Genomic DNA, 72089 nt, shown 5'->3' with positions numbered 1-72089 from the left:
TCGTAAGAAAGGGAAAGCGCAGCAGAGACAACAGCCCGCTGTACAAGCAGCAACTGTACCCAGACCGAGACCGCCAACGAGCGAAAGCACTAAAAGAGCTGTCGGAGGCGAACGCTCAGTGGAATGAGGAGCGTAAAGATGCAGCGAAAAACGACATCAGAAGACTAGTGGACACAACTGGACAGTCAAACCCTTGAGCTCCGGAAAGAGGTTATTTAGTCATGGGAGAAGGGATTCATCGAAGATAAAGAAGACGAACCTTCACATTCTCCGGAAAAAAACGATTCTACGTAAAAACGACTTATGGAAGCGGGCAAGCACTCATGAAGCCGGTAAAAGGAAAAACAACGGCGCAAACAGGATCGACAGTAAAGACTTCGGCAGGATCGATATACCGGAAAACAGACATTTCACAAGCGATATCAATCTACCGCAGGACCAGACTTAGGGAGCAGGAAAAAAGCCCGTCAGCAGAGCCACGCAAGAAGTTGCAGAAGATCAGTTCTCCCAAAAAGTTGGAGGAAACCGATTCTGATGAAGAACTGCGACGGCAGGTGGAGCTGGCGGACTTTGTAAACCCAGTAGAACGGTTTCAACAAAGCCAAACCATAGTAACTTCTAAAGACACCGAATCAGGGGGAGGCTTAAGCCTCGCCATCAAGAGAACCTTCAGTGTTATAATTAGTTTATTATGATAAGTGTCCAAGGTCATTTAGATCTGAGACTTTTGGTACACAGCGGAGAGTTCAGAGTATGTACTAGAGAACCACTCTCAGTAACTAAAAAAACCAACAAGAAAAACTATTTATTACGATCAAGATAATGCATTCTTGAAATTAATTTTACAACAAGATACCTCGTAGGATATCACAACTTCATCGTCCTCGATCCTGGGCGATTTGCTCCAGTTTCCTCCAGGTGTGACCTGTCTGCTTGACGTCGGCCTCCAGGACCCTTCTCCACGTGTTCTTCGGTCTCTTTCGTTTTCTCTTGTCCTGGGAATTCCATATCAGGGCCTGGCAGGTGATGTTGAATGTTGGTTTCCGCAATGTGTGGCCAATCCAACCCCATCTTCTCCTCCTGATCTCTTCCTCCACTGGCACTTGGTTTGTTCTTTCCCAAAGACTCGCGTTGCTGATGGTATCCAGCCAGTGGATCTTGAGGTTTATTCTTAGACAGGAGTTGATGAACGTTTGCACCCTCTTGGTGGTGGTTTTTGTTGTTCGCCATGTTTCCGCTCCGTACATCATGTTCGAGTTAAATAGGCGGATTTTGGTGCGTGTTTGATGAGGTGTGATCTCCAGATGTTCTTGAGGGTGATGAAGGATACTCTTTCTTTTTCGATGCGGGTTTTCACGTCTGCGTCAGTTCCTCCCTGTTCGTTCACTACGCTTCCTAGATATGTGAAGGTCTCGACTTCTTCCAGGTTGTTGTCACCTAGATTTACTGGCTCAGTGCTAGTAGAGTTGGTTTTCAAGATCTTGGTCTTGTGGGGGTGGATTTGCAGGCCTACTTGGGAAGCGTTGGCGGCTAGACTTGACGTTTTCTCCTGCATCTGCTGACGACTGTGTGAGAGTAGGGCGAGGTCTTCGGGGAAGTCCAAGTCGTCTAACTGAGTCCAGAGGGTCCACTGGATGCCATTCTCCGTTCCTTCTGTCGTCTGCTTCATCACCCAGTCTATGGCGAGCAGGAACCGAAACGGTGATAAGAGGCAGCCTTGACTGAACTCTCGCTACAGAAGCATCAACGAATACTTACGAAACTCCAGTCACGGGAGAGGAAGGTCCTGCACCTGCAGGGAGGATGACGCACTGGGGCCAAAGCCGAAAGGGAGCTTCAGTGCCGATAGCCCTCCTTTCAACCAGGGCGACCACAACCATCAAGACCATGTACTAGGCCGGGAAAGCAGCACAAGTGGCGGCTGAGATGCGCAGATACAACATCACCCTGCTTGGACTGAGGGAGACAAGATGGCTGCAAGCTGAACAATATAAACTGGCCACAGGAGAACTCTTGTTATACTCAGGACACGAAGACGAAAAGGCAACGCATACAGAAGGCGTAGCATTCAAGCTTTCTAAGACAGCACACTTTCTTTCTTTCTTTCAGCTATTAGGACTTAAATTCTGAAGCTTAATTGCCATCCCTAACAAAACCCATAACACAACTGAAAACTACGAGAAAAATATGAGAAAAAAATCACAAAAACAAAAAGACACTTCGCTATCAGATAAACATAGCATTACAAGCTAGCAGACAGAAAATGGAATGAAAGACATTAAGTCGAAAAAAACTAAAAAAATGTCAATCTATAAAAACTTCCAAACAGGGACGTTCATTTTGAAAAGAAAACCTCCACAAACAAAACCGTCGCCGGTGAATGATTATTTAAAATCTTCAGCTAGCGGCATCTAAGCCGACACCACTTGGGTAAACGCCCGTTGAGCCGAAAACAAAAAATCAGTTGTCATGAATAACTTTGAGCTGTGAAACTCTGAAGTTCAAATTTTTCCCACTTCAAAAACACACAAAAGAATAAAAACCTATTTTACCTTTCAAAACTACGCTACTGAGTTGATTCACATGCTGTCCAAATTATCTAATTATTTGGAAAATTAAATGCTTACGTTTTTTTTCCTGGCCAAAATTCCCAATAAAAAAATCAATTGAAAAATGTTTTATTTTGTTCAGTCGTGCGAGCGAATATCACTATACATTGACGTGGCCAAGAAGGATTTCTCAGACATTCGGGACAGGTGTGAACAATTTGCAGCAGACTTCATCAAACACGTGACCACTTTTGACGAGTTACAGCTGATTCTGAGCCAAATGACGGCCACAGAAGAACACATAGTAGCTCCTGGCGAGCCTTGGGAACGTCTCCGATACGCAATGACGAACAATCACCGCAAATTCGTAGCTAACAGTAGTGTTCAAAAGCTGATAAAGAAAAAGTTCTTCGAGGGACCGTTGGCTCTTCAAGATTTCGAGTCTTCTCATATTCTAAAACGCGTGCTTTTTGTATTTTTTCTGTCTCTGTTGACACCTATCTGGATATTTTTCAACTTGCTGGTGCCTGAGCAGAAGAGTTCGGCAGGAAACTGGATTAACAGCTTCGTGGAGATGCCACTGATGCGCTTCATAGTGCAAATCGTGTTCTATGTGCTTGTCGTTTTCATGACTGTAGCAAACACAGTTTCCTGGAACGCTTTCGACACTGGAACCATCTATCGACTCGGCGAAGATTACTTGTGGTTCTGGGAATACGCAGATTTCTATGCCGATTACCTTATGGAAATACTTAATTTCTATTACGATTATACCTACTATTATATTGATGTTATTGTAGAGTCTTACAATGAATATTTTAATAATCTTGGCAAATTAACTCTGCAACGCGTAGAGAGTCTTTATCAGTCGACAGTAACTGACGACTGGTTCTCCTATCTAACTGATGCCTACATATCTCTGTGGACTTTCGGTAACGTAGTCTCAGAAATGGTGGATATCTGGTCCAACGGGTTCCGCTCCTATTCTTCCGACTGGGTGAACCGTCTCAACTTCTTCTTGAACTTCACTTTCATGCTCAGTATTTTTCTCAAGTACAGTTACATTATCAAGCAAGGTGGCTACTACCCCCCGGGTCTCTACAGTCACAACTTTGCCCACCCCCTCGACGTAGCCGAAGTATGTCGTAGTCTAGGTATGCTCTTCCTCATTTTCAAAGTTTTCAAGCTCGGGCGAGTCACTGAAGTCATCGGAAAGCCACAACACTTTCTTGGATGCGCGTTTTCAAGTGGCGCAAAATTCTTTGCCATTTTTCTCTGTGCTTTGGTTGGATTTTCGGTCGCTCAAAATGGAATTATTCACAACACGTACAAAGAGTATTTCAAAAACTGCCTACTTGAGAAAGGTCAAGGTGTTAACGTCCAGTGTGTTTTACGATTGATGCGACCCCACGGAGATGAACTTCCAATCTTCAATGTTATGGACGGGTACCAGTCTCTGGCAAAAGTGTGGGGAGATCTGTTGTTCACGCTTTTCAAACCAGACAATCGTTTGGCCAACATGTTTCCACGCTTCGAAAACCCACAAGAGTGGGTTCTAATGGCGGTTTACACAATTTACGCGTTCTGTTTGGTAGTCGTCGGCTTAAACCTACTCAAATCTCTTATAATAAGCGCCGTTCTCGGCGCTCTGAAACGCGAGAACGAGATGTATTTGTTCCGAAGGACAATGCATTACTTCAATTTCATTTCGGGTCAAAATGTGATGCCGCCGCCATTCAACGTGTTTCCCAGTGTTCGGCAGATCCGACGCGCTTTCGACTCCGTTAATGCACGACGTGGCGAGAAAAAATCGAAAATATTTTCAGAAGATGAGTTAAATGAGATCGTGAAAATACGATCACTGATGCAGCGATTAAAGAACACTTACATGCGCGAGTACAAGAAATCGAGTCGGGCAGTTCCAACTAACAGCGAAGACATGGAAATGTTCAAGAACAAAGTTTTTTCGAGAGCCGACAAGTTAGTACATGACGTCACCCTACTTCAGACTCGGACTCAAGATCTTATCAGCGTCGGAGGAAAACACAAATCAATTTTGAATGGAGGCCCTAACTCAGATATTGTGACAGAAACCATTGCAAACAACTCCTACTTGCAGAAGTACCCGAAAAAATACAAAAACTTTCAGGGAGCGCTGAATGCTTTAGTCAAGAAAAAATAATAAATTAAGTTTTAAGAACTATTATTTTAATATCTAGAGGCAAAGCAGAGCTTGGCTTAAACAACGGATGACTATGATTACGTGCAGATGACTCGACAAATCAAAAATTAAAAAAAAAAGTTCCAAGCCTCATTTTTGTTCCAAAAATTATAACAATTTCAAAAAAAAAATCCGAAAAATATTGGAGCTCAATTAACTGCATAATTAGAAATTTAACAAATACAATGAAAAGCTGCACCTTCAAAAAAGTCTATTCTATCAGAACTAAGCCGATAGAAATAAGCAGGCAGATAGACGATCGTCTACATTAGCCGAAGAGTGATTCATGAACTTGAACTTATAACAGAGCAAGTAAAACAAAGTTTTCTGTGATCGAAGTGATTGACCGAGAAAAATCTAGAACCTAGCTAGACCCCTGCTTGTCTTCAGGGTAGTCATTATCGAGCAATCAGGATCCAGTTGAGGGGGATCAGAGACCTGTTCTTTTTATTCGTAAAATAGCTATAGCATCCTAGTTGCCTCATAAAAAAGTGATTTTTTTGAACAAATTTTAGTGGATTACTCATGAATGCAACAGCAAAATGTTCAAAAAAACTTTTAAAATGTTAAAAAGGTTTAAAAAACACAACAAGTGACTTTCGACAAAAAAGTGACCAAAAAGTGACAAAGTGACTAGTCGCTCAAAAAGTGACAATCACGTTTTTTGATTGAGAGCTTACAAGAACGTTTGAAAACAGACAAGTATCAGGTAATACTACATCAAAAATTTCGCCTAACTAAAAGCAGAAGCATTTACAAAGATATCCACAACTTATGGATGATTTTTAAAAACCCAATTACTTGGAACTCTTCTCTAATCTGAAACAAATATTGTTCAAATTTCTTTTTAAAAATCTTTCTTCAAGAAGTTCGATGCAAGAAAACAAAGCTCTACAACGTAAGCAGAAGACAACTTTCAAACGGTTTCGACTTGTTTAATGCCACGAGGTGGCAAAAAAAATCGAAAATCCTTCGGAAGAAGAGTTGAAAGAGGTCGTGAAAAAAGTAAACTAGCAGCCCAACTAACAAAAATTTCTGAATAGTAGATAAGTTCGGAAGTTTTGGTCCAATTGGCACAGCAACCAAATTCTATTGTCAATTGAATGCGTTTTTCTTTGGATTTTTTAAATTCCGAATTTCTCGGAACTCTTTAATTACTCTTAAACTAATTTCGTTCAAACTTTATTTCAACAAATCTTTCTTCAATTATTCCGATGCAAGAATACAAAGCTCTGAAACGTAAGCAACTATTAAATTTCAAACGGTTGCTCTCAAGGCAAAGATAACATTATTCCATTAAAAGAAAACATTAGAATCTGATATTCTGGCAAAATGCAAGGGAGTTTCCAAACTCTGTATTAATTTGCATCTCAATTTTTATAGCATTGCATAAATCTAAATAGCCCCATAGTCTAATGCAGGACTCACGTCACGAAAAAAAAGTGTGTGAGAGAGGAGAGAGAGATGAAAGAGAGAGGAGAGAAAGAGAGATAGGCGACAGAGAGGAAACGAGACCGGGAGAGAAAGGGAAGAAAGAGAGAGAGAGGAGAGAAAGAGAGATAGAAAGAGATTTAAGCAAAAATAATCAGGCCAAAAAGATCGAATAATCTCGATATTTGAATCATCTTAATACTTGTGCTACATCAAATTGCGTTGCAAAGATACCCAAATACCGAGTTTTATCGATGTTTTGGAACCTGATCTAAACTATATTTTATGATTGGATAAATTAAATGTTTTACCAATGTAAAGTATTTAATATTAACCAATCATGATCCATCTAACTAACAACCCACTTATTTGTAAGTGCTGAAGTTACTTGTAATTTCAGCACCAGAGAGATTTGAATTTAACTTAGAAATTAGTTGGACTCTCCCGAGCACTTCAGCAGCCGCAATAAACCAGTATACCCTAGATCTATTGAGCCTAGCAGAGACTAGTTAAACAACCTGAGACTAGATAGTATAAGAGTAAGATTAGGATCGGTATTAGACTAAGAAGTTGCACGAATCTATCCGGCCGAAAATAAGATAGCGTGACGAGCAGACGGTGTACCCTATCCGAAATTACTCTATGAGTTATACACTCCAGTCATAACTCATCTGGTGCGACCATAAGTCTCGAACAAGACCTTACTAGATTAGAATTAACCAAAAATAGATTAGAAATTAGACAAAAACATTTACAAAATGTTATACGACAATAATTTAATTGAAATGTCTCTCCGACTCAATAGATCAGAGCCAATATTCCGAACCATAATAGAACTACCCGGAATTGGAAGAAGACCTCGAACCAAAGACGACATACGACAAAGTAGAAACTTGCCGTATAGTTATATGATAGTTCGGCAAAAGCCAGAACAAACTTTTATATTTCGAATACTACTTGCAATGAATTTAGATTTCCATTTGCAAACATAAAACCTTGAAGTTACTCTTCAAAATCATTTCAGGCGCTAAACAAAATTAATATTATACAATAACGATTGATAAAAAGATCTAAGATCGTTTCCCTAAAACTCTGCAGTATTATACAAAACATGTTTGAAAAATATTTATTGGAAAACAAAAATAAAAATTAGTAGCATGACAATAAATGGTTAGTAATCATAAATCATCTTGTTGTTCCAGCTTCATCAACTAAAATATAACAGCAATCATCAACTCACTAATATCACCAAAATACTAAATCTTTCCTTTACACAAATTTAAAACTTTATTAAAACTTAAAGTCACTTAATTTAAAATCAGATCATCAAGGCTTATCCTTGGATCTTAAATCATTTTCTACCTAATTAAAATCTCAAATTTGATCATCAAGGCTTATCCTTGGATCAAACAGAACAATTTTGTTCTCCCCCACCCACTTAATTAGTGTCTAACGACCTCAAACGTCGATTCACTACCCAACCCTTTCTAAAGACCCAAGACTAATAGAAATTTTTAAACAAAACTAATCATTCAAATTAGGATAAACAGTGAAGAACTTCGGTTATTCATCCTTCACTTGATCCCCCCTCTTACCAGACCCAGGATAAATCTTAGACTTAGTAAGTTTAAAATAGTATCTAACGAACTACTCGCGTTCTAATTATACCTGAACCTTGTGGATCGATTTACTATTCTCCAACCCTTGAACACAATCACTACCCCTAAGTAAGATTAAGTAAGTTAACACCTTAGCTTATACTAGTCACGAGAAAGTAAAAATCATTCTTCGGAATCGATATACTTTTCTCTCCAACCCTGAACAAATAGACCCAGGTTAAGCTAACCAAAAAATCGTAAGAACTAACAGTTTAAGAAAATAGAAATCATTTAACAACTTTTTGCATCCGTCATTCTAAACCTTATGTCATTTAAAAACCTAGGAAATAAACAAACAATCATTTTACACAATTGTGAAATAGATAACAAAAAATACGACCTTGTAATCACACCTCATACACAAACAGTTGGATACATTCGAACAAAACGACAAACACTGAAGAGAAAAATAATAACTAAACAAAGACAAATAACACGAAAAAGATTTTCAAAAAATCGAAACGCATTTTCAGAATCAGAAACCAACAGTTTAGACGAACTTTACAAACTAAAAGAATCAATAGATAAAAATTGCCCACTTCACGATCAATTATATTTTTCTGACTCAGAAACAACTTCAAATTCATCACAAAGAGGAAAAAGAAGAATAAAAAAACAGTACAAACACAAACCAGTACATCTATACAATTGGAATCAACCAATTCGACACATTAATAATTACATATTAACAGTCATCGAACGGAAAAATGAGTTCAACACACACCCCAGGTGACGAAACTCCAGATGACGATGAAATCTTTCCTTTTATAGTAGATGCAGATACTGATAGAGGACAACACATATTTTGTCAAAATTTACTCGTAAACTTATTTGAACCCGGAATCAGTCCATGTAAAACAGAGTTCCCCGATGTAAAAATCAAAAGACAAATCATAGATCACTACTTAAAAGATATATGCAACATAACACAACAGTATGGAATCTACTCCATAGAATTCACTTCCCCAAACCATAATAATAGAACATATACTATTCAAACAGACGATCTTGATTTAGAATTTTCAAAAGTTTTTTCAGAATATATAAAAAGCATCCAATACCATAACTCACAAAGAGCAAACTCCATATTCACCAATGAAGTTTTCGCAATAATATATAGTTATATTTCGATATTAGAAAATGAACTCCCACTAACAAATGTCTCACCGACAGAAACATCCAAACATTTGAAAGTACGACACGAAATTACACTACTCTCTAGTTATTTAAACATCATTAAAGAAAATTTCACGAAAGACGACGTTTCACAACATACCAAACACGATTTACAAAAAATTTTGGCATGGTTCATAATAGATTATTTCACACACAATATTGATTTAATTGCACAAACAAGAAAAAATTTTCGACCCCAAAATTCGAACGATGATACCGCTATCACAGAACAATCAGATTATGTTTGGGACCCCGAATGGTCTCATCCCGCATTTATAAGCTTTCCACAATCAATCTCAAGTCAAGCAATAGGTACAATATCTTACATAAGAGATTATGTAAGAGTAATACCATTAACAATTGATGCAACACCATTAAACTATAATACATTTTTACCCGATACACAAAATAATAGTTTAAACTCGACAGTCATACACAACGAAAACCTCAAGGGAACTAGGAATCTTACTCAACAAGATATCCAGACACCATCACACTTCATAAATGAAGAAATTGTACACACAACAACTACACAACAAAGTATTTCACCAATACGCCCAAATTTAACAACACCAAGAAATACAAATCCTTCACAAACACAGGTAACCTTACAATCAACCGTTAAACCTTCGGTTGCCCCTAAATATTCACATATGGATTACCAAACATACAGACCCATGACAATACCATCAAAAACACGCAAAACATTCACTAGAAACAACTTTGCAGACCATAATTATAATTATACACATCCATCTATAGATATTCACATAGATATTCATATAGATTATTCACATCGATATAGAGCGAAATAAGGACATGCTATATCAACTAACTACACCACTAACCGCTAGACAGTTTACTTACGTTGGATATAAAAAATCACTAAAAACACACACTGCACCTAGAGCTAATGAATATACACTAGAATACTACGATCACAACATCATCAGAGCTAACCAAGATCAATTCTTAGACGACGATCGCTTCGCTAATCCACAAATCACCGAGAAATTTTTCATCAAGACACCATATGTATTTACACTAAACATCTTCGACCGAAAGTTTGATCACATTATTTCAGAAGCACTAACAAACACACAGGCATACGAAAGTTTTAAAGAACGCTTCCAAATCTTTTCACTAACCTTTCATTTCCTTGCACCACACGAAAGAGATTTACACTGCTCACACGATATTATGTTGCGCACTAAACAAACACATACATATAGTTATTATCGCTTCATCCAAAATCACTTTGACCTCCACACACCATCTAGACAACCACACCATCGTTTCCAATTCATCAACTCAAAATACACTTCACCGTATTTCCTAAATTTCACATATTGTATTAAAGACACTAACCTCCATGGTATTCTTCGTAATTATGACCCCATAACCCAAATGTACATTTTCTGCCCCATCACCAAGACCTTCAACGCCGAAGAATCCCGACCCTTCCTTATCCCGCACGAGTTTGTACAGCCTATAGAAATCCCAATTTTAGAATTCATCCACAACACTAAATTTAACCACAAATTATATAACTTAATCCAAAACACACCTTATGAGTTTGCAGTAGGCACTGAAGAACTAACCACTATTAAGGCACTTCAATTGCTTTGGCCACTGCTTCAAACTAAAAATATCATCCGCATTCTAGCTAAACTACTAACAACTTCAGAACTAATTCACGACATCTTCCCCCACGGTTTTTTCCCCGACGACTAACAGGTAAGTATGAATTAAGTAAATATTACTAACTAATTAAAATATTGAAAAAACTCACCATTCTTTATTCATGTTTTCTTTAGATTTTTAGCCTTCATCCTCGATCATCTGAAAAATTCACAAAAGAAAAATAAAAAATAGCAAACTTCTTCAAAACTGTTTAAGACCCTATTAAACTTTTGCACCAACAATTAAAATAAATATAATACCAATGCAGTAAATTAATTTATAAAATTTTCCCCCAAAGCAGTAAATTAATTTATAAAATTTTCCCCCAAAGCAGTAAATCTAATTATGATGCAAATTTGTATCTTAAAATTCCCCCATAACTAGCAGTAAATTTCCAAATTCTATACAGTAAATTAATAAAATGCAATTGCAGTACTAACCTTTTGATATTTTCATTCATTCGCACAGAAATTCTATCCACACTCGCACAGCTCGCCCACGAAGAATTGTTTAAAATAATGAATTTCAGTTTCAAGTTTTCACACTCAACAACTCTAACATATAATAACATGTTTCAAACTTTCCTTTAACCCGGTTGGAAAGGAATCATATACTAAACAAAACTAACCAACGCAGCTTACTAAATACCACAAATCATAGAATAACAGCATGACTAAGAAAAGGAAACCAACGGTACCCAAACCGGATTAACCCAGTTTAAAACTGGATAATTTATTCTTTTGAAGACTATTACAAAGTCTTAGAAAGAAATAATAAAACACAAAAAAGTCGAAAGACAAACCCATACCACAAACAATTTGATTTTTGAAAAAAGGACACAACCAACGAAACATAAGAAAAACCACAACAAACCCAACATAAAACGTTGTCACATAACAGGACCCCTCACAAAAACCGCATGAAATCATACTCCCACACCTGGCCTAACCCACCAGGAAGGACGTCCTGAGCATGCTCTATAGCCGGCCTAACCCACCGCGCTACATCCACGCTTTGTGACCACACCTTTATTTTTAATAAGAGCTACTCAAGGGTGAGTAACTCTTCAAAATAACCGAACTAAAACAAAAAGCTTTTGTGAAAACAACTAACTAAAATCATTATTAAAAAATATTAAACTAATAAAAGTTTTATAAAATGTAAAATCACATGATGCAATATATAGATCAGAATACAACACCAAGGACGAACATCAAAAGACAAGACGACCTCACTACACTCGAGAGAGAATGACCAACTACAATCGATATGCCGCTCACAATCACAACTCAAAGGATTTAGAGTACGACTTGACCTCGCAGAAAAGGACTTCATTGAACTAGACCAATGACCACCTCGATGACCCAAGTGTACGTACAGATCCGAGTAACCAGGCATCCCCTCCACGCACAATCTCCACGCCATTCCCAAGCTAGATCAGACACAAAAGAAGTCCTCCCCGAAGAACAGAAAAACCTGACATAGCCAACCATTCTGAAATCAGAATTGGTTTTGTTGCAGAGACTCAGTCGTTGTCACAAGAAGAACACAACGTCTTATGTCTCTAACTCCAGTTTCCTGGAACTTCCTAAACAAAAAGGAAACAAAGAAATATGATGTTCGCCAAATACCAACGTCCATCATCCACCCTTGAATTACAGAAGAACTGTTCTAAAAAACTCTGTAAAACCCGGATGGGTGGAACCTGATCTAAACTATATTTTATGATTGGATAAATTAAATGTTTTACCAATGTAAAGTATTTAATATTAACCAATCATGATCCATCTAACTAACAACCCACTTATTTGTAAGTGCTGAAGTTACTTGTAATTTCAGCACCAGAGAGATTTGAATTTAACTTAGAAATTAGTTGGACTCTCCCGAGCACTTCAGCAGCCGCAATAAACCAGTATACCCTAGATCTATTGAGCCTAGCAGAGACTAGTTAAACAACCTGAGACTAGATAGTATAAGAGTAAGATTAGGATCGGTATTAGACTAAGAAGTTGCACGAATCTATCCGGCCGAAAATAAGATAGCGTGACGAGCAGACGGTGTACCCTATCCGAAATTACTCTATGAGTTATACACTCCAGTCATAACTCAGTTTGTCAAATATGACAATCGTAATTCAAATTTTTAAGTTTGGTAAAAATCTATTTTCATGAACGTAATTGATTTTTTAGAAACTTACTATCTACTAACCAGGAACACAACTCAACCTTATCTCCTTCAAAATCAAAAACATCATAAGAAACATTCGACGCGTTTAATTGCAAGAGGCGAAGAAAAAAGTCTTGCAATCCTACGGAAGAAGAGTTGGAAGAGGTCGTAAAATTACGCTCACTGATGCGACGCTTTTAGAATACTTACAAGGGTGTTATAAAACGGAGCCGGGCAATTCTGAACAAAACTAAGCAGTTAGCTTAACCTATGAAAAGTAAGGTACCAGCCCAATTTAAAAAATTAATTCAAAATAGTAGATAAGCTCAGATCATATTGTGCAATTGGCACAGCAAACAGATTCTTTTGGTATTTGAATGCCTTTAATTTCAAAATTATTTAAGTTTGCGCTGAGCAACTGCTTAAAATGTGTTTGTTGTTATGGTTTTCCGAGCTTTCTATTCTTAAACCGAAACACTCGAATAGAAAGATTTTTTTTGTCTGTTATTTGTTTTGATAAAATTCAACAACAATTGTTTGAGAGAAAGTATTTTTAAAAAAGAATTAGCTATTTAAAAAAATTTATAATACCAAGAGTCAAAGTATTAATCGAACTTCTAAAGAGCTTTAAAAACGAGTTTTAAAAAATCAGCATCTAACAGAGCAGCCAAAGTTTGAGGATCAAAACACGCTTCGTTCCATCATTTTACGAAAAATAAGAGTGGTTCGAATCGGATACGTTTGTTGGACAAAACAATTATCTAAACTTCGTTTCCACTAGCGATTAAAAAAATTATAATAACATAGAAAAAAGTCTAGTTTCTGATTACAAGACACTTGCTCTCGTAAGCAAAAAAATCGGTTTGCAGATCAGTTGAAGTGCAGTCTGAACGCTGACAACTCTTTTCACCATCAATCGTTTTTCAAATAACGGGTAATTTTCTGAATTATGTTGTTAGAATCACAAGTACGACCCATTTTTTTAAATATGATTCTTTTTACTTGTAAGCCTAAGGTCGTTCTTAGAAGTAATAAATTTAGTGCGAAAACAAACTAGATCAAAAATCTAACCCAGATGATGAGTGTTAGGTGTGATAAACTAGTTGTTTCGAATTTGTGCGCTTTAAAGCTAAGTAGGCATGTGGGGAAAGCAACAGAATGAGTTTTTACAGGAGAAAAAAATAACTTTGCATTTCCAAAAAAATGTTGATGATTGACTTTTTTCTAAAATTAACAAAAATTTTAAAAAACATGGATCCATTTGTATTTTTCTTGATTTCGCCATGAAAACTGAGAAAAATTGCAATTTTGTAGCTGGAAATAATAATTTGCCTACGGTTTAGCGAAAAAATTTGAAGTATATTGAGGGAAAAAAAACAAAAATCTGCCCGCATCTACCCGTTTATTATGTTGGTTTCTTGACAACTATAATCGATTATAATTAGGAAAATTAGGTGTTTGAAAGATATATAATCGATTATAATCGTGATATTTTTTTTTGAGACTAGAACCTGTTTTAAGCGATTATAAATTTATAGTAGTTCATACAAAAAAATTCTTTAACTCAATTATAACCAATTTTAATCTCTTATTTTATCACACTTTTGTCTCACTTAGAGTATACTTCAATTATATCATATGGGATAATTTTTTTCTGTCAATGACAAAAACTCTGAACGAAGGTTTACCACGAAACAAACATTTTATAGTTGATTTAACATTAAAATGTTTGTTTACCACGAAACAAACATTTTAATCCATTTATATTACTTGATAGGTTCCCGCGATAGATGAAAAATAAATCATGAAACTAAGGCAAGAAGCTGATAATTTTTTGATACTTAACAAAACAAAGTGTGCATCATGAAACAAGCATGATAGAGAAGAAATGAAGAAAAAAAACGTTTTAAGTTTGATTTGATTTTGAAACTTTGAAAACAATTTTCTCATTTCTCACATAAACCAACGTCTACAAAAAGCATGAAAGATAAGCAACTCCGAGGAAAACAAAAAGGATTATATACAATTGTAATCAATTATAATGAAATTCTGGTGCAAAACATATGAATTAGAAAAGGTGATAAAAAATCGCTTACACAGAGCAGAAACTGAGCTTTGCACCACTTGCGATAAAAAACAATAACGAATGAAGCATAAGTAAAAAAAACGATGAATGATGAAAAAAATTTTTTAAAAATGTTCGTTTCTCTCGATGAAAGACACCTAGGGCCCAGCTAAAGCTGGAGGTATGTGTTTATTACTTTTTGAACTTGTTATACTGATGCGGGACGAAATGCTAAACTTCAAAAATTGGACTATGCCCAAAACCTTAGTTGTTTCTTTAATAAAATAATAAAATAAGCAAAAAGAGTGAGGAATGTTCCCAAAGACAACATTTGTCTCACAAAAAAATTAAGGAGATTTTCTACAGGAACACTTCTGCAGGAAAAATTAGCACAATCGGTTCTTTTAATCTCAGATTTGGCAAGGTAGTTTAAGAAAATTCATAAAATTGCTAAGAAACGGTCAAGATTCAACAACTTGACTTTCCGAAATCCGTACGTATTTTTTCCGCTCAAAGCAGGTCGTCATAGGTAAAATAGAGAAGATTCCCAAAATCTGGTTTCTTGATAGAAAATTTAACCTGAGAATTGGCACTTCCAGTAGAAAAAAATTTACAAAAACGATCAAAGTTTCGGAAACTACGCATAGAAAAGTATAAACGCAAGCATCCATCAACCTGTTGTGTCGATTAAATCAAGGATATCAGATTTGGCAGGGTACTTGGCAACCCAAAAAAAAACGTCAAAAAATCAGAAAATTGACAATTCCGAGAATCAGAGCTTTTTTATTTAAAAAAAAAACTGCGCGTAGCCGCTTATTCAGAAGATATTCACCTCACCTTAAAATTCGCGCGAACCCAAAATCCAAGTTTTGCTAGAAGAGTTCTCGAGCCAAGTTAAAATGTTTTAGAAAACGGCCAAAAAATCAAAACTTTGACTTTTCCGAGAGCCATAAAATTTTGTGTCTAAGGAAATTGGGCGTATTTGCGTATCCAAAGGAGCTTCCCACAACGCGCTTCTTGGATTGAGCCAAAATCTCAAATAAAGGAATTATTTTTTGATTAAATTCATAAAATTTATTCAAGAAACGCTTAAAACATCAAAAAAATTGACTGTTTTGAGGATGAGAATTTTTTCTGTGCAGAAAAAAGCTGATAGGGCCGCAATGCACGGAAATTTTCCACTACCCGTTAACTCCATTAAACTCACAGCTTCAGGAATTTTAATTTCGAAAAAAAAATTGAAAAAGATTCAAAACAGTCAAAAAATTGGACTATTCCGAGGGCCATAATTTCATGTGTGAAAGATGTTTTGGCGTAGCCACTTATGAAGGGGAGCTTCTCAAACTGTTCTTTTCATTGAAATCGAAATCTCAGATTTGGTAGTTTAGTGTTTGAGAAAATTTATTCCGCCAACAGACGTTTCGAACGCTGCAGACGAAGGTGTAAAGGAAAAAGAGACCAGGGTAGTATATAGGCACAAAAGAATCTAGGCGGTCTTTGTATCAACGCCCCTTTTTGAAAATCGGTAGACAGGTTCTTGAGGAAAAAAACTTTAAAAAATTGATAAAATTTTCCAAAGCGTCTCAAAAAATAAATAAGAAACTAAAAACCCAATTCCATAACTTTTCATAATAATTGTTTTTATCAAAAAATGCTTACTTTTATGCTAACTTGCCCTGAACGAATTAGCAACTGAACAAAACGTACAAAGCAGAAACAAGGCCGGCAATCTTTGAGCAGACACCAGTTGAGCCGAAAAAAGAACTTACTTTATAAAAAAAAAATTAAAGTTCCAAGGTCCTCTGAAACTACCCTGTATGGGATTGGGTTTTCATGTTCAGTAAAATGAACACGTCATGCAGCTGACATGCTTAATTTCATAAAAACTCAAATTCAACTAATTTTGTGAAACTAGTGAGTAACCCGAAAAAAGTCTTCATTCCGATTTGATAACGCTTGGTAAACGCAAGCGCAATAACTGTATCGAAAAATAGATGGGTTAAAAACCGATTATATTTGGCTCTATTTCCTTTTCCCCCGCCTGCAAAATTATTCAATTAAGAATTCTGTTCACATTGTTCGATTGTTATGAAAATCTGTTCAAATTGTTTAGACTAATTAGGTTGTGGCAAACATATTTGGTCTTCGTAATTAACCTTGTAAAACCACTCCTTCCACCATAAAATTTATGTTCGTGTGAGGTTGAGAGAAAGGAAAAAGAGCCTTATATTTGATTAAAAAGTACTAGCAATTAACGCACCTTCGGTGCTTCGAAATTTTTCGACAACTCATGAAAAACCGCATATATTGGAAACAACATCTGCAAACTTTTAGTGTACTCTGACTGCACCCAATTACAGGGTTCGTAATTTCGAACTTTTAAATTTTTTTTATTCCCATTTTAAAAGCGTCATCTCGAAAACTTAATTAGCCTCTGGAGAAATTTGGAAGCCAGATTTGCAACCACTGAGAGTCCCTGAGAGTACTCTACTATAGGGTTAGGAATCCAAAATTTTGTGTCTTTTTTTAAACCTAAGCTTCCCGAAAAAAAAATGAAAAAAAAACGTCTTATCTCGGAAACTAAAAGGATTTGAGCATTCATATTAAGAGGCAAGAATTGAGACGCCTGGTTGTACGCTGACAATAAGGTTGTATCTTCATCAAGTTAGTAGTTTCAAATTTTCTAATTAGTAGAATTAGAATTTGTAGAATTTCTTTGTAGATAAGTTGTTTGAGAAATTTTGAAAAAATCGAAAAACGTCACATCTCGGAAACGAAAAGCATTTGAGCAGTCGCGTTTAGCAGTCGCATGTGGCAAGATTTGCAACTCTTTAGAGTACCATGACAACACCGAACTATAGAGTTGGGAATTGCAAATTTTGAAAAATAATTAATATTTGGGGGCAAGATCCGCAATCTTTGAGATTACTCTGACAGGACCCAGCTACAGGGTTGGGAATTTCAGATTTTGCAAAAAAAATTAATATAAGTTTTCTGAAAATTTAGAAAAATCCCAAAAAACGTCAAATCTTGAAAACTAAAAAGAACTGAGCAGTCATATTCGGAGGCAAGATTCGCAATCCTTGAGAGTACTCTGACAGGACCTTACTACAGGGTTGGGAATTTCAGAATTTAAAAGAAAAAAAATAAATCTAGTTTTCTGAAAAATTTTGAAAAAATCGCAAAAAACGTCATATCTCGAAAACAACAAAGAATTGAGCAGTCATACTTGGAGGCAAGATTCGCAATCTTTGAGAGTACTCCGAAAGGACCCAACTACAGGGTTGGGAATTTCAGATTTTTAAAAACTAATAATAGGTTAAGTTTTCTGAAAAATTTTGAAAAAATCACAAAAAAACGTCATACCTCGAAAACTACAAAGATTTGAACAGTCATATTTGGAGGCAAGATTTGTAAATCCTTAGAGTACTCTGACAGCACCCAACTGCAGCGTTGGGGACTTCAAGTTTTGTAAATTATTTTGTTATTTGAGATTTCTGAAAATTTTTGAAAAAAATCTCAAAAATCGTCTTATCTCGTTAACTAAAATGATTCCGGCATTCAAAATTGGAGGCCAAATTCGCAACCCCTAATTCGATATTGGACTGCTCCTAACCGACGATCCTATCAAGTCAATCGAGCTGACGAAGCGTTGCCTCTAGCACGCTTCGGCTCCAACAAAACATTAAGTAGCATTAAAATGCGAAAAAAGGCAAAAAAATTAAGAGATGAAAAAATAAAGCAACTCGACTGACCTACACAACTGTGACGCTGACGCCTAAAGAAACGGGCCACTGATAAAGCAGAGAGCACACGCTAATGCACTGCCATCTCCTAATATACCACAATGCTCTCAACCTCGTTTGTGTTAACAATCTCGAAAACTACAAGGATTTGAACAGTCATATTTGGAGGCAAGATTTGTAAATCCTTAGAGTACTCTGACAGCACCCAACTGCAGCGTTGGCGACTTCAAGTTTTGTAAATTATTTTGTTATTTGAGATTTCTGAAAATTTTTGAAAAAAATCTCAAAAATCGTCTTATCTCGTTAACTAAAATGATTCGGGCATTCAAAATTGGAGGCCAATTTCGCAACCCCTAATTCGATATTGGACTGCTTAATTTAAACTCGGTAAAATAATCACTAAAATCAAATTGGAAAACCGAAAAAAAAATCTTAACCATTGCAATATACGATATAGCTTAAACATGCAAAAATAATACGTTGAAAAAGCTTAAACATGGCGAGATAGTGAAGCCCGCATTTAAATATATAATAGATAGATTAAAATTGATTATATTTTGATTTCAACGAGAGATATTAATCGACGAGAGATTATTAACTAACTAAAGTAGATTTTTTCTCAATTTTAGTAAGATTGGTACTAAAATCATATAATCGATTATCAACGCTTGGAATTGGAGGCGAGTGCTCTTATCAGTTCGCAGCCTTGAATGTTCCGAACATCATTACTTTCGGGTCAAAATATTAAATACAGAAGCGAAGCAGCACTCCGCAGATAATAGCGACAAACGTCAACGACGGACCCAAAATGCCAGAAATGTCTTGAAGACAATGAGATATTGGAACACTGGCTTCTCGAACATCCTTGAACATTGCGAGCCCGAGAATCTATCTTTGGCGACACTTCTATAGAGCTATCTATCCTAACCGACGATCCTATCAAGTCAATCGAGCTGACGAAGCGTTGCCTCTAGCACGCTTGGGCTCCAACAAAACATTAAGTAGCATTAAAATGCGAAAAAAGGCAAAAAAATTAAGAGATGAAAAAATAAAGCAACTCGACTGACCTACACAACTGTGCCGCTGACGCCTAAAGAAACGGGCCACTGATAAAGCAGAGAGCACACGCTAATGCACTACCATCTCCTAATATACCACAATGCTCTCAACCTCGTTTGTGTTAACATTTTACAATAACTCTGGTTAATCGCCGGAATAAAAATGAAGAAAAATTTTTTAAATCCTCTACTGCACCAAACAAAACTTCAAGTGACATATTTCGAACAAAATAACACATCATTTGGATCAATGAACGTACTTCATTTCAATTTGGAACCCATTTAAAGTGGAGTCTTTCGAGGTATCGATATCATCTTTCAGATGGTATCAAAAATCCGTCAAACAGGGTTAGGTTAATCAAAAAGTGAACTTGATCTGAATAAAAAAGGAGACCAGGCAATACTCGAAATTTCGAACGAAAACTACGCCACACTTGCTTCATTAAGACATAAAAAGAGAATCAAAATATGCATTTTTGATCTAATTCTTTACATCATCTTTCATTAAGTTCAACTCAATTTTGAAACCCTCGAAGCTATAAAAATTCCAAAGTTATAAAACAATAATCCAAAGTGAAACAATTCAAAAATATTTTCGGTCACATCACCCTACCTAAATGAAGAAAAGGAAAACGAATATACATTTATTATTTCAGAATGTGATCGATTTTCACGAAAGTCAGGATTTTAATATAGGGCATGTTAAAACGAAGAGTTTCACTTGATTTAGCCTCATACGGGTTCTTTTCTTTCTAACTTTCGCTGATTTCTCCAAAAAAGTACTATAAACACAAGACAAAATACGGCTTAAATTGCCGTTTAAATATCTTTTTTTTTGCAATTTTTTGAGTTGGCTCAACGATCTGGAGATCAGTTCTGCTATTTACAGTGAACTCAATCCAATTTCCTAATCAAATTTTCATTTCCATTTTCAAATTCAATCATTAAGGGGAATTAACTTCAAAGACGCCAATTGATATCTAACAAACGGCACGCTAAGCACTTACAGAGGCAAACGAAGCTTCGAATTACTTGCAATACAACACAAACAAAAAAAGCGAAATAAGATAAATGTTAAATACCAAAATTTAAATTATTGTATGCCTCGATAGAAGACCATTCTAAGCAAACGCGCCAGATTTTTGAATAAAAAATAGAACCGGAAAAAATTACGAAGGGGAAACAAAGACGATTATTTTCGAACAGACTGTGAGCCAAAAATTTTTTTTAAAAAAAACATAAGTTTAAAGTCACTCTAGAAACTGCAACGAACAAATTTTGTGACACTTAATGAAACTTGAGTAAAGCACAAGAAAACTCGGTTATGAGGCAAAGAAGCCGACAGTTTTTAAGCAAGACCAGATGAGCCAAAAAAAACTAGTTTTTTTTTTTAAAATTAAACTATATTAAGTCTTTCCTGAAACTACAATGAACAACACTTGCAACTACAATGAAAATTGCTTACAGAACAAGCAAAATCTGTGATATGGCAACAACGCCGACAAAACTTCCATCAATACAATTTTAAGCGGAAAAAAAATTTCAATTGCAGACATGCTGAAAAAAAACTAGGTCCGGTCGGTACTCGAACCCCTGGCCTTCGGGTGCAAGGCCACGGCGTTACCTGTAGGCCACGTGAAAATTAACATAGAAGTTGTTAGGATGCAATAAAAAGCAAGTATGAAAAGCAAGTAAGATTTGTAAGAAAAGTTCTTAACGGGAAAATGTCTAGTTCCCAATTACAAGATACTTGCTCTCGCAAGTGTAATGAGTTTAAAAAATTGCTGTCCCAGTCTATTCACTCATTTAACAAGTTATCTTTACAAAATTTCAATTTCAATAGACGCATGCTATCCAAATTAAAATAAACATCCCAGATTCATATTTTACTGTATTTAACTAAATCATCGTTAGATCAAAATTACTGAGACTTGAAAACGTCGATTGCAACTGCACAGAGTGAATTTGTATTAGTTTCAATCAGATTGATTTGAGAGAAACATTTGAAAGACACATTTGAAAGAAGATTCTTGAATGCGACAAGATGGTTTTGAACTAGTTTTCACGATTAGTTGAAGGAAAGAAAGCCAACTGACAGTTGGAAAAGAGTAATGAACGCAAAGCAACAGTTAAAAAAATTTTTTTGGTGGGTTATCTGATAATTAAATTTCATCTTCGAAATTATAAGTCGATCACCTTTAGTTATTTGCTGTTTGGAAGTGTAGTTTGCCTTCCTTTTAACAAAGGAAATGGAGTGAACAAAAATACTGAAACAGCGAAAATTCAAAATTGAATCTGAACAAATTTGCAGTCTTTTCCCTGGAAAAAACCTCAAAAAAACACAATGACTATTTTCATTACTCTTATAGTACACGACTCAGAGCTAGCAAAACATTAGTATAAATTAACTTTCATTCATAATTAGATTAATTTAAAAAAAGTACGACCATACATAAAAAATAAAACTTCAGAGCTGTTCAATCTTATTTTGTTTTTCGCCGAAGAAGCTATAGTAGACAGCTCAAAAGTGAAATAACAGCACAGTATAAAAATCTAATTGTTAATATTTTTAACATAAATTATCAGTATAAAATTATCCGTGAACTATTAGGTCCTTTAGTTTCTGATCAAACTTAAAATCAAAACATTTATATTCAATTTGAGTTCAATTTTTGGTTAAAAGGGCCCAACTTATAACCTAAACGTTGAATTTAATCTCAGAGACAAAAACCTTAACTAGTTCGATCACAAATTCGGTAAACAGCTCCTGATTTACGCATCAGGTTTTTCTAAATTGACGCAACTGCCAGGCAGTGACATTCAATTATGGAGTAGAAAATAAAATGAATAAGATTAGAGTTTTCACACTTTTGTTCACACAAGTTGGGTTGTCACACTGTTCGCTTTTCACACCATGTCTTGCTTATATATTATCGTTCTTTCCTTGTCGAAAGTGTGACCAATTACTTTTTTCACCCTGTTTTCATTCAACCTCATGCTATATGTTATGTTCTGTTATTCTAAACTGTTGACATTCTATTCTGATCACGCTACAGCCTCCTGCTTGGCCTCCTCGGCTGACTTCTTCGCGTCATCGGCCGCCTCCTTGCTCTGCTCCTTCGCTTTCTCCATCTCCTTCTGAGGACTGAAACTCTCAGCGCCTCTCTTCATCAACTCAATCGTCTTGCTGATCTCGTGATCGCCATCTACACCCGCCTGGTGACTAGCCTAAAGCCATGCAAAAATCAGCCAAGTCATTAGAAGCCAAACATTTTCAATCAGAACATTTTGTCAATATGGTGAAACATTATCATAGTAGTTTTCTTGCCCAGCAAAGCAATCACAAGTGAAAAGAAATCGAAAGTCAAACCGCGAAAATTCAAGTTAGAGCGTGAACACGTTTTAAGACTTTAACTGCAAAAAATCATCACGACCTATATAAAAATCCTCTCGACATTCACCGACTAATAAAAACGGGTGGACCATAATAGTAAACCAAAAATGTGTAATTTGTGCATCCTTCAAGTATTCACATGATCACATGGTGGGAAGACTTAGATTTATACAAAAAAAAACGAGTTTCTATTGCAAAACAAAAACTGGAACAAACATTGATATGAACTGGTTCTTGCCGTGAGCCCAAGATTTTCAAAACTAGCTTGCTAACTAGATTAGGAAAGCTCAATTCTATGCACAACAGAAATAAACGTTACCTAATTTGGTTTTCCTATTTTTATTAATTCTTGAAACTTCGATTTCTCAAACGCAACCCTTAAACAAAGTGCGTTTTGCAATATTGCAATCCGCTGGCCACATACTTTATATTACCTCTCAATTTCCTTAGAAAAAATGACTAGCTCGTTATGTCTAAGACAACAGAACCTTGTCAAAATAAGTCTTCCGCTTTGGCATTGAAAAATCGTATAACAACAGTACTGATGATTAGTCGTATTCTAGTTTGACTGATTGAAAACCAATCCAGCGCATATTTTTTTCTAACATATCAAACCATACGCTCAGCTGAAAAATCTTCTTGAGCTCAGCTGCAGATGTTCTTTTGTTGTCAAATGAATTGGAAATGAATCCAACAAAAACAACATAATTTCTTCTATATGCCGCATAATGAATGTCGCAAAATGTTTTTATTGTATATTTTATAGTTTTTTTAGTCTAGACAACTGCTGGATTCGACTGCAAACAACACATAATATGGAAGAGTGTTGAATTCAAATATCCACATAAAATCTATTATGAATCGAACACATTCATAGAAATAAGAGATCTTGTTAACTACCCCCCCCCCTCCCTCTTCTATTCGCTCGACCACCCCTCATAAGGGCTACCAACTAAAAAAAATTTCTAGCAAAAACCTGACTGAAAACTTGAAAAAAAAACGGGTTTTGCTAACAAAAAACTGAATTTAACTACAGTTGATTTCAAGTCAAAACATTTTGTCGGTCACAGCTAAAGCCCATGGAAAATTTGCAGTCACCGACGGCCCGAAAACACTTTCCTATATCTCTGAAAAAAAAACTGTTATAAAAGAATCTGTGATAAAAACGATCATTTTGACCCAAAACAAAACAAGATTAAAGGAACACAAATAGTAAACCCATAATGAGAGACTTGTCGTACAGCAGAGAACTAAAATAGACCACAAGAGGCTGGTATTTAAAAAAAAAGAGACTAGTTGGTAACCCTGGACCTCATGTATGCATTTTTTCACAAAGAAATTCCGTATAAAATATGAATTTTGAAATTTTCATCATTTCAAAAAGTGGGTTCTATTAATGTTCCGGCTGAGCGATTCGATCAATAATAACCACAAATTGAAAACTTAGTCTTAGTGGCTTTTACTTTGCAGACGACATTTTTTTAGACAAAGCAAAAGCAAAGAGCAGAGAAATTAATTTTAAGATATTTTAGGCAAAGAAAACTTTTTTGAAACAAATAAAATCATCGTCTAGACAATATGAAATTATGCTCGCTTCAAAAAAAATTGATAAAATCTCGACAAAAAAATGAAACAAAAACTTGAATCAAAACTTAATCAAATAATTGAAGCAAAAACCAGCACTTCTGAATATTTATGCTTGGGGTGTTTTTTTATTCAGTCAAGTTTCGATTTTTCAACCAAGTGTTTCAGACGGAAATTATTTTTTCCATTTGAAAAATTATGTTGTAAGGAGCTCAAAACCTATAAAAATTATCATGCGATCATTTATCGTAAAATTATGTGGTTTGACAATTGCTAGTTTGGCCAATTGTGCAATAATTTAACAATTGTACAGTAATGATTAATTTATATTTCAACCACAAACTGTTTAATGCGCCTAAAAAAGTTTCCGACATTGAGGTTTTTGCCATGACATAAGAGCAATCTTGTTTGAGGCTCAAATATCGTATTATGTAATATTTCAAGTGAAAACCAAAAAGTCTGCTCGTATCAGGGTGAAGCCCTGAATTTTCTGCCTGCCTTTAAAACCCTATGAAATAATGCTCGCTTCGAAAAAATTGATAAAAATTTCAAAAAAGAAAACTTTTCATTTTTTATATCTTTTTTCAAGAAAGCCTCCCCTCACACGCTATGTTACCTGCAAAGTGATATAGTTCGCCTTTGCAAAGTATCAAACTGACCAACGAGCATGCCTCAATTCAATTTGGAACGAGTTCTAATACGGATTATATCTCCGCTTACGTTAACATCACGAAATAAATCGCTCGTAATTATCTAAAACTGCCAAAAATGGCGATCTTTAAACCCCCTATAACTTTACGAAAAATGACAACAGGTTAAATATCTTTCACCTCATTTGCGCTCATGACAACAAAACTTTTCGGATGATCAAAAAATTGTGCCGCGAAAAATTGCCAGTAAAAAGTCGGAATTAGCCTGGAGAAAATAAAACCACCCGAGCACAAATATTCCCTTCTTTTCTCCGAAAGTCGGAACAACAAATGACAGCTCTATCAAACAGAGGTTAAATTTAAAAGAAAATTGAACCTTCACCCAGCCACACACACACACGCACATTTGTACAGCCAAAGTTGAACCATTTCCAAAAAACGACTGGAAACAAGATCTAAAGTTAGGAAATAAGCCGATAGAATTAAAGCCGTCATTTAATAAGCTAAAAAACAGCCGATATCATACAGAAAAATCTTGCATCTAGCAAATACGAAGCAAGCTTTAGCCCTAAGAAGGCAAAACTTGTAAGATGCATATCTGTAAATTTACCACTTCGAAATTGCTCCGATAGGTACCATTCAGCGAAAAAAGTTATTTCCGAAAAAAATCTAGTACCCGGAACACACTTGCTATCGTAAATGAAAACAATTAACAAATTCATGCACGCAAAGATTCACAAAAATGACGTAATTTATTTCAGACTCAAATCTAGTTAAGTCTTACCTGAAAGATGGTGCAGCATGGACAGCAGTAGGATGCGAGACAGTCGAAGAGCAGGTTGCCATCCACTCCCTTGGCCTCCCTCACATGCATCCTCCAGCAGGGCAGTACCGCATACTGCACAATAGGGATCCCACTCAGAATCAGACACCTACATGTTATACTACACTTGTGAAACCTAAGATAATTAATTTACATATTTACCGTCAGTTACTATTGTTTTAGTTGCGTATCCCTAATATATATAATTTTTCAAATTCACTTTCTTTGGTTAGAAGAAAGTTAAATTTATCTGTTTTAGCAACTTTGATTTGTGTCACAAACACGTTGTCATGTTGCACTACTTACATCGGGGCTTACAAAATTTTATGATTAAGATAAGCACCAACATTTCATCCACGAGGGAAAAAAGACCAACACACGAGCTGTTCAGCTTTCTACATAGAACGGTTAAAAAACTACACGCAAGCTGGTTCTTCTGGGCTGAGAATTCTTCTGGGCTCCACTTACACTACATTGTATCAAATTGAGTGGTTGAAAAAACTAGTGACATAACTCAGCGTACAAGTATGATAGTTGAGTCCCTAAAATCAATTATAAAAGATTGGTCCCGCCTTTACAACTCAAAAACGCCAGATAACAAATTCAAAGTTGTTTCCGAAGATGTTAAGACGCATGAATTTTTCGTGATGAATCCATCAATATTTAAGGGACGCAATTATCATAATTGTTACAGTCAGGATACTGTACCTGTATCCGTCGCCTTCTCCGATCACTTTGTCGGCCGCAATTCCGAAGGGAGCGAAGGGGAAACAGTAGCTGAGCAGACAGAGCTTCCAGTCTGTGATACAGTCCTTGGGGTTCAAAAGTCCATACGAGAAACCGCCCATCTTAGTCGTAGAAGTTAAGTAGTACGTATAATGTATGATATGACTCAAATTGTACAATTGAATTGTCAAACAGGCCGAGATTGTATCTCAAATAAAGCAAAGTATCAAATAAGTGTAAAATCTGACTGATTGGAATTAGATTACAACCAACCGGGCTATTTGCGTCAGGGAAATCCTGTTGTCTTTTCTTGATTCACAAAAGATTTTGCTCGTACTGTTAAGTATCCACGGAACAATTAGCAGACTAAGTAGCTTTATTACAGCCCAATTTTGACGTGATATGAGTTAGTAAAATTAAAACACAGATTTGAAAAAGATAATAATGGTAAGTTGAGTATTTTTTACGGGTGGCAGTTTTGCGAGACAGAAACAGAGAGAAAATGTAAAGTTGGAATAGAGTAGAAAGAACTTTTGTGCTGCCGCTACTGTATAAGTGTGATGGTGCAAAAGTTGGTTAGTCGACAACAAACTATCTGAAATGAAAAGAAAGTGTTAACAAGAAGACCATTCATCCACCAGGGAAAATATAAGATTAGCACCCACTCAAGTTGCTCAGTTCATTGCATATCAGCGCGGGCCTACAAAATTCATCCCTTGATGAAGAGGTAAGCCAAGTTCATTTTCCCGGGTTGTAAAAATGGACCAAACTCAAGCAAGAAGCACCAATCACGGTGGCATCGAACAACTAACCTCTGGCGGTTCTTGTTTTCCTTTTTTCTAAGAACCACTAGCCTTTTTCTTAGACGAAATTTCTTTTAGCTAGAATTACCCTAATTGTTGTAATAAACTTATTTAATAGAGAACAAACATAAATCCTGATCATGCTGCATCCCCTGCTCAACAGCATTCTGATTCTAGCTCAACAGTGCTTCGCTTGCTTAACTTTCCCGACCAAACCCCAATTTGTGAGACAGGGAGCAAACGACAGTGTACCGTGCGGAGAGATGATTGAAGATGCAAGCTGGAACTCATCAATTACAAAAACAGAGGCAGTATCCAGCTCTATTCAAAATGTAATGCCAAACGTATTAAATGACATTAAAGGACAGATCGAATCATTGATAACATCAACCATTACTGAAGCGATTACGAAGGAAGTACTTGGAGTAGTAAAGAATGAATTGGTCCATATCGAAAGCAGGTCAAATCTAAATTCCCTATCCGAAGCAAATATTATTGAAAGCTAAAACAGGAGAGACAACGTGAAAAGTCTATGAATCCCTGAAGAAGCTAACGGTGGTAGACAACAAACAATGGAGGCAACCATTAAACAGTATTGAAGCCCATATATCGTAACAAGTCACATCAATAGCGCATAGGTTACCGTCGCGAAAGGCTAGAGTCAAACCTATCATTGTTCGTTTTGCTAAGCGAATGAAAAAAAGTCCATTTACTACAGAAGAAAAAAGAAATTGGCTCATCCTATGTCTATCAACCTGTAAAAAAAATCGAAGATATTAGTTCACCTCGAGTGAATTTCTTGCAGATGATGAAAGCAGATGCGCGCATTCAATCAGCATGGACAGGAGAAAGCAGTATCTTTGACCTACGGAAAATGACAAAAAATGTACAAAATTACTTGTTCATATGAAAGAATTGATACTCTGGGTTATAAATAATAGTGTAATGAATTGTTTCAATGGTACTTTCCCATATAACTCCGGCCAAGTGAGCTCATAAGTCTGAACCCCTTAGCTTATCTGAAAATAGCGGTGCTAATACTCTTAATATTTTATTATCCAATGTTAGATCTATTCATGAAGATCTAGAAGCACTTCTAAGTCTCGAGTCTCCATTTTATGTACTGTGTTAAACCGAAACTTGGCTAAAAGAAACAGATGAAGTAAATATGTTTGCCACCAAAGGATTTCATACAAATGGAAGCAACAACCGGAAAACTAGAGGTGGAGGTACTGTAATGCAACTAGGTGACAATGTAAACTTGATAGAACATCAGCATACTAATCTACCTGAATAATTTGCAGTATTTGCTGAAGCATTTGAGAATAAGATAATCATAAGAGTCGCTTATGTACCTCCTAGATATGAAAAAAAAAACAATTTGTCATTGAGTTAGACAAAGAATTGGAGATGCCGAGAAAACTGGTTGTTCTGACTGGTGATTTCAACATCAATTTACTCGCAGAAAATCATATTCAACAATCTTATGTAAAAACCATTATCGCAAATGGTTTTGAACTATTAAGTAGAAAATAAACTCGCATTACTGGGGTGGCTGGAAGTGTATTGATCCTCTGATAGCACGAAATATCGAAAATCATACATCAGAAATCTTGAAAACGATTGTTTCTCGGATCGTTGTCTAGTTATTTTGCAACTCAAATCAATGCCATTCGATTTGATATATTCCTCATTTCATGACATGTTCTTTTTGAACAACTAAAAAAAGCACAAGCGACTTTTTACTCCTTTTGAAGCAAACGTTGAAGAGATCTAATCAGCTCGAAAAGCCAGCAAACGATGTTGAATATAACAAATTTAGTCATTGCTTGATATCAATTTTAAGTAAATTTGCTCCGATTAGAAAATCACAAGCAAAAATACTAAGATGAATGCGCCGTGGCTTAAGAAGTCTAAAATGTTATTCAAAGCGTAACAAACTGCATAGGTTCTGGAAACTTGATTTTAATAATCTAATGAAGAAAAAAAACTTGTTAAATAAAAGGAAACAGAATTACAGCTAAGGAAAAGCAAAAGAGATTTTATTTTTGTTTTAATAAATTCAAAAACTGTTTTCTTCGTTCATTTCAGAAAAGCATTTGAGACTCTTGATATCAGAAATCTGTTGAATAAACGGGAAAAAAATATGGTGTCCGGGGTAATCGTCTTTCTTGATTTAGTACTTATTATCCTCAAAGACTCGAATGTGTTCATACAACGAACTGCTCGTCGGATTGGTTATCAGTGACCAACGGCGTTCCGCAGTGTTCTGTTTTAGGTCCTCTTTTCTGTCTAGTTTATATATATGATGTGCATTTTACTGCAACGAGTTCAAACGTTTTTCTATTTGCTGATGATATAAATGTAGCATATGAGAGTGCAAGTTTTGAATTCTTCAGCATGATCTAACAAAAATTTCATCTTCGATGAAATCGAATAAACTAACCATTAAATGAGAAAAAATAACCCTAATCAGTTTTGAAAAAATATATTGAGTGCTTCAAACTTTCATGTTTGTATTGATGATATTGTTTATAATCTCAAGCCGTCGTGTAAAAACAGGCGTAGTACTTGATAATAAGCTTACATTTGTTCACCCTGTCCAAAAATTAAAAAAGAAATTAGGGAGGCATTGCTGTTGTTTCAACACTACGTTCCGAAATTTGTTTTACTATAAAACTATAATGCTAAAATAAAGCCGATAATACAGTATGGCTTGCTGATGAACGGTACTAGTTTTTCAGTTTTGAATCAAGCTCTAATGTATCAGCGGAAAATAATCCAAACGATGATTTTCAAAAGAAAACTCGACACTATAACCAAATCTTTTCTTGGTAATTTTGTCTCTTCACGAAATACAGAACGTTACTGATATACTGAAGTTTTGTGTGAGATCTTTAAATAGTAGATACCCGATTGTATATCTGAATTCTCTGTTTTCTTTCCATACATTTGTTTATAAAACCAGTAACGCGGGTAAATAAACCTATTGCCCTCTTTTTTGCAAAAATAAAACTAAGTTGTACTCATTAGCTAATAGAGGTTCAAGGTTGCTTAATATGGTGAGGGAAAATAACCTTCTGCCTAACAAAGGCAAAATGATGAAATTATATTCGTCCACAAATTAAGAGACAATTACATCCTCGGTAGTAATGAGTTAGTATAGAGTGTATTTAATTGATTTGATTTTTTCCTGTCCAAATTGGCGGCTTAACCTGGATGCTACCAGAGACCCATCTGAGGCTCTAATTCTATCCCAGAAATATGACCTTCCAGATGTTGCTAGTTTTCAACTGTAAAAAAAATTCATTGAAAAAGAATTCTGCTTAAATAATTATCTATATTTACACGTTAACGTTTTATGTCTGAGTCAGTGTATGCCGGGCAGACATTCAGGGGGCATCTAATCTGACCTTAGTCTACCCTCTTCAGACAATTCGTATATTTCAGGGGCGGATTTAGGGGGGGGGGCGGACGCCCCCCCCCCCCCCCCCCCTCAGGGATTCGACCCCCTGCCGACCCAAAGGGTCCCCCCTTTGATACTTTTTCAGAAATCCAATTTTGGCCGACCGACCCTAAAATTTTTCTTAAGGCGCCTTGGGCGCCAATATATACTAACTTTGAGGGGGAACGCGCGCCAAAAAAAAACGCGATTTTTTTGCCAAAGTTTTTCAAAAAGTGCCCAAAAACGGCTTTTTTGACTGTTTGTTTCAAAAATTTGCCTGCGGCGCAGAAAATTTTGCAAAAAAGGTCGTCAAAATTTTGGAAAACTTTTTGAAAATCCGCCCCCCCCCCCCCTCGAGAAAATCCTAGATCCGCCCCTGGTATATTTACCAAAATTTAACTGCTTAATTTGTTTAACTCTTTTGCAATAATCTATTTGTATGTCTGAAGAAACAAATTGTTTCTTTCTTTTCTCGACACTCCATACTTGGCCCAACATAATGCTTTAAAACTTACCTCGGTCATCTTTGCAAGGTTTAGGGGTTAATAACTCAGCCCAAAAAAAGTCTATCACTCATTTAAAATAAGTATTGTGTATCAACAGACAAAAACAATTGAGAAATCGGAGGGTGACAAAATTGAAGGCTGACCTATCGTATTTGAACCAGTTGAGTGGATACGCTAAATTGAAAATCAAACATCTGAATGAAGAAACTTCAATAAAATGAACATTAAGTTTAATTTTTGTTGAAGAGAAAATATAAGAGCTCAGTTTATCTGATCAGCGCAAAACTCAAAAGGAACTTCAAGCTGATTTTGAGAAGTGGACAAAAAGCAATTGAAAATTTTTAAAAGTTACATGCAAAAAACTGCTATTTAGTTACAGCTCAAGAACTAATCAAGGACTGCTATTTGACAGAAAAAAATGACAGCCACAGCAAAAAAATTATGAAACAAAAAAAATTAGCTCAACATTTTGAGCTGTTTAATAATCAACATGAACAATGAATAGCTTTGTCAAATAGTGGTAATAGCTAGAGATAACAAAAACAACAAGCACAAGTGTTCTTTTGGTAACAGGAAGATAAAACTCACTGCAGCAAATAAAAATGGAGAACACATAAATATCCAGGCTGCACATGAGAATACCTCTCGACAGAAGAAATAAACGACAGAAAGATATCAGTCGACCCGAATCGATTTTGAAAAAATGGATGCTATTGTCATTCCCGAACGACCGCAGATTCCCAACCAATAAATGTTCTATAAACTGCTCGAAACAGTCTGACCAAATTTTAAGCCGTACGATCCAACGGACATTTGAAGTTCCCCCACGTGGCGATAATTCAGTCAAAAAATCCAAAATTTTAATCTTAAGATTTGAATTGGTCTTAAATTTTCTGCAATTCTGGATGTTCTGTCACGAGAACAGTCTTCCCAGAAATACTCAAAATCGCATTCATCCAGTGACAAACGCATTCATCCAGTGAAGAGTGTTGTTTGTTAATTAGATTTTGCAAATGAAAAGCTACCTTTTCTACTAAGTAAAGAACAACAGCAGAGCAGGCTTAACAGGATACTAAATGATGTATGACGCATGAGTAGTAAAGAAAAACACGTTGTACTGTACATGTAGTTCAAGATCGGACTATTTACACAGAGGCGAAGCGGAGCTTCGCAGGACTTGTGATACAGAAAAACTGTAGTCAGATAAAAATGGAATAGTACTAAAATAAACTAAACAATGCAGGAAATCTACAATAATCAGAAAGCTTATCAATTCAACTCAATGATATCAATCTTGTCAAATATGAAACTAATACGCAACGGTAAGAGAGCTGATAAAAAGATAATTTAAAAAATACGCACGCTAATGAAAAAACCAACACGGAAACTCATATTTTTCAAACCATTTCAGCTAGAGTTAACCACACTCTTGATTCTCGCCCAATAGGCGCGTTCGCAGACAAAACATTCAAGCCAAAATTGCAAAACAAAACTTTCTGGAAAATAACTTTTTTAAGAGATTGAAAAATTTTAGACATTAAAACAATACGCTGTGCTATCACCTTGAATCAATAAAAAATGAAACAGCAACAAAAGCTAAATATTGACCAAAAGATAAATAAAAGTTGCTTTAAGCTAACAGCACATACTTTCAGAACAAAATCATGAACTCAAGAAACTGAAAACAAATTTAAAAAATCATACAAAAAAATTGCTTCAAAATGATTCAGCGTGTAAGAAAACAAAATTACCGTCTTCAAAATTCAAGTGATTCAGACAAATAATTTGTAAAAATAATTTAAATTAGCAAGCCTGGCTCCAATAAACAATCGGCTCGCAAAAGGTTAGTTTTTGTTTGCATCAAGCTATGAAAGCAAAGAAACTTCGAAGAGTTTCAAGTTAAGCCATATCGTGAATCGGTCTGAAAAATTTTAAATTTCTTAGACCAAATCGGATCGTGAAAAGTTCAATTCTTTGTAAGCAAGCCAGACCAGCTATGAAAATTTGCACTTTTTCAAAAAAATTTCATAAACCGAATGGGTTTGCGAAAAGTTTAAATTTTTCTAAGCAAATTATTCGAGCAATGAAAATTCGAAACGAAGCGAAATTGATGGCGAAATATTAAGTTTTTCTATTGAAGCCATTCAAATGTTGAAAATTTGAACTATTTCAAAATATTTCATGAAGCGGTTTGGTCCATAAAAAAGGTTTTTCTGAGCAAAATACTTATTATAGCAAAAAGCTCAAGTTTTTCTACTAAAACCATTCAAGCGATGGAACTTTGAGTTAAATTTTTTCACAGACTGAGCCGGTTGGCAAAAAAGTTAGAGTTTTTGTAAGCAAGCTACTCCAGCTATGAAGCTTTGATATTGTTTGTATTATTTCAAGAAGCGAATCTGCCACTCAAGCGACAATAAATTTGAAATATTTCAACTTAATTCATAGTCCGAATCAGTTGGCGAAAAGTTTAAATTTGTTGTCAAGCAAAAGCAATCTAATGAAGCTAGGAAAACTTGAAATAATTAAAAAATTTCGAAGAGCGAATCGGTTTAAAAAAGTCATTTCTTTCTATGCAAGCAATTTTACTTTGCATGATTTCAATTTCTTTCTCAGACAAAACCTATCCAAGCAACGAAACTTGAAAATATTTCAAGTTGTTTCATGATCGCATCACTTCACGAGAAAATCAAACTTTTCGTAGCAAGAAATTCACGCGATGAAAGTTGAAATATTTTGAGTTGCTTCACAGAGCAAATTGATTCGCAAAAATTTCAAGTTTTAACATGCGAGCTACTACAGCGACTAACTTTGAAAGATTTCAACTTGTTTCTTAGACCAAATCAAATTATGAAAAAAATTTTCCTATGCAAGCTCTTCAAAGAATGAAAATTTGAAATATATCAGGTTGTTTCATAGAGCAAATCAGTTAGCGAAAAGTTAAATTTTCTCAGCGAGCCATTCGAGCGATGAAACTTCAGTAATTACAAGCTATATAAGGTGGCGAATTGTTTCACAAAAAATTCAGAAGTTTCTCAAGCAAGCTATTCAAATTAAGACACTTTAATAATTAAAATTGCACCGTGAGGCAAAACTTTGAGTTTTTCATTCTAAGCATGAAGGCTACTCTTTTTAGGGGCTTCGTTCAAACTAAAAACTGTAAACGCAAAATTTTGGAAAGTGAGCAGGTACTGTCTAGCTTTAAAGTTGAACCGATTTCACCTTGTTTAGAGAGTTTCGGACTTTTTTCATAAACAATTCTTGAATATTATGCAGTTCTGATTTAAATTATCCGGACAAAACTTTCAAACGCGTTTTTCTCAAATTGGGTTAAAAAAAGACAAAAATAGACAAGCAAAAAATTGTTTAGAACTTCACCAGAATTAATATGGTGCAACTTTTTCCCCGAAATTTTCAACGAAAATTTTACCCTTCTTCAGATATAACTTTCTCGTCAATTAACTTGGTAGTTTCGGCGTAATTCTTGATTAATTTAAAAAAGTCAAAATGACCTATTTTTGAGGTAAAAATTTCGGGAACAAAATTGCAAATAATTCTTTGAGCAATTTTCTTTCTCTTCACATTTTCTCTAATCTTGACCCAGTGCGTTCGACATTTTAAGCGTTCGACGAGAAAAATGCGTTCGATATTTTAAATAATGTTCGTTGTGTCCGGTTAATTAAGACAGCACTGTAGATTTAAGAATGAATAAAAGTTCTAGAATATTTCTTGCCTTAACGCCTCTTAATTAATGAGCTCGATGATTGAGCTGATTGATTCTTAAAAGTTTTAATCTAAGCGTTATAAACAATAAAACGTTGCGTCCTTAGCGCATTAAGACTTTCATTTAAGATATTAGATTAGATATGAGATATAAATTCAAGTAAAATTGGATAATTGCGAGCGAAGCAAAGGCGATCACAGTAAAAGAAAAGTAAGAATAAGAATGCTTCTATGTAAAGTGAAAATGTCCAATGGAAAAATCCAATGAGGCTCAAATTCTAATCCTGGTGTCGTTTTCTGACGTTGACATCAAGATAGCATTTGGTTTTCGCGATTCTTTGCAATGGTCGTAATCACAAATTAAAAATTAGATCAAGTATTCGCTTATCTTTGCAACCAAGAGTGTTCAAACACCAGCCTCCGGTGTGAAAATGGTTCAAAATCAATCAAGCCAGCTTCGGTTGTCTGCTTCTAAATCCACAGCCATCGAGAGGGAAGCAAGGAAGATTAAAGACACAAGAGCTCCAACGGGAAAAGCGGCTGATAAGCAATTTGCAACATGTAAAATAACAACTTCATATTGGCATACCAAGGTTGTCTGGTCCACGCATTGCCCCTACCCAACAAATCAAATAGCCGAAACAGAGTATGCAACTAATATTTTGGGACCGTTAATTGAGTATACAAGTATTGAAGTCAACGATTTTTACGGGTAGCAGATCTAGAATATTTCCTATGCTAAGTTAGCATAAAGCAATTGCCCCTTAAAATTCCAGGGAGAACATCTTTGACATTCGAACTCGTATTTTGAGAATCGCTTCGAATGTCAAAGGCGCTCAGAAAATCTTTTTAATTGAAGATTTAAACGCCTACTCTCTCAATGAAATAAAAAAACCGCCTTAGAATGTTACCAATCCCAAGGTCTACATGTATTGGTCTGTGTCTGTGATGCACCTGCCCTTAAGGCTCTTCATTTCCTTTCCATTATTTGGACTTGAATCCTCCCCAATAAAAACGACTGCTTACAAAACACACAAAAAAGAGCCAGGAACGCACAGTTTTTATAGCCGGCAGTAAGAAAACTTCAAAAACACGGTGACGAATACCGACAAACACGACAAAAAAAAACAAATAACTAAAACTGCAAAAATTACTAAGGATTTTGATGTAAAAGTAATTTTTGGGATTATCACGCTGTTTTAAAATTTGTAGTCACAAGAAAATGGAGTCAAATTTGGTTAAATATACTATCTTTCCTACCAAGAGAGTTCACTTACCAGCCTCCGGCGCGAAAGCAACGTCTCTCAATCCATTAATCCGTTCTATCAAGCCAGAAAACTACACGAAAAAAACTGAATCAAAACTTAAAACTAAAATCAACTAGCCCACTACACAAAATCTCGAATATTGAAGTAAATAGCCATAGAACTGCATTATAACACTTTTAGGAAAACTATTTGTTCTCATAGTTGTTTCTAGACAACGGAATTCCAAGAAAATAATTTTTTTTAAATTTACTGTGGGTTTCTAAGGCAAAGCCAAATCGGTACCTATGTATGCTATCAATGAAGAGCTGAAGTTTTTTATTTTGCTTTGAAAAATTCTCAAGAGTCAAAGAATCTTATTTGAACAACTTTCTCGCAATGCAAACCAGCAACCCCACATTCTCGTGATTATGACTCACATACCTTGGCTAAAGCAGATAATTGAAACAAATATACACAGAAAAAGAACTTTACAAAATGAGCGACTTACAAAAGAACAAAACAGTCGACTTGCATTATTACGCAAGAGATGCCAGCCTCATAAAAAACAAAATCAAATTCGAAATTTAGTTTCATGATTATCCTGAATCATCAATTCATAATACAACAGCACTTTCCATACTATACTTTCTCATACAATTGCATTTTCCATATTAAAAAAAAGTATCCAAACGATTTCATTTGCAACATCATGAAATTCTTTAAGGGTATTCATACCCCAGCATAATTTATTTAGAAAAAATCACTTTCTTTTCTAAATTAAATTCTTAGTTCAAAAATTTGAATTGCACAGAGGCGAAGTTGCAATTCGCATACACAAGCAACAATATGACCGATAACACTACTGGGAAAAAATGAATGAGTAAAACTTTGAGTCTACAAAATTTCTTAAGTGACGTACGCCAATTATGACGCATTAGCAGTACCAGTCAATTTGAACAAAAAAAAGAAATTTACCAACTAACATGCCTCAATTTATCAGCAGTATATGGAACAGTAAAAACATGAAAAAATAAAATGTAATGATAATAAAATCATTTTTTTTAAATTTGAGATTTGTGAAAATCATCCACCCACACGCCATATTAAGTACAAAGTGACACATTTCGCTCCTAGTGACAAATCAATTATGGCAAAAAAAAGCCTCCTTCAACCAATTTGAAACAATTTCTATGACGCATTAATTCTCCGCTTACGCATTATTTGCGCGAAAAATATCGCGCGTTAATTGTCCCAAATTGGCCAAAATGGCAATCTTTAAACCCCCATAACGCAACAAAAAATGATCTTAGGTAAAATATCTTTCAAATTTAAGCTCAGGTTAACAATATCTTTTGATTGATGTAAGAAAATTCTATTAAAATGGCTAGTTGAAAATTCGAATTTTGTCTGAAGAAAAAAACCACCCGAGCACAAATATTTCGTTACTTTCATTACAAAAGCCGGAACAATAATAGTTAAAATCCTTAGCATTGGTTGTACTTAATAGCTGGTTATTGAGCAAAATGAACAAGATAGTTCATACTATAACACAAGCATTGTTTGTGTAATAATAAAGCGTCAATATCGAAATGAATGCATCTTCAACAAAGGACGGGGGAATTCAACATAAGTAATTTCAACTTAAAGGTTTTTTGAACTAGAATAGTCAAATCTGAAAAATATTTGGTTTCCGTTCTTCGAATTTTTTACTCCAAAAGGAAGACACCATAAAAAGGCCGAAAGCAAGCACCTTAAAAAAATGAGCAACATGCAATAATAAAAGGTCATATCTCAGAAGATTGAGAAGTTTAAGTTCTGTTAATTTTTTAAACGAAAATTTTTTGAAAAGGTAATTTAAAAAAAAAACATTGAGAAGTCATATCTCGGAAACCAAAAATATTTGAAACGTGATCTTTAGAGAAAAGATTTGCAACCCTTGAGAGTACCTCGACAGCACCTGTCTGCCGGGTTCCAGAATTTCAAACATTTGTGAAATTTTGTAACTCTAAAACTGAAAAATGTTGGAAAAATTATGAAAAAAACGTCAAACATCGAAGATATGAAAAATTAAGCAGTCGTATTTGGAGGCAAGACTTGCATAGCCTGAGAGTAACCTGACAACACCTCTGCATAGAGTTGAAAAACTCAAGTTTTGTCAAATTTTTCATATCTAAGTTCTTTGAAAAAAATTCGAAATCATAAAAAACATCATATCTCGGAAACTGAAAGAAATTCAGCAGTCATATTCTGAGGCAAAACTAGCAACCCCTGAGAGTACCCCGACAAACCCCAACTACAGGGTTGAGAAATTCAAACTGTGAGAAATTTTTTAAAACCTAACTTTTCTGATAACTTTTGAAAAATTCACAAAAATCGTTTATCTTTCAACAAAAAAATTTAAGCAGTCTAATTCAGAGGCAAGCTTGTAACCCCTGGGAGTACCTTGACAGTATCTTGAATTTTTGAATCTAAGCTATCTAAAAACACACGAATGGTCGAATCTTGTGAACTATAAACAGTTGGGTACGCATATTTGAAGGCCCAATTCACCACTCCTGGGGAAATCATGACACCATTCTACTATTGGGTTGCTAATTTCAAACTTAGTGCATTAAACACTGAATTGAAGCTGGAAAATCGAAAAAAAATCTTAAGCATTGTAATATACGATAGCTTAGACGTGAAAGACTTCTTTTGTTTCGTTAAACATGCGAAAAAAATACATTGAAAACGCTTAAATATGGCGACATCATGAAGCACGCATTTAAATAAATAAATTTCGGCATTTACGGGCTCTTTTCTACTGAAATGGTCAAATCAACTGGGTTTGAGATCTTTGTATTTTAACTTTGCCATGAAGGCAAATTTGCGCTTCGCAAATACTAGCGAGTATACGACAAAAAATTGGCTTAACAAAACTAAATAAGAAAAGAAGTAAACATTAGCCTTCAAAAATAAAACTTTATCATCAAGTAATTTTTGAAATATTTAAAGACGCCACATATCGAAAACTTAAGGGATTTGAATAGCCATATTTGGACTCACATCTGCTATTCCTAGGAGTACCCTGAAATCAACCTTACCCACCATCTATGCGACTGAGGTTTTTAAATGGTTTTAGGAAATTTTTTTAGGTTTTAAAAATTATCAGATTATCTTCAATTCAAAAATCTCGAGAACTAAAATAGTTGGAGCAGTCATATTTCAAAGCCAAAATTGAAAACCCCCAGGACAACCCTGACTCCATCCCATTACGGTTTCTTATAGCAAATTTTCAAGCACACACTGAAAAGAACAACTTTCTGAATGTTGGCATTGCGAAAAAAAAACCTAATTGACCTTGAAAATTTGACTCAAACTATTCGCTTCAGTAGACAGACATACTTCAACATTCGCTTATAAAATTTTAAAACTGACTACAGCCAAATTTTTGAGCGGTGGAAAGTAATGGTATTTTAACATGTCAAGATAGGGACTCCTTAAACAAATGTCAAATGAAACTCCAATAACGTAAGGTATAGATCAAACTTCCTTGAAAAAACTCAAACAAAACATGTTTCAATATTTGCACAACTTGACATACCATCAGTTGAAAAAGAATCACAAGCAGCTGACTGCTTTGCAAATTGTACAGATGTTCCAACATGTAACCAAAGCAAAAAGAAAAAATTAAACTTTAAATTTATGTTTTTGAGTTGTTGATGATGAAATTATCACTTAACGCGGCGTCTCCGTGACAGGTTTTAACGCGTCTCCGTGGCATGTAGCAAGAAGCGCGGAACACCAAATACAGATGGAGGGGAAGCAAAAGGAGAGACAGTGGGAAGGGGGTGGGGTTTTACCCGGCAGGGGGCGCTTTTTCTTTCACCTCACATAAGCATCCGGTTTATAGTGCAGCGAGGGTTTTACAATTTTAATTATGAAGAGCAAGTATTTTTGTCATGACCTATTTAATTAGCATGCCAGTTGTTGCAAAAATCTGACAACGAGCAAAACACGCAGGCGAGGGCAAGGAAAAAGAGCCCGGCGTAGTGTGTGTGTGTGTGTATGTGCGTGGACTAGAATACGGCCTAAATTGGTTGCGAAAACAGCTTCTCTAGGATTGACGTTAGCAACGAAATTATCAACAAAATACAACAAGACTGCTCGTATCAGGGCGAAGCCCTGAAGGTTCCGACTGCCTTTTAAGGTTTATGGAGCAGCAGTAATAACATGAAAAATTAAATAAAATGAAATTTTTTTCCAAAATTTGAAATTTTTTGTGAAAATCGTCCCGCCACACGCCATATAAAGTACAAAAAGATAGATTTCGTTCCTTGTAACAAATCAATTATGGCAAATAAGCTTCGTTCAACCAATTTGGAACGATTTATAAGACGAATTAAATCTCCGCTTACGCGTTAATAGCGCGAATTATATCGCGCGTTAATTGTCCCAAATTGGTCAAAATGGCCAAAATGGCAATCTTTAAACCCTCATAACTTTACGAAAAATGATCACAGGTGAAATATCTTTTCAAATTCAAGTTCAGGACAACAATGGCTTTCGAATGATATTAAAAAATTCTGTCAAAAATGGCTAGTTAAAAAGTCGAAATTTGTCTGAAGAAAAAAAAAACCCACCCCGAGCACAAATATTCCGTTACTTTCGTATCGAAAGTCGGAACAAAAACAGTTTGGAACAAGGATAGAAGCAAGTAGCACTCAGAATGTTACAACCACTCATAACAAAATTTATTCTTGCAAAAATTGCGCGTTTTTGGTGAGAACAAATCGAACGCGTAGAAATTTAGTGAATTAAGCAAGTTGACAACAGTTGCCTTCGGAAAACAGATATAAACAAAAATCTAATTTTGTGCTGAAAAAACTTTAAGAGCAAAGAAGCGCTAAATGAAAATTCCAAACCAGTTTTCATGGAGTAAAGCTAAATTTTTCACGATTCAATTCAAAATTCTCATTTCAATTTTTAAGAGCGCAATATGTCGCGCGTTAATTATCCAAAACTGCCCAAATTAGCAGTTTGTAAAACCTATAACTTCAAAAAAAATATGAAAGGTGATTTCTTTTGACATTTGAGCTCCAGCCAATCATATCTTTCAGATGGTTTGAAATTTTCCATCAAAAACGTTCAGATAAAAATTCGAAAATTGAGTGAATGAAAAAAACAAGCTAAAATATACCACACTTTCTTGTAAAGTCGTAAAAAAAAACTATTTGAAGATATTTTGAAACTGAATGGGAAAAACGGCAAAAAATACGCATGGTATACTTACTGTTTTTTCACAGCGGTGAAAGTTGAATTCCAGAGAAAAACTTTAAATAATAAATATGGTCTACTCTTCTGTTTGATAGTAGCAAAAAAACAGGGGAATATTTGCGATTACTTAGCAAGTGCCACCACATTTGCCTCCATATAACAATCCCCCTTTTGAGCAGCGCAACTAATGTGAATTTGCGACACTTTGCAGCTAGCTAGCTACAAAACAAATAGATGATAAAATTGCGAATGAGGATATTAAAATATTAACGAAATACAATTTTTGTTCCAGCATAGGAATATAAGAGTATTTTCCTATCGCACCGCAACTTCACCGTTACCTTACTGCACATAAAAAAGAAGGAAAAGTTATAAGATATTCCATATTGAAGACAAAACGAGACTTTTTTCAAACAGAACTTGTAGAGTTAGCAATAGCTACACTTTTACATCCGCTTTTTATTCCTTCTGCAATTCGTAGTTGAAAACAAACGGTTATGCATCAATAAATGATAAGCTACACTTGAGTCGATTTTTTCTCGACTAGTTTTTTTTGTGCATGTTGCTGCAAAGAGCCTAAAGACAAGAAACTGAAAGGTTAAGGTGAACGTATTAGAAGCTACTTATAGATCTAAAAACATGAATGCTTCTTTGAACATCACTTTAAAAAAATGTTCTTAAGCAGCGCCCATAGCAATGTCAAGTACTTTAAATTATTACGTAGTTCAATACTGTCGCTTTGATTCCCCGATTTGAATGAGATAACTTCTCGCTTGTATTTGCAATTTTGCGTTCTAAGCATAAATTGAAGAGAAATGGGGTTTTCACACGGAAACGACAACAATGTGGATCTATTTTCTAAAATCAACCAAAATCATAAAATCATAAATCAAAAAGCAAGATACTTATTGAACAAACAATGAAAAATTTCATACAGCAAACTGTTGGATTACACCGCAACGAAGCGGAAAAGCAATTGCAAATAGAGCAGTGCAAAAATTACAAAATTGCACAAAAAAATAAATATTATTTCAGGGATGGTTTCAGAAAACCGAATTACGAAATATTAATTTTCGGATCTTGTTAACTACCCCCCCCCCCCCCCTATTTCGATTTTCAGAAATTCAACTTTGGCGGCCACATTTTCAATAGCTTGAAACAATTCCCATTTAAAACTTTTTACGTGGGTATTATATAAACAGTGAGTAATACAAATACGAACGCGCGAAAATGAAAACCTACTTAATTGTTGACATTTTTGAAATGCATATTTTATACAGAAATGGTTGTCAAAAATAATACATGCATAGGAGGAAATATTTAACAAGGTCCAAAAGTGGGGAATAGTTAACAAGATCCTAATTTCCTGTTGTTTTTACTAAAATTATAGAATTGATCATTCCTGGGCTATAATTTTAAATTTTAATTTGCAAACACCAGGAAAAGAGTAGTTTTATTTCATTTTTAGCTCAAAATTTTGCCTTTTTTTTGGTTAGTTTGATAAAAGAAACCAGTTTGATTTAAGAAACTTTGTTTGATTAAAGAATTGAGTGCTGCAATAATTGCGGAAACTGGGTTCACTGACATGGTCTGCAACCTTAATTTACTATTTCTAACTTTGACCATTCAGTGAACAAAATTAATTACGAGAAAAAGTCTAGTATTCGATTGCAAAACCCTTGCTTATCTCAAGGGTAAAACAAGCTTAGAAAGAAACCCTTTTCAAATCCTGCAAATTTTAAGAGAAAAGAAAAAAAACTGAAACAGAAATAAAGCATATTAAATTCTGTTGGAAGGCATGAAAATAATCATCGCAGATGTAATCGATTTGAAAGAAAAACTAAAAACATAATTCAGCCAAAACTATATCCATGATATTGGTTTTTGAAACTTACCAACCCCAGATCTACCAATTACAGTGTTCAAGCAGAAGTGAATTGAAGCTTCGCAACACTTGCGATACAAAAAGAACATTGCAGAACAAGACAGTGATTAAAAAAAAGACAGATGTCAAAAACTTTCTTGTAAAAGCAAGTTGAAAAAAGTTACTTATAAAAGTCCAAAAAAAGAAACACGTATAAGAATTTTATATTTTTTTTAAATCTCGGATGACGTTCATAAACAACCGTAAAAATATTGAGGATCATTTACCGAGCGGAAACTGAGGCGACAAAATTTGGGTCGATCCCCGTTGAGCCGAAACCAAAACTGTTGTCATAAAAAATTGAACTATGGAGCTTAAAAAAGTTTACGACCATGCCTACTGAAAAACAGAAGCAAAGAAATATAAACTTCGCCGTCGGAACTACACACTTAAAGTTAATCAAGCCTATATAACTTTAGCCCATACAGTAAAATCGAAAAGAAAATGGTTTCGGCTTATAGAACCTTCAATTATTACAGAAATTTCAATTAAGTTACAGACTGTTCAAAAAATAAAAACTACAAGTATGGTAACAAATATAGTAGTGTGTTCTAGGAATATTCATTAATTTGCGACAACCAAACAAAAAAGCGCAGGTCAACCTACTAAGATAAATTAAACATTCTGTAACTTTATATTGCTGAATATAAGTTTTTCAATATTTCAAAAACCATGACCAAAAAAATTCAAAAATTATGACCATAAATCAAGCCAAAAAAAATCATGACGAAATTGAAAAAAAAAATTTAATCCTTCAACCCTCTGATGATTTTCAATTACTCAAAAATAGCTTGCAGTCAGTAACAACTGAAGCAAAAAACCATTCAAAATCGTGTTCACTAAAATCATGATAAAACCGTAAATAGAGAAAAATCGTAAATAGGAAAATCAGTTCGTTCATTGGTAATAAACATTACATAACAAAGAGAAGCGAATATGAATTGTCTACTTCTTTTGCCTCAGTCAAAAGTTTGGTAGTGATAGTTCAAAATCCACGATCATTGCTCTCCGCTGGATGGGGAGAGAGTCAGGGTTGCAATGTTTAAAAGAGAGACTGTTTAAAACATGTTTTAAACACGTTTAAAACACTGTTTCAGACAACACGAATTTCAGCGTTTAAAACAACGACCCATGATGGGTCAATATTTCAACGCTTTCTGAGGGCGTCATACAATTGAGTTAATATAATTGGCTTTTTATTTAAGATCAAAGGTAATATGGCTACTGGTTGTAAGAGAGATGCAATTTGGAGCGAGTTTATTCAATCACCCGATGGCCGCGCATGATGCAATCATTGTAACAAAGAAATGGCTGGGTTGGTTGCATGAATGAAGAAGCATTTTAACGATGAACACAAGGATCTCGTGGCAGTGCAGCCTATCAGTTTCAAGCAACCGAAACCAGGCACTGTGGAATCACTTGTTACCAAAACAACACCTGAAGAGAAACGGAAGCTCGATTCATCTGTTGCTCGTTACTTCTATTCTTCGAACACACCATTTAGAGATGTTGAAAACCAAGAATTCCAAGACATGATCCAAGCTTTACATCCCGGTTATTCTCCTCCAAATAGAGCACAAATTGGTGGTAATCAACTCGATTCTGTCTACTCCGAGTTACGGAAAACCACTGCAGAAAAGCTAACGGGTCAACTCGTCACTTTATCAGTCGGCTGTTGGAGATGAATGTCAACAATAAGTCTATATTCGGTTTCTGTATCCAAGACTATCAGAAAACTTATATTGTTTCTATCAAATACATGAGTGACAAAAACCAAATTTCCGAATTTTTGTGTGAAGTGGTCATGGAAGGAATCGAAAATATTGAAAAAAAGTTCGAATTTACCATTTTGGGCCTGGTATCAGACAATGCTGAAAACATGAAAAAAACTGCGCAAATTGTGTCCGGACCAGAAACCAACCCTCATAACTAACGGATGTGCTGCCCACCAACTGAACTGATTGGCGCATGACTTACAGCCTGGCCTATTGGTATAGAAAGTTGTAGCAATAGCAAAAATTTTTCTGAACAATCAGCTGCCGAATAACTGGATTTCAACCAGAAAACATGAGAAAACCGCTTCTACCGAGTGAAGTACGATGGAGCAGCTGTGTTAACTTGCTCAATTGGTATTTGAATTCATGGACATTTATGAAGCAGTATGCTGATCAAAGCCCCGAAAAAATCAGAAAGGTCCGGCAGCTGAAGTAGCGAAGTTGTTAAAAGATATCGTTATTTACAAAAATGTGGAGGATGCTTACGCTGTTCCCAAACCTGTATCCGAGTGCTTAGATCTTATCTTATGCAATCAAACAACAGCACTGTTGCCGACGCCGTTTGGGCATGGAAAAAACTGCTCGACAGTTTTCGTGAACGAGGCATGGAACGCCGAGAGTGGTTGGAATTCGCAGTTCGCTGCCTATTTGTTAGGCCCTTTGTATTTCGGCGAAGATTTAACGGAGAATGAACGCAAGCGTGTCATCGACTAGATCAAAGCGAAGCATCCGGAATGCAACAGTGAAGTCATTAACATTATTGGAGAGACCTTACCGGTTCTAAAAATTGTATTCTAAAAATACACAAAAATTTACCCTTTAAAATTTTTTGAAGTATCAATTAGCTATTGGGAAGATTTCGAAGGAAATTGGGGAAATCGCATTGAAGATGGAAAAACTGTCTCCCAGTTCAGCTGGTCTCAAAGAAATGTTTTTGACAATGGGCTATATCCAAGACGACTTTCGAAACCGTCTTGGCATGGAAAAACTTGAAAAACTAATTTTCATAAAACATGTGCTGAGCAGCTAATTTTTGTCAATTATGAATATTTTTTTTGTGTTAAACAAGTTTAAAACGTTTTTAAAACGTTTTGTTTTGTCAGAATCATGTTTTTTGCAACCCTGGAGAGAGTATACCTCAGTCCAGAAAAGCTCAGAATCAAAGATTGCCTAGCTCTCATAAAATTTGAAAAAAAAACTTTTGGAAATTAATTTTGTCGGTGTATCATCAAAACATCACAGTTTAATGAAATCATTCACGGTTAAAAAAAACGCTCTGATAAGAGAGCTCCATGCTCGATCAACTATTTTTTCGAGAATTCTGGATAGGAAACAATTAAATCTGAAACATTAAAAAAAATGCAAAACAATCTCCCAATTTACAGAAACTTAGAATTTCGCGGTTGAGTCTCAACCGTGTTTAAGCTTCCCGCTATCAAGCGGAAGGTCGGATGTTCGAAGCCCACCATGATCAGTGCTCGTTGCTTGAGGGTGAAGCAACAATACCCAGCCCAGAAAAATAACCAAAAAAAATTGCATGTAGTTCTTAAACAGGGGCGCAATAGCGGTTCGCCGTGATGAGCTGTACAGCTCTTGTACTAGTCCTTTCCCCCGTGGATAAACGGTCTTAATCTTAAGTTCGAAATTAAATCTGAAAAAGAAAATAAACTATTTCTAAGATTTTCAAAACGTTTTTTCATTAAGTTTCGAAATTCCGAGTTAGACCGTAACCAAAAATAATTGCTTTTGTTTATAAAACATTAACAAATAAAGAATCCCAAAAACTAAGAGCGGTGGCATCCAGTAGCTGTTTCTAATTTCCATTTTTAATAATTTACCTTATTCTTTATTTCATCATATCAGTAAAACCAAAAAGTTTTACTGTCGCTACAAATTTTAAAAAAAACTCCCGTAAACCGTACACAATACTCAGGCTAACGGACAGACAAGCTAGCCTAAGGCAAGCTAGCCGACAGACAATGAGATGAAAGCCTCAAAGAGCGTTGAAACAAATATCAGAATTTTCATATGTACCTCGATTTGCAAAAGTTCATTATGAGGAACACATACCAGTTGAGTATCTGCCACTGTTGAATTACTATTGAAAAAACACTAACAGAGTTTTAACTAGCCTGATAAAACTTACACCATTTAAAAAATGTCAATGAAAAATAACCATCAACCATGCTTTTACACCAATCAAACTTTTACACAAAAAAAATTGAAACAGCAAACAAAATCTCATAAAATGAACTAAATTAGAGCTGGTAAATTCTCAACCAACATAAAAACAAATTTCAATTGGAAAGGTTATTTGAAAAGCAGACATGCTCAAAAGATGTTTTTTTTGCCAAAATCAGAAAGTTGATTAAATTGTTCAAGGTGTTTTAGTTAAACAAGTAGTTAATCAAAAAAGTTCATGTTCCAATATGATAACGATTGCTAATTACATGCGTAAAAAAGAAGCACCATGCAAAATGAAAAACAAAAGGTTGGTTACAAAACTGTTACGATGGCAACGCAAAGTCATCTATTACAATGTGAACTAAATTGAAAATGAAAAAAACTAGCGCATGATTCGCAACTACGGTGCTTCCAACAGATCGTTGAACGCAAAAAATAGCTTTTTAAAACATGCTCTAAAACAACGATATTTTAGTGACCCTATTTAATGCAACCACGAAGACAAACTGGGCTCATCTATCAGGAGTTTCTTTTTCATTAAAAAAACCTTATCTCGAAAAACAAATTGATTTGCAAATAAGATTAGAGGCCAGATTTGCGACCCCAAATGGTTCCCTGGCAGCATCCCACCATAGGGTTAAGAACTTCAAGTTATACTACTTATTTTAAGATCAAAGTTTTTTTTGAAAAAATCATGAGAAACGCCATATCTCTAAAACAAAAAGATTTGAGCAGTAAAGGTTAGAGGCCCTGACAGTACCCCTTGAAGTAGCCTGATAGTAAATCTTAGAGTCACTGAGAGTACCCCCAATTTGTACCTTGACAGTACTCCCTGATTCTACCCTGACACTACCCCACCATTACGGTAGAGAATTTCAAGATCGGTTAGTTTTTTAATTCAAGTTTTTTTAAACAAAAAGGGAAAAATTATAGAATGGAGCCAAATCTCAGAAACCAAAAGATATTGATAGTCACATTTGAAGAGAAGAATTGCAATCCCTGAGTGTACCCCGACAGCACACCAACAAAAGGTTGAAAGTTTTGAGTTCAATTAATTTTGTTTTATATCTAAGTTTTTTTGAACAAAAAAGAAATCATGAAAAACTCCATATCACGAAAACCAAAATGATTTGAGCAGTCAAACTTGGACGCCAGATTTGCAACTCCTGAGTATAACCTGACAGTACCCCACTATAGGGTTGAGAAGTTCAAGTTCGGTTAGTTTATTTTATATCAAACTTTTTTTTTGAAAAAAAAAAAAAAAAAAAATGAAAAACCATTAAACGCCATATCTCATAACAAAAAAGATTTGAGCAGTCATATTTTGACGCCAGCTTTGTAACTCCTGAGTATACCCTGACAACACCCCACCATAGGGTTGAGAGTTTCAAGTTCGGTTACTTTGTTTGAAATCTAATTTTTTTTGAATATTGAAAAAAAAAACGCCATATCTAGAAAACCAAAACGAATTGAGCAGTCATATTTGTACGCCATCTTTGCAAATCCTGATTTTCACTGAAAGTACTCCACTTGAGGGATGAGAATTTCAAAATAGGTTACTTAATATTATATCTATTTTTTTGAAATAAATTTATTTTTGAAAAAAAAACCATAAAAAGGCCATATCTCGAAAACCAGAAGGATTTGAGCAACCATATTTAGAGGCCAGCTTTGCAACCCCTGAGCGTACTCTGACAGCACGCCACTACAGGGTTGAGAAACTCAAATTTGGTTACTTTATTTTATATCGAATGTTTTTTTAAAAAAACATAAAAAATCATGAAAAACGGCCTATCTTGAAAACCAAAAGGATTTGAGCCATCGTACTTGGACGCCAGATATGCAACTCCTGGGTGTAACCCGGCAGCTTCCACTATAAGATTGAAAAAATAAAATACAGATTCAAAAAATGGTGATACAAAAACTTGATAGTTTTACGTTGCGAATATAGAAAAAATGCAAGTTAAAAAATGAGTTAAAGCATTCGCCCCTAAATAGATTTTAAAAGGTCGACTTGAGAAAACATTTCAACCCTTCAATGTTTTGGCCATTTAACAGATCAACATAGCGACTTCTTCAACATTTGTCAAGTGAAATTCCTTAAGCATTACAAAATACGATATAGCTTAAACGTGAAGAAAATTTTTCATTAAACATGCAAAAAAATGCGGTCTAAAAGCTTAAATATGTCAACATAGGGACTTCTAAAATATGTCGACATAGGGACTTCTTAAACATGTCTCACGTGAAACGCCAATTAAATAATGCATAGATAGATTAGGAACTCTTCAAAAAAACTTGCGTTCCTATAAAATCTTGAAAAAAAGCATTCGAGCTTCACTTCAAGGATGACGCAAACCTAGCATGACCTTGAAAAATTTAATCAATGATTTAAATTATAAACAAAAAACTGATTATAACAATCTGAAATTTTTTTTCCAGATGTTGACTCAAAATTTTCTTGTCCATGTAGATGTTAACTTGTTCCATGTAAAATTGAGCCAATAACTGATGTAGAGATAGAAAGGTCGATAAAAAGATAGATATATAGATGGACAGATAGATAGATAGACAGATAGATTGATACAGACACAGACAGGCAGGCAGGCAGGCAGGCAGACAGACAGACAGACACAGATAGACACAGACAGACAGACACAGACAGACAGATATATAGGTAGATAGAGAGATAGATATAGAGAGATAGATATATAAAGATAGAGAATTTCACTTTTCTAACTCGAAGTCCTTCGCGTTTTTTCGCTCAAGTTTTCATTTGGTTTTTGGAGAACGTATTTAGGTTTCCATTTAAAAATGAATTTGAATTGAACATAAAATGAATCAAGTCATGCTGCCAAAAAATTACGGTGAAAAATTCTAGATCTTTCCCATTATAGCCCTCTCCTCGCGCTATGATTTGACCATTATGGGAAGTGTCCATTTGGTTGATGGGGATAGAAAGTTTGTTATGAGTGACTTTAATCTGAAAGAACCCAAGTTTTGAGAGTTTCCCTAAAAATAAAACGAAAAAAACACTTAAATATGTGGAAATTAACATTGTTCACCAACACTTGAAAACGATCTAATAATATTTTTTAAATTATATTGAGGCGCAAATGTACCAAAATAAAAATCTATTTGAAGGCTAAAATAGAAATAATCATTGTCTTTGGGAATTTACCATTCTTTCTTAGCTAACTTCATGAACATGGAATTCTTCGATATTTATTGGAAATAGCGTGTTGTCTCGCGCTCTTCTAAACAATGACAGAAACATTTCAAAAACATATTCAACCGGGTAATTTCTAAACAGATCCTCATAACCAGGGAAATGATTTACGTCTATTACGTAGTAATTTCTAGTATCACGACACATGATTAAGTCCATGCCGAATAGGGAAAGCTGAGTCAGTTGAACAAATTCATGAACGAGTTTTTTCATCACGCTTTTATCCACGTTAACTTTAGTCCGTTCACCAATCAAATCGCTTGTGCTGTTAGGCTTAGAGACTTCGGGTGTCAGAAAATTGAGGTAGACTTCAGGGTAAGATGAAGGGTGGAAGTTTTTGACAGAAGGTCGCTGACAGATGAAGATATGTGTTCCGATAACGTAAACTTTAATGAGACACGAATCGTGATTAATAAACCTCTGAATTGAAACTTCAGCTTGCGGATTGCTCTGCAAATACTTCACCAATTGCATCTCGGTGAAAACTAACGTCATCCTATGAGCCTCTGAAGCACCACTACATAACATTGGTTTGCATATTAAAGGATACTTCAAATCATGACTCGCCACAAAATCGCTCAGATCTTGCTGCACTGAAGACGATTTGGCTTCCACACTCGGAAAACAATTTACAATACAGCCAAGTTCCCTACACGTTCGTATAATCAGCTCGTTCGTTTTGATGCGGTTCAGAAGTGTCCAGGACATTTCAACATCGTCGAATAAGTCTATTGCCGGATGTTTTGCACAGAAATCTCTCACCATTTTCCAAATTTCTTCAACTGATTTTGCTGTCAGAATGCTGTCGGAAAGTTTGTATAGAAGAAAATCAATTTTTGATATGTCAATTTCAGGTAACAGTTGGCAGAAATCGTCAGCAATAATGGCGATTTCGATATTGTGTGGTTTCAGGAACTCCATGAACTGATCGATTCTCAATTTATTTAATTTTACTTTGGTGACCCATACTCCAATTCTAAAAGTTTCGTACATTTTCTGAAAACGAAAACACTGAAAATTGAACCTATATTTGAAAAAATTTATTGAACATATGATATTTTTTGCCCTATTTACATCGTCCAAAATCGTAAGAAAATATTAGATACGGTGAAAGCACCACTACAACATTGGTTTGCAAATTAAAGGATACTTCAAACAAGGCTTATATTTTCTTACGATTTTGGATGGAAATAGGGCAAAAAATTCCCAGCAGTGACAGGGATTCGTCCAGCATACAAATGCTTGGAAATTTAGGAAATTAGGCATAATCGACAACAGTCTTCAAAAAGAACAGCAAACAAAAAATAACAAACGTTACTCGACTGCTTTTCTCGCTCGAAATTGGACTAACAGGTGTTTTTCTCGAAATTCGGCAATTTTTTTTGAAAAATTCTTTTTTTAATGTTGTTCAAATCGCACTTGAAGGGGCTTTTAATTAACGTATCACTCAACCCATTCCGATTATTATTCGTGGTACCTGATTTTGCGTGGCAAAAAAAACAAACACCTCCCCATGTTCAATGGTCTGAACAAAAAGGCGAAATGTGAAACTTCTCGAAAACACTTGCTTGAATTTTCACGTAGCTATCTATTCATAGACCATTCTCCAAACGATACAATATTCATTTCACGCCGAAGTTTTGTAAAGTCTTCCTTGAGCATGTCTTCAAACTTGAAATTCAAAAGCAGCTTTGCTCGTTTGCCAGCATGCAGAGCCCAAGGTAGATAACGCATGAAGTAGTCTCTCCTCTGTGCACGTGGGATACTCGGCACGCCACCAATAATACCCAAATAGCACATTGGAAACCCTGTTTGCGCAGCCTCGAAGGCTTTCACCACGCTTTCTCCGAGGAGGTCGATGTCCTGTTCGAGAAACACGTGATAGAAGTCGTGGATCTCGCGGTACCTTTGAATGACGTAAGCGGTCTCTGCGTCTACCACATAACGCACAATTTCTCTACTGTCAGGTGTGACACCATTATTCTTCAACCAGTTGAAGTACTTCTTTCCCAAAGTGTTCTCTTCTAACTTCTCCAAGTCACTTAAGCGCAAAATCTTCGAGTTCAATCGCGGCTTTTCCGCCAAAATTTGTTTACCCATCGGATCTGCCGTCATTTTTCGATGCAAATTTTCAGCAGCACTGACACCGGTTACTTCATTAAGGGCATTCACCATATCTGCCCTCTTGGGGTCAAAAGTTGCCACTGCTGCAGCTCCAATACCCAACAGGGCTCTCTGAGACCATCGGGTTTCTCGTAACTGCTCGGAATGACTAACTATCCATGTCGACTGCGCACGCTTCAACTGACCCACAAGCCGCGGCGTCAACCGACCGTAGCTAACTTTAACCACCATCACTCATTCTGAAAGAAGAACGCGCTACAAACTGGAATTATTACGAGCAAATAAACGTCCGTTTCTATGTAAGCATCCAAAATTTACAAAAGAGTATACTTTTTTCGGTGAACGCTATGTTTACACTTACATTCTAAGTCGCATTGTATTAGTTCTATAACCTCATATCTTTTTATCTTTTAGACAAATAGTTTCAACGCAGATACAAAAATCAAATTTCAGTTTTGAAGGCAAGTTTAAAAAACCAAACTGATATGCTTTTAATTGAAGACCTGATGGCTTATTTTGTCATTTAAAAAGCAACCCGTTCAAAATTAAACAAACAACCAAAGTATTCAATAGTTGCCGCTTGGCATGTTATAGACTTCAGACATGTTATAGACTTTGATATCTTCAAGAATCAGTAGTATAAATCGAGTCAAAATCGTCTGCGGGTGCAGACCTCCATGTATTAAGACAGGCTATAGATTTCCGGTACCGCACCCGATCTATTAACATAGGGAATAGATTTCCCAATGTGTTAAGATAGATTATAGTTTTCAGAGTTTCAGATGGTAAAATTCAGATGGTAAGTTTGTTCAACGCACCAAATTTCCCGTGAATTAATATTGTGTATAGATTTCCCTATGTATTAGAATTAGTAACAGAAATTCAAGGTATTATGATAGGGAATAGGTTTCGCAATGTATTAAGATAGGTTTCAGAGATTTAGATTGTAGATCGTAAGTTTCAAAAAAATTTTGGCGCCCAATTTTGCCATGTATTAAGATAGGATACAGATTTCTCTATGTATTAAGATGGCTAATAGAAATTCCATGTATAAAGATAGAAAATAGATTCTGTAATGATACAATGTTTCAGTATCATATCGAGCAATAATCTTAACTTTTTGAAAATAGCACAAACCTCTAGTTTTTTTTGCACTAAAACTCGGCGCGCGTTAGCTAATTGGTAAATATCAATAGTTTTTTACGTGTGGATTGAGGAATGAAGATATTTTATTATGTATTTGGTTCATGGTCAATGATTAAAACTTTGCAAAAAAATTGTATTTTTTCAATTTTCCTATTTCGAAAAACTTCAAAATTTCAAAAAAATCTAAATACGATAAGATTCAATCTAATTTGAGCTAAAACTTGTTTTTTATTATGTTTGCTCACTCTTCAACGCATTACTCTATCTAACTGAATTTGTGCTGAAACCTAGCTGAAACTTCGGAAAAATCGTCTAAATAGTCCTATTTTGAAAAGAGTTACGTAAAAACGATTCAATTTAGACTCGGAATTTATCCAGAAGTTTCTGTACCAGAGGATATCTCTTTAGCTAACAGCAACAATTCAAATAATTAACTGAAGCAAAATTTCATGAAAAATTCCATGCATTGATTCTACTCTGGAATTTTGTAAAAGATTAACCAAAATTCTTTTGAAAGAGCCAAATTTAAAATCCATGTATCTAAAAACAACATATTACATCAGTACACTTTGAGAATTATTTTTTTGCTAAATTACCAGAAACCACATTTAAACCAAGTATATTTTTTATCACAATAATCATCCTAGAATCATGTATGAGACAAATTTGGAGGAATTCAAACTTCAGCAACTGAAAATGTTTTTAACACTATTTGTAGATGTTCCACTTTTCCGAAATGTTTCTCCTTGTCCATCTCTACTCAAGGAGTCTGGTTACTTCTCAAAACTGCTTCTGCAGAACATAGTTTTTCCTTGACCAGTCGGGTAATTATACTCCTTAAACGCATATTTTTGATTACTGCTGTATTTATCTTCTTCCAACGAACTTTTTTTGCATGCAAATTGACACTAAAAAGACAATAAAAAGACAATCAACACTAAAAAGACCGAGGAGTACTATAAAATAAATCAAAAAAAAAAAATTTCCTGCATATCATGAAGAATTCTTTGACTCGTTTACAGCTTGAAAAAACTCCAGTAGATACCAAACCTCTCCGTTGCAACCAGACTCATCATTGCAATCGTTTCCAGGAGACATTATGCAAATCGATATAGAAGGACCATTTCCATCAACAGTGTGTAAATTTGTCCTGACTTGAATAGATGCTTTATCTAAATATCTGTTTGCAGTACTATTGACAATTATCTCAGCCGATACAATTGCGAATGAGCTGACGAAAATATCCTTCACCCATAGCTACATAGCGAAACGAATCAAATCAGATCTAGGAACGGCATTTATATCTAAGCTAATGCACGAACTCACATCACTACTGGAAATCGACATAAGTCATGCTACGCTCAAATTCGTGCAGACAATTGGACTTGTCGAACGTTCTCATGCAGCACTCAAACGAATTTTGAAACTTAATACGAAAGAAGAATCGTCTGATTGGCATAAAAACGTCCCGTCCCCTTAACAACGTTGATACATAAACTATCCTAGTATTCATCATGTGGATGTAGCCCGAGCAAAATTTTAAACGGACAAGAACCAATAAAACCCTTGGACCTTCAATTTTCAAGCAAAGCACTGTTGAATCAGACTTGGCATCTTCAATGCAAGTTGCAATGAAAGAGAAGCTCAAGGAAACTCGCGGATATTACGAACAGAGAGCATAAGCGCAACCGTTAACTCTTTATTCGTACTGTTTTCTTCTTAATCCGAAATTAAAAACGCAATCAGATGGAAAATTAAAGGTACTACTTTGCAGTCTCATAGAACGGAATGGAGACATCTGTTCTCACACGAGAGCAATACGATACGTGTCTCGGTTACTCAACCAACAGAAATCGCCACCAGACAATGGTAATACAAAACTGTTTTGATCGAAGCCGGTAGCTGCTATAACCGTCTGTGAGACAGAAAAGACCATACTGCCTACACCGGAAAGAACAAACAATTTGGGATCAGGCATTTGGCTAATTACATCAGCTTCATCATCATTTTTGGTGGGAGTACGATCTGAATGAGGTTCTTACTCCATCTCGCCAGGAACACTCAGGAGCAACATTTGCATCATTACATTAGATTTCAGGACGCAATTAGCTTGCTGGAACAAGATTAGACCCGATCTTGGGAGTTGCGACAAGATTCCGTTAAGGCCAATGAACATCAGACTGTCAGACCCATAGCAGCAGCAATTCTGGAGATCAGTGAGCTTCCTTACTTTCAAACTACGACAAAAGCAGAAATCAAACTTTAAGAGGATGTCAAAATGAAACTGATTGACAGCCAATGGTTACGAATATAGAACAACTCGAGAATTTTTTTGCGCAATGATTGAAGTTACTGAAACCATGGCTTACAGAGAAACCGGACAATTGTGTTCCGATAAAGCTTTAACTAAAATTGACTGCAATAGTCTTTATTGGAAGTGACACTTCAGTGCTTGTGCTCTTACCTTTTTCACAGGTTCAACGCAATTCGAGATAATACTCTTAGATTCTTGAAGACAGCTCACGGAGATTTTAAAATCAAAGCAGTCGTATCGATGGATATTGACGAACGACCATGAAGGAAAGAAAAAACAGCGAGACTAATGGAATCAAAAGGAGAATGACAAAAGAAGTACACTTTCCTGGACGTGATTGACAAAACAGTTTCGGTCACGCAACAGGGAAGATCAATGACAGAGGGAAATTTCAATGACGAGATGTCGCAGTCTATGAACGGCAGAATGAACATGACGAGATCAACATCTTTAGGCGAAATGTCAGCAAAAGGACTGTATGGAACTTTCACGAAACTATAGCGGAGGAATTAAACTGACTCCGAACTCAGGAGTCTTAGGTGTGAAGCCTCCTTCGATCCAAGTTGGAGCCCAGTTCACTGATCAAACGGCCTAGCCATGAAGGAGACTGAGACAGGAACAAGTCGCATTTCATCCCTAATGTTGAAATCTGACCTAATCATTTAATTGATCATTCAATTTCAAAATTGACTCTTAAGGTTCTCGTGGTGGCTTATCAATGAATTTTAATCAATGCTTTCATTGTTGACATTTTCAGCAGGTCTCAAGTCCTGATCTAATTTTTTTAAAATATAAGAATGACAATGTTATCTTTAGGGCTATTGTTTAAATAAATCCTATAATTGTCAAAAATTTATATGATGTAAATCATTTAATGGGCATTTGGCGTATACAATTTTGATACGAGGAGTAAAGGATTGGATTAAGAGTCAGATCACCGTATATACTTTACAATTTTGTTGTAGCAGTGTATACCTAGAATAGCAGCTAAACGAACGAGACTAAAGTTCGATTTAAAATTATTCTATACTTAGTTTTTAAAATGAAAATTCTTACTTCAGTGTTAATTTTATAAACCCTGAAAATTATAAAAGGAACCCTTGAATGACGCCAATAATAACCATGATAAATTCATGCTTTATTGAGGTGCCAAGTCAATAGTTATTGTTCCGACCATTTGAAAAATGGGGGAACTTCGTGTTCGGATGTGTTATAGTTTTTTATGTTTTCCACGCAAAATAAGGTACCAATAATCATCCGACTGGATTGAGTGATATATCATATTAAAGCCGTTTCAGTCGTGATTCGAACCACATTTAAAAAGTTTCTAAACAATTTTCCGTGTCGAGAAAAACTGGATTGAAATTTTTGATTTTTCAACTTAATTCGAGCAAAAAAGCAACCGAGCAGGCTTACAATAGCTGCATAATGCCTAATTTAAGACCTTAAAACTTGATTTTAAGCAAGTAGAACTAGTTTTTTTGAGTTTTGCAGTTTCATTTTGGGACCCAAAAACTTCAGAAAAATCAAAAATTTTCTGCAAAAATTTTTGTCCAACTTGCCTATACTAGTATGACTGTCTGATATGCCTTATTTATATTTCTACGTCAGACCTTTTTATCACATCAAGCAGAAAAAACTACACTAATTTGAATAGTTTTCTAAAAACCATGGTCGGAACATTCTGTGCTACTTGCACAGTAACCAGCTATCCTTGTTAAAGTTATGAAATCGATTGAACAATTGTTAACATAATGTAAATAATGAGATGGATCTACACTAAAAGGGTGAACAAGCAGTCAGGAAAAAAACAGTAATGAGAATTAAAACTAACCAAATCTCAATTCGTTGATAAAGCTGAGAAAAGTGATCTTTTCTAGAAAACAATAGGCTCTGAACACACGCAATGTTACAGTAGGCCCGTAAGGAGAGCTTAACATGCACGCAAAATCGCAGTTAAAATTAAATTGAACATAGCAAGAAATCACAAACCAAACTGCGAAAAAACTAAATTGGAGCGTCACCAAAATTTAAAAATATTTCTTGGAGAAAAATTAGAAAAACCAAACGAACTAAATTAGTGATAAAATGCTCAGTTGAATAAAACTTAAAGGAGCCGATATGATCAAGGTACAAGTAAGCCGCAAAACATCAGAGAAGATTATGTATTTTCACATATTTGTGGCACTTCAATTTGAACGGAACTTAAAAGCATGCAATCTAATCAATCATCTGTCTGTACCGGTGAAAATTTAAGCCAATCTTATTAATATCAACACAAAGTTTAAATAAACTTTGCATTCGAGTTTGTTTTTATTCGCAACATTGAAACTCTAGTAACGCAAGTTTAATGTCGTAACAATTTTTTTCTACGATTTTTTGGTGTCTGCGCCCATAAGCACAAAAATGACCAAAGTTTTAGAAAAAACTAGCGCATGTCTTTAATCTGCGTTGCTGCAAATAGATCGTTTAACGTATATAGAAACTCTAGATATACAAAAAAAAAACGAGATACTCAAACCGTAAAGATAAACTGGCTCACCCTTCAGGCGTTTCTATTTCATTGATTGAAAGAATTTTAAACACAGGCGAAGCTAAGATTTGCACCACTTGCGATACACAATAAAGCTCCAAAAATCAAAAGACAATGTGTCTTAAACGGAAATTGAGAATTTTGTGGAAGAAATTGTAGGTTCAAACCGCAGAAAAAACTTACTGCACTTGTTATAGAAATCAATTATCTTAAAAACAAAAAAAAATTGCGCTTAACTCCATCCATTTCTTTCTGATAACCAATAGATGAAAACGACAAGAAAACATTTCGGTCAAAAAATTGAATCACTATAATTCCTCATGCTAAAATGTTCATTAAATCTTGCAACCATAGAATTTGCATATCCAACAAGAGCAATCAGGGATAAAGGTCCTATCCGCTATAGTATCAGATCAAAATGAAAAAAAAAACGGAGAACAAAGTTTCCAACAAATGAATGCAAAAATTACAAACAAGTGCCATAAAAAAAAGAACTTGTAAAACAACTGAAAAAACTCTGGAAGCCTATAGATATAATAAATATAACGCAACTACATCAAGAATTATCAGTAATCAAATTTATACGCAACGATAAAAGACCTAGATCACAAAAAAATGCCAAAAATGCCCCTGTACACAACAAAAATCGAGTGAAAATTCAAAAAAATCGAGTCATAACTGCAAAAGATCTGGAAACTTGGTGAAATTTTTTTTTTGACAAATTTAAGCAATACGTTAAACCATCAACTTAAATCGATTTCAAAAAAAATTACTTAATCCTAAAATACACCTAGCTAATTAAAACTAAACCTAGTTTCACGCAATTTGCAATTTCAGAGCAAAAAAAAATCAGAAACCATGCAGCATCCGAAAAAAAAACTGAATTTATTTGCAAAAAAAATTTCTGGCAGAAAATTTCAAAAAAATTTTAATTCTAAGAGAACAACTTTGGCGCCTATTAAAAAAACAGAAAGCCATGAACTATATTTACCCTCATGAAAATGAAGAAAAAAAAGAATAAAAAATTCTACCAAAAAATTACAGAATTATTTACCCGGCGATTAAGCCGACAAAAATTGGGTCGAAATCAATAGAGCCGACAAAAAAATCAACCTACATCTCAAAATCTTTTTCAGCTGTTAAACATTTATCACTTGTTGTTGAAGCCAGCTTTTGAATTACAGCTGTTAGAGTTGCATCTCGAGTAGAAATAGAGATACAATTGGAGATGACCAAATTTCAAAGTGGACAAAGTTGTTTACGGGAAAAAAATCTAGTATCCGATTGTAAAACCCTGACTTATCGCAAGGGTAATCAACTTTTAGGTTAATTTTCACCAAAGTGGCCAATCTCTAAAACTACTGAATTTGATCAAAAATGAGAAATCTCATATATAGTACATCAAAAGATACCGTCCGCAAAAACTCAAGATTTAAGAAATTTTTGTAGTTTATTTCAGCTTTCTTTGTTAATCAACTAGTTATAGCAGCTGAATTTACTCAAAATTTTTACCACTCGTTTTGTGAGCTAGAGCTGATCTGCGTTTTTGTTTTACGTGGGACAAAAAGTTTAGTTTCTGTTATAAAATTTGCGAAGGCATATTTGTTTCCGAAGTTTTTCATATTACAAACGATTCGTGTTTGGCTAATGAGGTCCAATTTTCTGCTGAAAAATGAGTTGCTTTAGCTGATTGTTCTGAAGACTCAATGAAGTAAAGACAATCAATTAGGTCATGGGATTTTGTTATTTTTGCTCAAATTTGATTTTCTTTGCAGATTGACTCAAATATTTGCGGTTTGACTTCGAAGTTTGCATGAAAAATATTCAAAACGGCATGTAAACAAAATTTTTGCTTTGAACAATTTCAGAAGCTATTAGATTTTAGCACTCACCTTTAGACGTTTCACAACCGAGAATTGATGTTATAACTAGGATAAAATTGTTATAATTTAGATTTAAAAAAGCTACTGGTCCGGACAATTTACCCCCTGATATTTTCATGTTTTAGATAAAATTTAATTCCTGATCATTTATATAAAATTTGTCAATTTAAATTTAAAAGCTAATGGTCCGGACAATTTACCACCTGATATTTTCAAAAAATGTCATTCAATAAGTAATTCCTCAAGTCAGATCTTTCATAGAATCAAGCAAAGTAGTGTTTTCCCTTCATCTTGGAAAAACTCAATTGTAAGCCCAACTTACAACTTGGGAAAGTGTTGGACTTCAATAGTAAGCCCAAACCTTTTCCAAAACTTTTGAATGTTGTTTGTTCCTTGACTTAAACAAACATTTGAGACCCATTTTCTAGGACTCACAATTTGGTTTTCGTTGGCAAAGATCCTGCATTATTCATCTGCTGCCTTATCTGGACATCATTTTTAATCTCTGGACATCATTGGGGTCTCTCAAGGATCAACTCTGGTCAGCTTACTTTTCAACTTATATCAAAGACCTTCCAGACAACTGTAGATCTTGCATCCCCTAACTGTGTGCAGATGACTAAGTTTCTTTCTTCAAACCAAAACTCTCTTCAATTTCGATTAGATTTCTCTGAATAATAAATAGTCCAATAAAAACAAACACTCGCTAAAAATTGACAACTTTTGTCAAATGACTTTTGATAGCATTTCCAAAACCTTTTATTTCTCCAGCAAATTTGAAAATTTCTCAGCAGAAAAACTATGTCTCTCTAGGAAAAAAATTTTGATTAACAGACACTCGAATTTCCTAAACGTGCATTATGACTTTGCGTTGAATTGTCACTTTTATTTTAGAAAAATTGCGAGTCATCCGTGGTTTTCGACCACAAGAAGCTTAAAAATATCTATCTTCTATCGATCCGACCCTACTGTAAACCGAGTGCCCGACAACATCAACTTTCAAAACCCACTTTATTTGAAGAAAATACTACTCGAAACATCTATGGAAACATTTCATTAACAACCAGAACGAACTGGTCGGCTCTACATGGAGAAAATAAACAGCCTCCACAAACAACGACGATGGATTAATCTCTGTGCCCAGAATGCTGGGCCGAATCCAAATTACTACTACTACTTATGAAACACGAATCAAGCAAGAAAAAAAACAGAACAAACGGAAATAACCAAACTAGGTCAAGAAAAATAATAGTTGACTTTTCTACCCATGGAAACTGCAATTAAAGGCTACTACACATGCAGGGCTCTTCGCCTCATATCCTGTTGACACCGACTTTCAAATCAAATTTTAAGAAGAACTCGTCGAAGCAACAAACCTTCGCCGAAGCAATAACGCTGCCTCTTTTAATGATAAGAGCGACAGGGGTATCTTGGTTTTTACTGATTTAACATCAAGCTTGAAAAGCGTACATAGGAACCCGCAACTAAAGCAATACAAGATGATCCTGTCGTCAAGATTCTTCCGCTGAGCCGACTCATTATTCCTTGATCTACCAAATTTTCCCCCGGTCAACAAGGAGCATATTGCAGCAGCTAGTATCTGGCTTCAGCCCGTTTTTTATTACAATTTTCTAACAGATTTCCTCCCCATAATATCCTTCATCTTAGTAAATGCGGCAAAAACCGCAAGGAAGTTAATCCACAAGTTTAGTTGCTTTGGCCGGCCAAAGTTGGTGAGAATTGCGCCGAGTTCGCATGACAACGCCACCCCCCCCCCACTTTCGGCAATTAACAATAACAACAATAACGAATGTGAAAGCTCAACAGTAACAAAATTGTTTCAGAAATTGATTGTTGTTCATTGCCTTCTTCGGCGATTAACAACAACAGAAAGTTTTTCAATCAGGCTTTCAAGCAAAAAATTCAAATAAACTTTTCTAGCAAAACTTTCAAGCTTTCGAAACGCTCGCTTGAATTTTTGATTCCAAAAAAAAACACGCAATATCAAACAAGAGCATAACAAAGTTAATTTAAGCAAAGGCAAAACGGAGCTTCGCTTCATTTTCGCTACCACGCAAGCGTAGCATTGCAAGCTAAGAACTGAAATGAGACTAAAATAACTTTAAATTTTTGAAATGTATTTTTTTTTTTGAAAAATAGAAAGTCGAGAATAGCACTTAGCAGTTAAACAAGCGTTTAATATTTACCGATCCGCTGACCAGCGGAAAACGGGTAGACGTCCATTGGAAAACAAAAAAACTACCCTAAAATTGTGGTCTGAAAAAACTTGTCAAAGTTTGAACACAGACGATCTGAATTATTTTTTTCAGCGTCAATATTATTTTTTGCCCTTCGAACGAAATAAAACAGATTGACGATATCACTTAAGCCGAAAAATTTTGGGTCGGATAAAGCTTATAGCAGAAAAAAACAAAGGAAAGTTAAAAAAACAGGTCTAGTAAATTTACAAATTTCATGAGTAAATCGATAACAACTGCCACTAGAATGAAAATTGTTTACAGCTCGAGACAAATCATTGACATGGCAATAAGCCGAAAAAACGCAAGCAGACAAACAAAAGTCCGACAATTCAAACTTAACTCGAAAAATTTTTCATTTCATTTATACTAAGAAAAAAGGTCCGTTCGGGACTCGAACATGAGAGTGCAAAAGCAACGGCTTTACCTCTAGGCCAAGTTGGAAGGAGTCGGAAAGCCAAAAAAAATCCAAAACAAAGCAGTTTCAATTTCTTATATTTGTAGGAGAAATTGTTTACGGGAAAAAATCTAGACACTTGCTCTAGCAAGAAAATAAATTTGCGAACTTTCATTTCAGGTTGAATAACTTTTTAAAATGTTGCAAGAAGGCACAGACAAAATTCTTAGCTTTCCAAGGGATAAATTTGTGAAAATACTCTTTGCGCTGTTTCCGAGGGTGTTTTAGACCCTCTGAAAAGTTGAGAATAAATGGCTACAAATAGCATTTTTATTATCTTTTGAAAAAACAGCTGGTGAGCTGGCTGGCTCGTTTTCTTTCACCGAAAATTTCATAGAACATATGTGAAGATTTCGGTCCTATATCTTGGGTAAGATTGGCGCAAAAGCGTAGAAAATGTTCGTCCATAATTTCGATTGCAAACAAAAACATAGCCAATAGACAGTTGGAAAAGAGTCAATAAACGCAAAGAAAGTGGGGAAAAAACTCCTTTCGAATTTAAAGGAAAAAATATATTGCCTTAAAGCTCTTTGAATTTCAAGACCAATTTATAATCGGCACTTTTTTGATAAAAATAACGTAAACTGAGAAAACTGGAGAATTCGTACAGGTTTTATTCCGCTGGCTAATTTATAAAATTCCACTTTCGAAATCTAGAAATCTATAAGTGTTTTTGGGCCATTTCAGCTTCGTAATTACAGAGTGCATTTTGCCTACCTTTTAGCGAACTCAAATTGAACTCAAAAAGTTGAACTCATATATATACCCAAAGGCATCCATATGTGCATTTACAAGTAGAATTCACTTCTTTTGTTAATCACCCTTTGCCTTTGCTTTCTTAAATGACAAATATCAGAAGAGTTATGCGGACCAAAACTTTTTAACTAGGAATGTAAATAATGCAAGGAGTACAAAATGTATATAAATAAATAACACTGAATTGTCATAATTATTATCATCATTAACAACAGTTCAAATCAAGCCTTTCATTTTTCTCTCTACCAAAATAAATTATGACGTACAAAATCATCAAACACAAAAATAAATTAAAACTAGTTTCAACTAAATTGAAGACAGAAGTACCCAATTAAAGCCTTGAAGCGATGAAGACATAGCAACTGCGAACTCTACAACTTAACTCGAAAAGTTCTTATGTCACGTGCGCGATTGGTGCAAATCGGGCCAAAAATCTAACTCTTGTTTCATTTGGCACAGCGCACACGGGTAACAGAAACACATCACACAGCAGTCAAAACACGTAACACCCGCTATATTTCTGAAAATGCGAACCCGTTTGCGTAAAATTGCGGAGAAAAATATTCGCTGCAACAGCTGAACTATGGCCAAAATAATGCATGCCCACATTAATACGTGCTGCTTTCCAAAGTAACAGACTGTGATCAAAACGGAGAGTGCGAGACATATGGACAAGAGAAGCATCAGAACTTGCCACAGTTTGTAATTTTTAGTTTTCTCGCTCAACTGATGCTCAACTACACAAGGACAGAAACAAGATAATAAGGCCGTTTTCCAGTTCTTGTAACACATGCACAAATTATACTGCCAGTTGCCGCCTTGATCTTCATCTTCTTCGATTTCAAGTTGGGTCGAGTCTTTTTGGGTCAAATTTAATCCTCCATTTCTATTGAATCTACTCGGTTGCTGTAAATTATTAAAGGGCACATGAGCACTATTTAAATTGGGGTTTAGATTTGGGTTCACACCAGAAAATGATATGTGATTGAAGTTTGCACGTCCGAACTGGGGAGCATTTGGGCGATGGTCTTGAAATCTCCGCATACCATTAAGCGGTTCGAAAATACCATTACTCTGTCTGCAATCCAGAACAGAAGGAACTACGTTTGGATTTATTGGAACGGTAGAAAGATTGAGAGATAGAGAAGGTTTCGCTGTCATAATTTGACTGGGGTTTGAGCGGTGAGACAGAGGGTTGGGGTTTGTAAAATTGATATTGTAATATTCTTTCGAAGAGTCGGATCTTTGCGACTCGTCGGAACTCGATGTTTGCCTGGAACCGCAGACATTTGACGCCATCTTAGAGATACTACTATCAGCGATACTTGGGACTCTATTGTGAACATTTTCATAAGTTGCCAGTAAATTATTGTCTCCTTTTGCGTCCAAGTTAACCTGGGCTTCTACGTGAACAGATAATTGCGCTAAATTCTGATTTTTTACATCATCAACAAAGGAAGTAGAGGCAGAGTCAATTTGTAAACTATCATTTGCTCTCGTAAATTGTAAAACATCTTCAGTTTTTAGCTCAATATATTCATCGTTAATATCACTCATCGGACTTTCTTTCTCACCTCCCCCCAATTTTTTTGTCTCTTCATTATTTTCAGCGCCATGCGCATTTTTTTGTTTAACTGTGGAAGTTTCCGTTGCTCTCGTAAACTCCTTCACTTTATCGGCTGTTACGTAATCGTACTCGTGGTCATCCTCCTCCGGTCGTTCGTCGTCGCGCATGCTTATGTCATTGAAGCTATCTGAGAGCCGATCGGCCATCTTTTCTACGTTTAGCGCCTCGTTTTCCTGTCGTGAAACGTATTCATTCGGCAGGCAAAACGTAACCGACTTGGATATGGATTTTCTACTCTCTGTGCAAGTATTTTCTGCTTTCTTGACAACATTTTGTGCTTTTGAATCTCCGGTAAAAGATTTCAACTTTATTTCCTTCGACGAGGGCTTGTTTTCTTCAACACAACAAAATTTCAAATCTGAATCAAAAAGCATGATTTCAATGGCTAACTAGTTATGTTATGACTCAACATAAACCCTGGTTTTTAAACTACCAATTCATAACAAAATTCACCACGCTACAAAAATGATAGGCAGCTGTAACACTATTACAGAATAGAGAGAAGTGTTTAAGATAACTCGAACATAACGAAGAAATGGTCTTATTGAACAACACCACATTTAGTCGATTTTCAATTCGAAATTAGTCATTAGTGCTGCAAATTTTAAAAATCGTTCAACAGTCAGAATAAAAAACGAGAGTAAACTGTCTTGAAGCTCTCATGACGTTCAAGAGTGCACCATTGCATATTTCATTTGTAAATAAAAGGTCACCGCACTCTAAAAACAATTTGCTCTTAATTGACGAGCTGGGAGAATAAAGTGATTATTTGTGGTGTTTCAGGCGCGATCGACCAAGGAAACTTTTGTATAATGCAATAGCAAGGGTCTTAATTTTTCACAAGGAAAAGTAACAGGACGCAAGGAGGAAATCGAAAGAATGAGGTTGGCTTAGATTGGTGCGATTCGTTCGAGATGAAAGAATGCTTCAGAGGGCAGAAGTAGAAAAGAGAACTAAGCTTCTTTCTTCTCTCAGATGTGAGTAAAAACAAAGCAAAATCTAGAGAATGAAAAGGCTTGATAGCAGCAAAAAAAAAACAAATATAAAAGTTGTAATTTTTTAAAATTATTGATACAAGTTGTACCGCTTGCTTCCGTAGCATCAATTGAAAAGTGAAAATGCAGAATTTCAAATAAGATTTCAAGTCGAAATTAAAAATTCGGTATTCAAATAAATGAAGTACGGGCCTTTATAAAATGTATTTTGCATTCACACATTAGCAACGATCGCCTCAATGGAGCGCCCCTAAATTTACTGAATGCTTATTTCGTACATGCAGAATAGCAAATATTGATTGACTGATTTCGGTTCTAATAGTTGTTTTGTGAACCAGCGAAAGAAGGTAAGACGGTTAATTGTACTTGTACGGGGGTCTTTCTTCAGAATGTATAATTCAACGACCTACTAATACCATTTTGGTATTGATCACAAGGTTAGAAAGAACTCAATTAATGTCTAAGGCAGGCAATCGCTCTATCATTCAGTTTAGCTCAATAAAATTTAACTCAATTCTAGGCACGCTTGGGTAATGACCCGATAATAAAGGTAACAAATTCAATTAGAGATACGATACAACGAAATACGCTTTGGCATACCAGGCTCGTTCAAACGACCTTCAGAACAGACGCGAACATATTCACTACGCTTAAGAACAACTCCGTTGAACCTCTACGTCTATAGATCAACACTAGTGGTAATCAATATATTTCACAGCTGGGGCAGAGAGTATTTTACTATTAACTCGAATGTAAAGCAAGCAAGAACAAATAGCAGAACACACCATGAATGAACTAGCTTCAACGGTAGAGGGGGGTTGAGGTGTGCAAATAAAAAATGTGCGCACTCAAACTTTCAGTCAAACTTCAGTTGAGGTAACAACAAATTAGTGCCAAGCTAACTCGGTAAAAAGTTGCAGCAACCTGCAAAATAATTGGAGCATAAATTCGCTGGTAAATATTAATGAGGGACTAATTTCCGATTCTATATTGGCAGTAAAACTACAAAATAAAAAGAGTTCAAACAAAGAGAGGTGCAGTTTTGCAACTTTTTTTCCCTTTTCGTTCATAAACTTTATTATTCATCAATTTTACTCCCGCAATTTTGAGCTGAAGATGAGATAAACTGACAGGAAAACGACAGCACATGTACATGTGACGTCTCGCAAGTGATGCTAGCATGGAGCGATTGCGTAACTAGTCCCTGGTGAAGATAGTAATGGTAAAGTGGAACATGTAGCCCATTTTTTCCATACTAGTTTATTTATAAAACTAACAACAAACACTTTCCAGCCAAAACGCACTGCAATTTGATGTCGCCCAAATAGTGTAATTATTCATGAAGGAAATAAATAAGTGATAGTAAGTTTTTAAAATCGCTGAAAATAGGAAGAACCGGGGAAATAAGCAACGAAATGATATACTCTCTATAGTAATACTATATAGAAATACTCAACCAGAAAAACGAATTCAAATAATGCATACGGGCCGCATTTTTTCCTAATTTTTACAACAGTCCCTCGCGTTCAATGAAAAAAAAAGCCCAAGCCCAAAAAAGGAACCACATGGCGAAGGTAATGACGAATAACTAGCGCATAAGCAATAAAATGCGAGTGAAAGTATAGCTTGAATTTTACCTTTGGAAGTTAAAAAGCGAGATACAAGCGCTACTAGATATGCAAATTTTCAGCTTAAACTTTTCCGAAACTGGAACAAAACACCTATCTTAACGAAAGGCTTAAAATTTAAAAATGCAATGGAAATACATGTGAACCGTAAGTCTAGGACTTCAAAGGAAATTTGGGGAAGCTGAAATAATATATATAATTTTCATCCATGTAGTGGTGGAAAGGTCTGTGACGCAACAAGGATTCATTGAAATACAACAGAGTATAGACAAAATAGTCTAAGCTACTACAGGAACCACGAGATATTTTCTGGATCAAAGACAACAGCTAGACATAAAAAGAAGGAAATTAGACAAAATAATCCCTCAGGGGAGGAACAGAAAATGCAAACGGCATCTTCACGGTACATGGAGAAGGTTAAAAAAGACTGAAATCTACAAAGGCAAACACTCAGGTTGGGAGGAAAAATTCACCTTTATTGGCTTGATTGTGATTTGAATTATTCTGGACAAAAGGTTTGATTTGAAACACAAAAGACGGGATAATGTGCGTTTGAAGATAAAAAGCGCGGCTATATCAACCTTCAGTTAGCTGATATTTTCTTATACTTGATGCTTAATATGGTCAATTTTATTTTGTTTAATACTATAAAAATCAATAAGATGAGACAGGACAACAAAAGTAACAATGCGCAGATAAATATTCTCATCTTTAGTTTCCTTTCAGTGGACGCCATTGCCTTCCACTCATTGACGCCATTGCATACATAACAGCTTACGCAAGAGTTCAGACAAGGAGCTCCTCTTGTTGGCGTATAAAACTTCAGGAAAATGAAATTGTAATCCGAGAGGAAAGCAATGGGATTCAACGAAAACCATGGACAAAAAGAAAAAAGTTTGTAGTAGTAGTAGTAGTAGTAAAATAATCAACTCTTTACAACATAAATACACAGAAAGTTATACGATATGACTTTAAATTTTTGCACTGAGAAGAAGCGGAGCTCCGCATCACTTGCGCTACAACGATGAGTAGCAATTCAAGCTAAAGATTAAGTCAAAAATATTTTAAAAATACACTACTGTAAGAAATTGAACGCAAATTCAGCTTTGCTACTCTCTAAAATTTTTGTTTTTAAGACTATTTTTAGAGGTTTACATCAAACTAACTTTAGAAAAATTTAACATCGACCGAGAGCGATTGTTGTTGTTGTGTGTGACGACCTTCTATCTTGAAATAAGGGGCTAGCAAAGCCGTTTTCTGCACAAACTTAAAAACGTTCTCGGGGGCCGTCTGCAGCAGTTTTAAGTCGGGTTGATCGCCGACACAGGTCTTTCTCTCGGCCTCCCATCGGGGGCAGTAGAGGAGGAAGTGTTCCGTGTCTTCGTCCTTAGTCCCGCAGAGCTCGCACGTGGGATCTTCGGCGTTTCCATGTCTATGTTGTTCCTTGGCGTGGTAGGTGGCGGTGGTGCGTACCCACGGAGCCGCATTCCCGGAAAGCCGAAAAAACTAAATACCTCCCTCCCATTTTAATTAAATTAAATCAGAAAACTTGTCACTAAATTGAGGCGCAGTTTGATTGGATAAAATGGTGCCTCAAAATTTTGCAGCCTGTTAGCTAACCAAATTCCGAACATTTTCAAGAGATTTGATTGGCTAATACTTTTCATTATATTAATTAACAAAAAAAGCCCGACTGTTACAGGGATTCGACACCCTCACCAACCATCTCTTTGGACCCCCTCACCAAGTCTCTCTTTGGAATTTTTTATGATATCCATTTTCGGCCACAGACCTAAAACTTTTCAATATATACTAATTTTAAAAGGCAGCACCAGCACTCGCTGAAAAACGCAATTTTTTAATCAAAATTTTTCAAAAAATCACAAAACGGCATTTTTGGCTTATTTTTAATTATTTGTTACCAACCCCCCTCCCCCCCCCCCCCGAGAAAACCCTAGATCCGCCCGTGCATTGTCATTATAATTTAGGTTGGGGGCCCGAAATAGTTTTTTGTTGCCGGGGGGCATGGTGGGGTGAATGTGGGCAGGGGGAGGGGTAATTGGGCGGAGGGGAAAGAAGAATGATGGGACTAAGTGTGTGGGTGAGATGGTAGAGAAATGGGGTCGTCTGGCGCAGAAGCAGGAATTCATGGTGTCAGGGAATGACTCATCCTCCCATAACATTTTCCTGTCCCTCCTTCTGCATTCTTTTTTGCAAATTCCACGGTAGACTACTGTCATGCTTCTGATTATGCTCAACTACTATTCCAGGTCAGTTTTCAAGTCAGACGTCAAATGAGGTCAATCGGATGTAAAATCAAATTGCCAAATCAGAGGTCAAATGTAAATAACAAAAGGTACCCTTCCGATTAGTTACGGTCAGTGCACAAGCTAGGTTCTAAAACGACTGGCTAGCGTCTAAACACAGCTCTACATGCTTTTCACCGTCTCTGCCAAAGCCAGTTCATTTGGTGGTCTTTTCAACATCGGGTCGACAAAACGTTAATGCTTTCCTGCTTCGACCAGAAAGCTCAAATTAACTTAATTATATGCAAAAATAGTGAACTCATGGCTGGGTCTCAGTATCCCCAGACCACGAGGTCACTCCTAAAAACAGGGCTGCTACTTATACATTATATTACTATTGTTTTGATTCAGTAGATAAAAATCATCATCTCCATCGAAGATGGATCAACCCTTTCCCTCACTCCTAGCTTCTCATTCTCTGAAATCAGAAAACATCTCTGAAAATGAATCGGGATGTTAATTAAATTCAACTCAGGACATGACCAGGAAGCTAAAAGTTCATATATATAGCAGTTTGAGTCAGTCTTGGGCCTGAAACCCTTCCGGATTCTGGAATCTGGGGAAATAACGTCCTTATTTCTTTCAGGAAGGCTGGACATGCCGTCCCAACACCCTTCCTTGTTCTCGGGATTCGCATTGTAACGATCTTAGCGGCACAATCGTTGTAACAGTCGCCTACTTCGGTCACATATGAGGCTTAAGAAAAATAGGCCCTATAACCATTGGCTCAAGAGTCAGGGACACTATCTCTTGTGTTTTTCTACCTCAAAAACGGTCGGAGCCAATTCGGTTCGCTTGCGACATGAGACTAGAACCCGTTACAGCTTAAAGGCTACTACCAAAATATATGTGCCATTCTGCCGGATGACACAGCATAACCTTCCCGCGACAGAAAAAAAAGTGACTAAAGGCCTTATGAACAGAAAAGTGTTGCGACGGAGGGTCAGAATGTTCTAGAATTTTTATTTTTAAAATTTCGATTGGAAGAAGAACATTTCTGAGAAATAGAGAAAAGACGGCCATTTTGAATAAAAAAGACGAAA

The 72089-nt window shown here is 35.5% G+C and overlaps 4 protein-coding genes across 4 annotated transcripts in view; 1 reads left to right on the top strand and 3 right to left on the bottom strand.

Moving 5' to 3' along the window:
• Nucleotides 1-4817, top strand: part of LOC134848478 (transient receptor potential-gamma protein-like) — an 11677-nt gene extending 6860 nt beyond the window's left edge. Inside the window, exon 2 of the mRNA XM_063865945.1 lies at nt 2692-4817. Within this exon, the coding sequence (XP_063722015.1) occupies nt 2692-4731 (2040 nt within the window). The 3' untranslated portion in view covers nt 4732-4817. The remainder of the gene's footprint in view (nt 1-2691) is intronic.
• Nucleotides 4818-22106: 17289 nt separating this feature from the next.
• On the bottom strand, nt 22107-42094 carry LOC134848078 (uncharacterized). The gene is made up of 4 exons (XM_063865419.1): nt 41924-42094; nt 26913-27525; nt 26166-26313; nt 22107-22981 (listed from the first exon to the last, which is right to left on the bottom strand). Exons 2-4 carry the CDS (start codon nt 27050-27052, stop codon nt 22799-22801), a joined length of 471 nt encoding a protein of 156 aa, XP_063721489.1. The 5' UTR covers nt 27053-27525; nt 41924-42094; the 3' UTR covers nt 22107-22798.
• Nucleotides 42095-50980: 8886 nt separating this feature from the next.
• Nucleotides 50981-52012, bottom strand: LOC134848654 (inositol-tetrakisphosphate 1-kinase-like). The gene has a single exon (XM_063866172.1). The coding sequence runs from the start codon at nt 52010-52012 to the stop codon at nt 50981-50983; it is 1032 nt and encodes a 343-aa protein (XP_063722242.1).
• Nucleotides 52013-52570: 558 nt separating this feature from the next.
• Nucleotides 52571-53395, bottom strand: LOC134847963 (protein coq-4.2-like). The gene has a single exon (XM_063865264.1). The coding sequence runs from the start codon at nt 53372-53374 to the stop codon at nt 52604-52606; it is 771 nt and encodes a 256-aa protein (XP_063721334.1). The 5' UTR covers nt 53375-53395; the 3' UTR covers nt 52571-52603.
• Nucleotides 53396-72089: the final 18694 nt, after the last annotated feature.

This window comes from Symsagittifera roscoffensis, chromosome 6, assembly GCF_963678635.1.
Source record: "Symsagittifera roscoffensis chromosome 6, txSymRosc1.1, whole genome shotgun sequence".
NCBI lineage: Eukaryota > Metazoa > Xenacoelomorpha > Acoela > Convolutidae > Symsagittifera > Symsagittifera roscoffensis.
Note: the sequence above shows the minus strand (reverse complement) of the source record. Positions and strands in the feature narration are given on the sequence as shown.

What these genes read in the sequence shown, in the direction of transcription:
- LOC134848654 (XM_063866172.1), bottom strand. Translation starts at nt 52,012, where the DNA reads ATGTACGAAACTTTTAGAATTGGAGTATGGGTCACCAAAGTAAAATTA.
- LOC134847963 (XM_063865264.1), bottom strand. Translation starts at nt 53,374, where the DNA reads ATGGTGGTTAAAGTTAGCTACGGTCGGTTGACGCCGCGGCTTGTGGGT.
- LOC134848078 (XM_063865419.1), bottom strand. Translation starts at nt 27,052, where the DNA reads ATGGGCGGTTTCTCGTATGGACTTTTGAACCCCAAGGACTGTATCACA. An exon ending in GGAGAAGGCGACGGATACAG is followed by an intron (nt 26,314 to 26,912) that starts GTACAGTATCCT and finishes TATAACATGTAG; the next exon opens with GTGTCTGATTCTGAGTGGGA. An exon ending in CATGCTGCACCATCTTTCAG is followed by an intron (nt 22,982 to 26,165) that starts GTAAGACTTAAC and finishes GCATGGCTTTAG; the next exon opens with GCTAGTCACCAGGCGGGTGT.